Source organism: Lolium rigidum, chromosome 4 (assembly GCF_022539505.1).
Source record: "Lolium rigidum isolate FL_2022 chromosome 4, APGP_CSIRO_Lrig_0.1, whole genome shotgun sequence".
NCBI classification, from domain to species: Eukaryota; Viridiplantae; Streptophyta; class Magnoliopsida; order Poales; family Poaceae; genus Lolium; species Lolium rigidum.
Genome location: NC_061511.1, coordinates 99,712,171 through 99,783,211, shown reverse-complemented (window position 1 = coordinate 99,783,211; position 71,041 = coordinate 99,712,171). Strand labels below are relative to the sequence as shown.

Genomic DNA, 71,041 nt, shown 5'->3' with positions numbered 1-71,041 from the left:
AGAGAAACTCATCGATCTTTACATCAAAGAGATCGTGAGTAAACATGGAGTGCCCAAGAAGATCGTGTCAGATCGAGGATCCGTGTTCACGTCAGTATTCTGGAAGCAACTACACGAAGCTTTAGGATCCAAATTGGACTATAGCACCGCCTATCATCCTCAGACAGGTGGACAAACGGAGAGAACTAATCAGATCCTAGAGGATATGCTTAGGGCTTGTGCCCTAGACTTCGGAGGATCATGGGAGGAGCACTTGCCACTAACAGAGTTTTCATACAATAATAGTTATCAAAGCAGCATCAAGATGGCACCGTTCGAAGCTTTGTACGGAAGGAAGTGTAGATCACCCATATGCTGGTATGAAGCTGGAGCAAGCAAGGAGTTTAATCCTGATTATGTCAAGGAAAAGCAACAAATTATTGACATCATAAGAGATAGGTTGAAGATAGCTCAAAGTCGGCAAAAGAGTTACGCCGATCAGAAGAGAAGAACATGGGAGCCACAAGTTGGAGACATGGTATATCTCAAGGTGAGCCCGATGAAAGGACTTCAGAGATTTGGAGTAACAGGAAAGTTAAGCCCTAGGTACATCGGACCTTTCAAGATTCTGAGTCAAAACCGAGGGTTAGCTTTTGAATTGGAACTACCGGAAAGGTTATCCCAAGTTCACAACGTATTCCATGTGTCACAACTTAGAAAGTGTTTGAAAACCCCAGATGAGCCAGTATCACATGAAGAGCTCGAGTTACAACCAGATTTAACATACATCGAGAAGCCAGCGAAGATTCTCGAGGAGAACTGGAAACAACTCAGGAATCGAGCCATAAAATACTGCAAGATACAATGGAAGCATCATCCCGAGAGGGAAGCCACTCGGGAAAAGGAGGAAGACCCGAGGAAAACATACCCGAATTCTTCGGGTATTACCACCACAACTTCGGGACGAAGTTTTCTTTAAGGGGAAAGACCGTAATGTCCCAGGTTTAGAGACGATCGAGGGGTAGATTTTAGAAAGGGATGTGCATTGCATTGCAAATTTCGGGGAAATTTCGCGCTTTTAAACAAAAACCGCATCGAGGGGGACAAGTTTCTCTCTCGACACCTTACAGGGTTAGGGTTTCGAGAGTGCGACAAACCTGTTCCTTATTCAACTAAACTAGGGTTTTGAGAAGAGAGGGGAGAGTTTGCATCACAAATTTAAGTTGCATGATTGAATTCAAATTTAAGTTGCATGATTGAATTCAAACCTAAGTTGAATTTGAATTTCAAATTCAAACATTAAATAAATATCTCATAATCCAAATTGTGAGGAAATTCATTAAGTAAATAATAATAATTCACATAATGAAATATACAAATAATAAATAAAGCTCATTAGAGAAAACCTTGAGCTTTATTGATAATCACACAAAATACAATGTCAATTACAATATCCAGAAATGAAATATGAACTTACAACACATTACATGAATTGAAGAAATAGAAAAAGAAAGAGGAAAATTACAAATAAATGAAATATCCTAAACTACAAGATAATCTTGAGCTTGATGATCTTCATGTCCATTTGATCATCATTTTGACCCCGCACACAAACACAAAGAAAATAAAACAAGTGTTATGCCAAGTGGCATAGCCACTTGGCAGAGTTAGAAAGAAAGGAAATTGAGCGAGATATGATCAACTCTCGCCGAAGCTGATCTTTCCACAGAGCACAAGTCCCAAGTCTGGATTCACATACACACAACCAGGCAAGCACACAATGCTTGTGTGCATGCTCAACGAGCACACCAGGGTTGCCGCATGCTCTCCACACACATAGTGACCAGGGGAGGAGTACAACATGGTCGTCGACCATAAAGGAAAGGGAGAGGGCAAGTATAAAGGGTTTTTCGAAGCAAACCCTAACCATTGCATCGACAACGAGCCTCACGAGGGTAAGTCACAAGAACACAAGAACAGCTTGAACAGCCACTGCTGTTCAACACATCTTCACCACCACAACAAATAACCAAGTAGCATCAAGCTCACAAGGAGGAGCAGGGCAAGCCAAACAAACCACCAGAAGCAAAACCTCTACACCAACACCCGATTTCTAGGAGCTGGAGTGAGGTATAACTATAATCTTGAACATACCAGCTGGTTTTGTTCATAAATTGGACATGCATGATCTCAAGCACACCAAAAGGGTAGGAAGCCCTGTTTGTGTCATCATATGGCTATCTAGCCATTTGGTACAAGCAAACATAGAAAAAGCCAGTAGGAAATTATCCAGGGAACACTGGTTGTGTCCACACAGGGACACAATCAGAGAAATCCAACATGGATTTAATCCCTAGCTAGCTACACAAGTTCACTTGACAACCTATAGCTAGCTAAACCATCAGACAGATAGACAATCAAGTGTCTATACATGTTTGTCAACATTAAAAGTATCTGGCAACCAAATATGGTTTAACCAGAAAGCATTTGTCCATACACATCAAGACAACTAAGGTGGGAGCTTCCTGAACAGCAAATTTTTTTTTGCTGTTGAGGCCACCTCAAGCACAAAACCATCAAGACAGAAAGCATATCATTACCCAGAAGGGTTCAAATGGAGCTAGGGTCCCCAATAAATGATTTGCATCCCTCTAGCTCTACCAAATACACTGTTATGATCATCACTGCAGGGCAGTTCACATCATTTATCTCTTTAAGCAATCAGAATTACACAGATAAATGAAATAATCAAGCTACTTATGCACAGAGTCTTGCTGATGATCCAATGGATCATTGCAAGCATCCACTGATGCTTGGACAAGCACTAGCATACACAGGCCAAGCCTGTGTAATATACACACAGCACAGAGTGGACCACAGTAAGGCACAAACAACAAAGAGCAGTTTCTACAAGCAACTGGTGATCATATGACCACCAGAAGCTTGCAAGAGCATGCTACAGCATGCTAGACATCAATTATAGCACCAACACATGGCCAGACTATTAAATTAGCCACAGAACAAGGACAATAGCATAGCAGATAATCAAAAGTATGACATATAATTATATGCAGAAGCACACCATCAAGGGATGGTGTTGTCAAGCCCACCAGCATGCTCAAGGGAACATATCTATGAATTATAGCACATTGAAGAGCACCCAAGGGCACTGGCTCTTGCAAACTTACAAGGATTGCACACTGCAATCAAGCCAGGGCAACATATATGAACACACTTGAGTAATTGGCAAGTATAGCATCAAGAATAGAGACATAGGGAAGCAAGACAGACAAGCACAAGCATAGATACGTAAGAAATGGCCATGGTAGCAAGACAAGCAGCAGCATATGCATAAGCGATAGAGCAACCGCACCATGACACAGACAGCACGACAACGCAGCAACAACATCACGGCACGGCCACAACTCTATGAGTAGAGGCAGGCCAGTGACCAAGCTAGGAGAAGGAGGAGAAGAAACAGAACACGTAGAGAAGAAGAGGTGGCGCACTTACCATGGTCAAGTAGACATGCTCGGCCATGGCGGCCACGGCGGCACACGCCAGAGCGCGGCGGCGCCAGGCCAAGCCAGGCCATGGTGGCACCACGGCACCACCCGCACCACAGCGACGAAGCCAGGGCGGCGTCCGAGTACCAGGAGCACCAGGAACGCCGGGATCGAGCAGATCCCGTAACCCTAGCACCAGAGGGGGTCGAGGACGAGAGCAGCAGGTCACCCGCGTCAAATCGACGCGGATAAGATTGACCGCCGTCGTGGGGCGCGTCGATTGCGCACCATGGCGGGGGCCAGGTCCGGCGGAGCTCGCCGGAAACGAGCGGCGACTGCGGAGGCGACGCGGGTCGCCAGAGCAGGTTAGGGTTAGGGTTCGGTCGCGCGTGAGGGGAAGAGAGAGGAGTGGGGCTGGTCGAGCCGGACCAGGCCGGTCGGTTCGACCTAACCCACTGGGTTGCACCGACAGGTGGGCCCAGGGGTGTTTGTGTCTTTTCACAAACAAATAAAAAAATGCTGAAACTTTGAAAAATCATAGAAAATTATTAATAGCTCTAAAAAAATAATTAAAAATATGAAAATCACTCAGCATAAAATTCTCTATCATAATGAATTATGAAATAGAATTTTAAAGACAAATATGACTAAGCCCTAGTATAATGATTAAAATTAATCATTTAAGCCACACTTTATATTTTTAATGTTAAAAATAAGTCCATAAATATTATTGGACATTCAAAACACCTTGACAACATTTCAAGGTTGTATTATACCCTAAATAGAGTATCCCTAAACTGTTCGTAGTATTAACCTTCCACATAAATTAATAAAACACCAGAAAGGGGGGGGGAACAACCCTAAAAGCTGAATCATGCATAATTGCTTCTTTAACCATTGCCCTTATCGGACAATGATGCTATTTTTCAGAAACAGAGGACAAGGGTCAGTCCACACCATCCAACTGCAAAACTTTGCAGTGTTCAGGCAAGTTCATCGCTTGCTCATGTCATTTAAGTATCTTTATCAAATTACTTGCAAAGTACTATAATTATCATTATTGCATAAAACCAAAACCACTACTTTCATAACTATGAATATGACTATGTGGTGGGCAATGGAACCATGGATTGTGTTGATATGGTGGAGGTTCCATTGCAAGGGTTTATATCCATCTAGGATTAAACAACAAATGTCGTCCGAGTGATTCTTGTGCCGTAATACCCGTGTTAACCATAAGATCCGGAGTGGGACGGAGTAGTCAAAAGTGTTTCCACCTCTCGTTCATCAACGGATGCGCTTTACCGTAGTACACTTGTAATCCAAGGGGGCAAGTCGGTGAGGCCGGGGAGTCCTAAGTCCCCACGGCATTGTCCGTAGTACACTTGTCGCCCGAAGGAGCAAGCGGTGAGGGCCGGGGAGTCCTAAGTCCCCACGGTATTGCGGTCTAGGATGGGTTGCAGCTACCAGCATAGGAATGTATGGTAGAGCCCCGCATTGACGTCGTGGTCGGGGTCCACCCTGAAATCTACGGGAATAATGGGACCGGCGTGGACCCAGGGTCGGGGCATGCAACAAAGGGTGGGTGTTCGAGGTAGCGGAGGAACATGATTGGCTAGACCTTATACCGGGCCTCACACCGTAGGAAGTGTGGACGGGAAAGCTGCCCGGTTGGCACCAAGGTTAAGATCTCTTATGGGTAAAGCAACACACCTCTGCAGAGTGTAAAGAACCGTGACCTGTCACTCCCTGTTCCGGTATGAACTACGAACGCGGCCGGAAAGGAGCTCCATGAAGTTCTAGTAAACCGGTGAAGGCTGACGGACATAGCTCTTTGAAAGTCACCAACGGTTGGATTTTGAGAGGGGGTATTTATACCCCCCTTCTTCTACCTTCCTCCTTGCTCAATCATTGGAAAAATTCTGCCAAGCCTCACCACCATTAGAGCCACCTCAAGAACTCAAGATTTGCAAGATCTCCTCCCTCACCCAACCAAAACTCTTGATCTTTGGAGATTCGAAGGAGAAGACACCGATCTACATCCTCACCGAAGCGATTTACATTTCACCCTCATATGCTTGAGGGCCCTCTTGCTAGTGTTCCTCTTTGGATCCCTAGTTGATTGTTGTTGATTATTGTGTTGTTACAGATTTGGGAGCCTCCAATTTGGTTGTGGATGTGTGCCCCAAGAACCTTGTAAAGACCCGGTTTCCGCCTCGAGGAAATCCCTTAGTGGAAGTGGGCTAGGCCTTTGTGGTGTTGCTCACAGGAGACCTGAGTGAAGCCTTCGTGGCTGTTGGTCTTGCTTTTGTAGCGACCACACTCCTCCAAACGTAGACGTACCTTCTTGCAAAGGAAGGGAACTACGGGAATCAACTCCGTGTCTCCGTGTGCTCCACTCTCGGTTACCTCTATCGTTTATCTCCTCTATCTATTGTGTAGCCATATCTTGCTTAGTCGCTGACCTTGTCATATAGGTAAATTCACATAGTTGCATATCTAGAGAATTTACCTTTGTGTCAAGCCTAAATTGAAAAAGAACTAAAAATTGGTTAGCACCTATTCACCCCCCCCTATAGGTGCGACATACGATCATTTCATGTTTGACGACACTTCGTGTCGTAGGCACTAGCATGGGGACACCAGCAACGAACGTCAACGCCGATGAGTAGGTTTTCGGATGTTTTTTCTTTGCACCAAAACTTGTAATGGCCAATTGGAGCCACTAGGTTAGGTTTCTGGATGTTCTTTCTCTGCAACGATGAAGGCGGCCCCCCTATTTTGGGTGATTGAGTGTTCTTTTTTCGCAGCGAAGAAGGCGAGGGCCATCACCAACCTCTAGTATAGGTCTAATTTGCAATCATGTAAAGTGAAACCTATGTAATATTTCTATCTCAAAATGAAGCCTATGTAACATTTCTATCTCAAAATGCAAAATGAAGCATATGTAAAATATTTCTATCTCAATAAAAATGCATATTTACTATTTCTATCTCAATAAAAAAAATATTTTTTTAAGAATTTTTTATTTGGGGTTGTCGGGTGTGTGCAACCGCTCCCCAAATTGGAGAGCAGGTCGGACACCCAATAGTGCGATGCCGGTACCACCGCTAAGGGCATCTCCAGCGGGCCGCCGTATTTCGGACGGTCAAAATGTGCGAGAGCGTCTATTTGCGTCGGCCCGCGGACGCCAAAATGGTTGTGCATCCGTTTGCGTCGGGGTGGCTCCAGCGGGCTGACGCATTTCCGGCGCGGACCAGTTTAGTTTCAGAAAATTCAGAAAAGAGGCTATAGCCTTAAATTAGCTCAAATTTGCACGTAATTATAGCCTAAAATTAGGTCAAATTAAGGTTTGAAATAAGTTCATCGCACTTTGCACATGGTACGGCGCAAAGTGGAGTCCAAAAGGGGCACAACAAGGCCTGAAGAGCATATGAAGTCCAAAAGGAGGCCATGGTGCTAGACATGGGCGCCGCTGATCAGGCGTCTCGCGCGCGCCGGTCGGCTTTTAGCTGCATCTGCCATGCCTGCTAGCTGGCCTGCAGGTTGGCGGCTGCTGCATTCCTCTCCTTCTAGTTCCTGCGCCGGCCACGACGCTTCGCGGCCTTGACGCCTTTCTCCTCCTTGGACAACACCTTCTTTGCCGCCTTTGGCTTAGCGTCTCTGCCGCCGGTGGTGGCCCGCTTTGCTTCCGTCGGAGCTGCGGCCTCCATTGTGGCTATGGTCGTGTCTATGGGGGAGTCTGGGGCGGCGGCGGGTGCGAGGGTTACCTCGGAATCCATGGTGGTGGCTGTGGCGGTGAGGACGCTCATCGCTTCTGAACTGCTAGCGCCGGTCTACTTTGATTTTTTGCGCGGGGAATGACCACTGGCGGGAATGTTATCGACCTCCCTGTCACTGACACGCGGGTCCTACGTAAGTTTTGGCGGACAGTCGGCATGACCACGGAGCGTCCGTGGAGACGCAAACATGATGCATATTTGGGCTAGGTTGCGTCGCCGCGGACGATCCGGTCACTTTACATCACCCCACTGGAGCAGGACCTAGACGAATTTTTTGTCACGACGAACGCGAACGATCGCTCAGCGTCCGTTTGCGTCTCCCCGTTGGAGATGCCAACGCTTATTAGGACGCGTCGATGCGGGTGAAAATGTTCTTAGGTGGTTGTGCACTTGTACTGGGGGAAAAGAAACATAGCGCTTCCATGGCTGGTGTCCTGATCTGTATTGTAGCCTCCCATTGCTCGTGCCCTCAGGACTCAGGAGTATGTATACTCGTTGAAGTACGTCGTTAGCACTCGCAAACGTGTCGATAGGCAGACTGTCGTTAATTTGACGGTCCATATTGTTTTGTCAGTTCGCTCGTACCTGACAGAGTGATAGAGGAAAGGAAGCAGTGATGCTCCTCTGCGGCGAAAATATAAAAGGAAAAAAGAAGCTAGCGCAGGAGCCACAGTGAAACCAGCTCAACTTGCACGAGTGTGATGACTGATCACTGATGAGCTAGCTGGCCGAGAAAAGCCAAGAACCTTTTCCCCGTGCAAAAAACCCCGTCACGTGTCGCCGCCTCGGCTTCGGCCGTCCGTTTTGTATCTCAGCAGCTCGCCCGACCCCGACACGCGCGCACCACAGGTGAAGTATCCCCTCCTCATAAGATCTCGCGCCCCCATTCCCCGACTCCCACTCAACAGCTCACTCTCTCTCCGTCCTCTCTGCGCCGCGCCGGACCATCATCCCTCGCGGCGTCCGCATTGCCATCGTGATGGCGTCGCACGCGCTCCGCCTCCGTCCGCTGCTCTCCACCGCGCGCCCCACGCCCCCGCCGCCGCGCGCCGCCACCGCCGGGCGCCGCTCCTCGTTCGTCATAGTCCGGTGCTCCGCCGCACAGGCGCTCAAGGTACGGTCCCATACTATGTCCCCTTCCTCTCCCCTTTGGGTTCACGCACATGCAGCGTTTCTAGCCGGGCGCGTGCGGTTTCGGGTGGTGGAATGGAACCATGCCGCTCGTCGGGTCCGCACTACAGGGTATCCCTTCACGCGGCTCAATTGCGGCTCAATTGCGGCCCCAGTTCTTTTTCTCCCCATGATTTGGGTCACCAATGCTTCTCCCCGTCGCCCGGTATCAGCGTTATCTTGGCGTGGATTTCTTCTGCTGCGATCCGGAATTTGCACTTGTTTCTCGGGACCTCTCGCGCGCGTGGATAGCAACTGCCCTTTGGGCGCTCTTGGATGATCGATTATCTATCTGCTTGCCTGTCCATTTATGTTTTCTCTGTTATTTATTATGCTTGTGTTATGAGTACTACTACTACATGTGTTCGCAGTCTACTGTTGGGCGGTGACCAATGCTGTTGTTATTCGTGCGAATTTGGGGATTTTCAACTTGACAATTACTAGAGTACGTGTTTAGTTGAAACAGTATCATGGAACGATGGTAATCCTCTCTGCAGATCAAGTCGATTCCCACCAAGCCGGTCGAGGGGCAGAAGACCGGAACTAGCGGATTGAGGAAAAAGGTACGCCTTCTTCTGTTTCAGAATCCTGCAGGTTTCAGCAGGCTAATTTGCTTGGAAATGTTGCTTGTATAATTCCTCAAGTAACAAGTCCATATCAACCTCAAAGATCCCGAAATCAATGTGCACTTAGCTTAGCCAGTGTTCAGTAACATATCAACATCATGAGCCTGCCTTCGTCTTCTACTTCCATATAATGCAACGCTAGTGTAGAGCTTCCTTCCCATGTGATGCACGTAAACCCCAACCCAATGTGTCAAAAATCACTACTCAATCTTGGTTAGTGTTGCTCAAGGGTGAGAATGGTTTCGGTAGTAGAAGGGAGATAAGTCAATGGCTTCGACTGAATCTGTTTTCTGAGGAGTTGAGGGGTGTAAACTCGACTTGTTCCATACTTTCCATCTCTTAATCAACTCGTTGTTTGCTGGCCTATCAGGTCAAAGTGTTCCAGGAGGAGAACTACCTCGCCAACTGGATTCAGGTGTGTACGCCCCCTTGCACATATTAAATGTTACTCTATTCTTTGCAAGATCACTTATGAACATTCAGTCAGAGTGATTTCTCCATTTCTTGTGGTGTCAAGGCTCTGTTCAATTCATTGCCACCGGAGGATTATGTGGGTAAAACCCTTGTACTTGGGGGTGATGGACGGTACTTCAATGTGGAGGCTGCTCAGGTGCTGCTAGAAATGAAACAGTCGTTAACATGTGTTTGCGCGACATTTGCTTGTGCATATGATATATTTTCCGTTTTAATGTAGATTATCATAAAGGTTGCGGCTGGAAACGGTGTTGGGAAGATCCTTGTCGGCAGGTGAGTAATAAGTAGCTGACCTGCTTGGCTTAAGGGGGTGCTATAGTAACTTCTAGAAGTAGGAGTATTTGTTGAACTAGTAGTCCAATGAATTGGGTAGCCTTATTGCCCTTGGCATGCTAATTGTACTTTACCAGATGCAAATACATAAAACAAAAATAACCATACTATGTTACAAAAGCTCAACCTGTTTGTTGGCCACTTGAGTTGGCCTGCTGTGACATGTTATTTGCGATGGATACTTTGTATCATATACAAATGTGTCATCTTGTTTGTAGGCATGGTCTGCTGTCAACGCCTGCTGTATCTGCTGTAATTCGTAAAAGAAAAGTATGTCTATTATCTCACTCCGCTCATTCTGTGCATCACCACCTGTTTCATCTATCTTTTATTAGTTGCAGTTTTCATTTTTCGTCAGGCTAGCGGTGGCTTTGTCATGAGTGCAAGTCATAATCCAGGTGGACCAGACAACGATTGGGGTATAAAGGTGAAAAAAAATGGAGATCTCTTTCGCTGATTGAGAAATTATATTTACTTTTAGCAGAAAATGGCATGTAGGGTTTGAGGAAATAGTATGAAAGAAATACTTTTCTATTTCGAGAAATTAAGGTATGAGTAGCATGTCTGAGTAGACTTTTAAGGAGTGAAATACCATGGAGAAAATCAGACATATGTATTTCTGTTTATGGTTGTATTTGTGAACATATATTTTTCCTGCCTTTGAGTCTTGGTTGAAAATGAAAGAAAGGGCTATTCTGTATTTTAGTTCGGTTCAACAATTATTTTGTGTGCAGACGTAATTTCATGTCGTATATTTGTTAAATCTCTGGTAAATTGAATAGTTGGCAACATGGCTATGCATGCTTTAACAAGTATTTTGCAAAATCAAACTGTCAATATGTGATATATTCAAATGATACACTTTCGTGTGTCAAATAGGTGACATACTCCGCTATCCTAATGTAGTGTTCTCTTGCAGTTTAATTATAGCAGTGGGCAACCAGCACCAGAGACCATTACTGACCAAATATATGGGAACACACTTTCGGTATGAAGCTTTAATATCCTTTTATTAGGTTATTGTTCATTATATTCCATAGACCTATTGCTTCTTTCCTGTTGTCTTGTTCCTCTTAATCAATGGAAATCTTCTGCTACAGATTTCTGAAATAAAAACAGCAGATATTCCTGATGTTGATTTGGCCGCTCTTGGAGTCACAAGTTATGATGATTTCACTGTAGAAGTGATAGATCCTGTTTCAGACTACCTTGAATTAATGGAGGTATATGATGATATTAATATAACACTAATAATTATTTTCTTACTCAAGTGATATTATGTTTTTGTCTTGCAGAATGTGTTTGACTTCCAACTTATCAAGGATCTTCTTTCTCGTCCTGATTTCAGGTCCTGTGGATTTCGTTTTCTCTCTTACAAGTGTTCATTTCTTCGAGAATATAACTACTACACCCTTATAATCTGCATATTGTCATTGGCTGATATTTAAGGATAACTTGACACATTGTTTTTTAAATCTTCTCAAGAATGTTATTTATTCAAGGAATGTACAACAAACTAAAAGCCTGCAACTAAATAGTACCGCTTTTGAGTTTTCAAGGCCACCATACCTGTGGTTTCTGCTAACCCTTGCTGATTCCGTATTTGTCTTGGTCATGTTGGTAGCAGTTGCAATAACTCTCTTAACATCTGTATCTTAACCACATTCTGTAATTTAATGTTCTTGGGTTAATGAATTGAGTACAATAATCACAATTGATCATTTACCATGATTTTCAGATTCGTATTTGATGCCATGCACGCAGTAACTGGTGCATATGCGGGACCCATTTTTGTCGAGAAACTTGGAGCTGATGCGGTGACATATCCATTACTTCAGATGAAAATTTGAATGGGTTTGAAGGAACATTTGATGTTGAATTTAAACTTGGTTTGCAGGATTGCATACTAAATGGAGTGCCTCTTGAAGATTTTGGAGATGGCCATCCTGATCCTAATTTAACGTATGTAATCCATCCAATCAAACCTTGCCGAATTTCCGTGTTACTATAGTTACTCATATTTTTCCACAGTTATGCCAAGGAGCTAGTTTTTATAATGTTCGGAAGCCGTGCACCTGACTTCGGTGCAGCAAGTGATGGTATGTTTAACTACTACCTAGTTTGTATGTTCTTACTACTGGATCTTCCAAATTTTAATTTACTTCGCACATATCATGTGCACTTTTAGCAACCAAAAGAGAAACGCCCATAAGTACTCCGACCCTTGTTCTTGATCATGAAGTAACTTTCCAGAGAATGACGACTTTTATGGCCATATACAGGGTAGTTGAGTAATTTACTCCAAGTCCCAAAGTTACTCGTCACTGTAAATATATAAGTTAATCATATAGTAAAATTTTACCAAGTTCTTTAATTACATATTGAGTCCTCATTTGATACTTTGTGTCTACTAATATTACCTCTTAATGTTCAGTTGAATTCCATAAGTGTACTATTCCGAACAGCGGAACTCCATTCAGTCATCTGTTTATTGTTGATTTTCTTCCTTTTATTTTCTGACCTTTCTTTTTTTTCGAGAAAACGCAAAGGACCTTTGCGTTTCATTTCATTGAAAAGGCAGAATATGATTTACAACCTCCGAGGAGGCGAGATACAACGAGGTGCAGGCTAACTTAGTGCACATCCCAGGTGGATGGCAAGACTACTCTAAGCCCTTTTGCGCCTGCTCTAGCCCACAGGTTGGCCTCGTCCTTGATCATGGAGACAAGGGTTTGGACAGAGGGCTGGCTTCCTTGGAAGATGCAGTCATTGCGGTGTTTCCAAAGCATCCAGGGGGTGAGTAGCGCTGCAGAGGCGAGACCCTTGCGCATCAGCTTGGGGGTTTGCTGTTTGGCTTGCACCCACCAATCCATGAGGGTGTCCTCGCCATTGGGTGCTCTTGCTGTCATCCTGAGCCAGGCGAGAACTTCATGCCAGGTGGTTTTGGCGAAAGGGCACTCTAGCATGAGGTGGTGCATGGTTTCTGGCGCCTGGTCACATAGAGGGCAGCGTGTGTGGTGTTGCAAGCCGTGTCTTGCAAGGCGGTCCGCTGTCCAGCACCTGTCCAGGTTGGCGAGCCAATGGAAGAATTTCACGCGCGGCGGTGCCCAAGTCTTCCAAATCAGCTTCCAAGAGTGGCAAGCTACCGATCCATGAAAGGTTGCCAGATATGCGGAACGGGCAGAGTAGCTTCCATCGTTAGTCCACCTCCAAATAAGCTGGTCCGGCTCGTCAGAAAGAGCGGTGCTCTGAATGTTCAGCCATAGCTGTAGATATTGCCAGATCTGACCTTTCTTTGTAATTTAAGGAAATAATTTATTATAAATAATTGCCAGATAACAATGATTTTTGCAGGCGATGGAGATCGAAACATGATTCTCGGAAAAAGGTTCTTTGTTACACCATCAGACTCTGTTGCGATGATCGCAGCCAATGCACAGGCGGCAATTCCTTATTTCCAGTCTGGCCTAAAAGTAATTAGATTCCACACTCTTGTTGTTTTCTCATTTCTCTACTAGCCTCGGAAAAGATAAGAATCTTCTTTAAGTTTGATTAATGACTTTTCTTTTAGGGACTTGCTAGATCAATGCCAACCAGTGGTGCTGCTGATCGTGTGGCTGAAAAATTAAATGTTCCATTTTTTGAGGTACTACTGTCTAAGAATCAAATGTGATAGACTATATTCAGATAGCCACATTTCTGTAGCTTCTACTGGAACATCTCAAACAATGTGGTGTCACTTCGTAGGTTCCAACAGGCTGGAAATTTTTTGCGAACCTAATGGATGCAGGAAAATTGTCTATATGTGGAGAAGAAAGTTTCGGGACAGGGTCAGATCACATCAGAGAGAAGGATGGCATCTGGTAAGAAGTAAATTGCTCATACATGGTTGTAACTTCCCCATGCATGGTTTTCACTTTTATTAGATATTCCAGATTCCCAGGTGTAACTTTCAAACAGATAATTAAATCTCTATAAGCAACTAATCAAACTCTTGATTAGCTGCTTGGAAAGGCTAAATTGCGGAAAAAATATAGTTGGCTTACATGTGAAATGCTTCATTTTTTCCTTGAATCCTTGATATCAACCAATAATACTCTTGGTGAACTCTTGACTTCCAGGGCTGTTCTGGCTTGGCTCAACATACTTGCGCATAGAAACAAGGATAAGAAGGTGGGGGAGAGACTTGTATCTGTGGAAGATGTAGCTAGGGAGCACTGGGCAACCTATGGCAGGAATTTCTTTTCCAGATATGATTATGAGGTATTTGATCAAATAGATTCCTGAAATTATATCCAGGGGGATACACCTTATGTGACAAATAAAATTTCTGGAACAACCCAGCCTGGAAAATCCCTTGATCACATGCTCTTCACTTTTAGGAGTGTGAATCCGAGAGTGCAAATAAGATGATGGAACACCTCAGAGATTTAATTTCGAAGAGCAGCCCTGGAGAGAAATTTGGTTGGTTATATTGCATTTTTTTTTATATAACTGTGCTCTTATTTCCTTTACAGATCAGAGTTTCGTCCAAACCTGATACCATTGATATTTTGATGCAGGAGATTACACCCTTCAGTTTGCTGATGATTTCAGTTACACTGACCCCGTAATCTTATATACTTTCCTTCTCTGCCTCCCTCTCTGCTTATGTGTAATAGTTACCACAAGCTTACATTTTCCCTTAATATTGCAGGTAGATGGTAGTAGTGTATCAAAACAGGGACTTCGATTTGTTTTCAGCGATGGATCAAGGATTATCTTCCGCCTATCGGTACAGGCACAACACTGAGTTTTTGAAGACTTCTTACTAATTAACACTTGATCCCAACGTTGTGATCTTGTAGGGAACTGGATCGGCTGGAGCAACGATCCGCCTGTACATTGAGCAATTCGAGTCCGATGCCTCGAAGCATGGCCTCGATGCTCAAATAGCTTTGAAGCCTTTAATAGGTAACTGCTATAACTCTTCTCCAGTGAACTATTCTGCATCTATTTTCTTGATTATGACCATATGCTAAACACATAATTTGTCCACTATTATTGATGCAGACCTAGCGTTGTCTATCTCGAAGCTAAAGGACTTCACCGGAAGAAACCAGCCAACTGTCATAACATAGAATAAACTTCCAGTGCTAGCGACTCCACCGTCTGTGTATTCGTTTTTTGCTTTTTTTTTAATGTCCTCCTTCCAATCACAAAAAATAACGGAGCCATAGCCCGAGTGTCGAGTTGAGTTGTTGATTTTTCCAATAAAGGGGTTGTTGATCCGGAGATATAAGAGTATTGAGTTGAGATGTTGATGGCGGACATGAAGAGTATTTTCTAACTAGAAGATTTAATATGATGGTTGCTATATTATGGATTAGAATCAGGGTTTTAAATTCCCCTTCTCTCCCGCTATTGATCTTCACACGGTACATATAGTGTCTGTATGTGTATAGTAATGCCTGTATACGGACCAGTATTTTTATACGGCTGTAACACATCAGTTAGTTCATGCCTCGGTATTGTGTGTATGCAGTTGGGTATTAGCACTTGGAAGAACTTGCAACTTTATGCATGGTGATTAGGGTACTAAATAGGTTTTTTTTAGAACAGCCTGCCAATCTTTTTATTCATTTGATATAATGTTTACAGGGATAGTAGCAGAATAAGGATTTACAAGCCATATAGGACGACCTGTTCCTAGATTTAAAACAAACTTGACAAGGTTGTGAGCTTCAAAGTTGGAAGCGCGACCTTCGAATGTGAATGTGCACTCCTGAAACTGTGCACTTCGACTTGCTATCTCTCTGATTATTGATCCACTTCTTTCTTTACTCCCCTCTTCTATGTCAGCTACTGCACTCTAACAATCTGAAGCAACAAAGATCCTCCGAAGATCAAGAATTCAAGACCATCTGCCAATGCTAGTGCCACATGACATGCGAGCCTCTCTAGAGAGGCCGGATCCATGATACCTGGAAAGACAGCAGGGTCCATGATACCTGGAAAGACAACAGCAGAGGCACCTAAATAATCTCCGTTGCTATTTCTGAATATTGCTGCAGCCAAGCGTTTCTCCCCTGTTTTAGAAACTGCAGCATCAACATTAGCCTTACGAGCAGCGTGTGGATGTGGTCTCCAGTTTGCTTGGACTGCATGCATCTGACGGCATGTTTTAGTTTCGTACCACCCTTTAGCTCCACCAAAAACGAGTTAACAAAGCCGAAAGTTGACAAAGGGCTCTGAAAAACTTCTTTTTTTTTGGGGCTCGGTTAACTGCATGCATCTGAGGATGAAAGTCAACCGATGGGGGAGAGTGGGAAGCGTTATCTTTTTTTTTTAGATGGCCCAAGCGGAACTGGTGGAGTGACACTCCTCTGTAAAGAGAGTTGAAAACGGGGATCCGGTAAGTAGGTATACCGTTTCGGTTTTCTAAGGAGAAGCTGCCAAGGAGTTTCTCGAATTGCACTAGGAAGCAGCTTCTCGGTGGAAATAAGCAGGCTAGTAGCTGGAGATTTCTTTTGGGTTTCAGCTGTCCACCACCTCAAAGCCAGTTCAGAAGCTAAAAATAGTCGCCCTAAATAGGTGTTCGAATACATCAGGCCCGTATCGGGTGCAGGTGCAACATGTGCGACCGCACAGGGCCTCAAAAAGAGGAGGGCCTCCAATTTTTGTTAAACTATTACTTAGTGCTCCTAATGACAGAGTTGGGTCTAGTAAACACGTTGACCCACTATGCCGCTTGGGAGTCTGGCTACAGAATTAACACCACAGCCCCCCGACTCACGCACGGTCCTCTTTCTCGCTCTTCCCTTTCTCTTTTTTTTTCTCTCTTTAACGCTTTCTTAAGTATCAATCACCAAGGGCCAAGGCCCTCTCAAGCACGAATTTAATTTCGTCCAATCACAGCTCCGTGGCGAATTTAATTTCGTCGCGATTTCGTCGAATACTCCGTTGATGCAATGAATAGCTAGAAGGTTCTGCGTGCTCTATACATTATCTATTTTTTTGATGTTTTCTTCACAGTTTCTCATATCTCAATCTCTCCAGCTCCTTATCTTCCGATCTAGCGACCCTTTTGCTGTTTATTTCTGCATAGGACCATACTGCACCAATTCGAGTTGGATACGAGTGTTTGGTCGCCGATTCTTCAAGAGGAGGAGGACTGAATCCTGGAGGAGTAACCACACTTCTAGAGCCACACGCTGGCACGCTCCCGAAACCAATCAAAGGTTGCTTCATCCCATTTTATTTTCTATTTTTGATACACGTTATTTACCACCCAGTTTCATTTTCTGTAATGCCTTCTACAATTAGGAGATACCCATCAGAATATGATTAACGTCAGAGAAAACTAAGGACTAAAGAACTCACCCAATCTTAAAGGGGCACTCTTGATAAGTTTTCAGCGAATGAATCAAACTTTTCTTTTGAAAACCTAATAATAAATAGAGTATAAAACCATGTTTTCCTAATTGCCAAGTGCTACAATGAGGGTCTGATTTTTTTGCTTCGCACAGGGCCTCCATTTTCTCAGGTACGGCCCTGGAATACATCTTTACCCTTTACCAATGCATTTACTCCCTCCATACAACAATGTAAGATGTTTTAGCTATTTTTTTGTTTCACTCATTTTTATTTGTATCTAGTCTATTTTTAGTATGTACGTTCACTCCTTTTAGTATGTATCTAGTCCGTTTTAAAAGTATCTACAACGTCTTATATTACAACGTCTTATCTCAGTTGGCAGAACTTTTTACCAAAAAACACCTGACCAATGCCTACTAGGCACGGCACACCCTTGTCTGGTATTGGGTCTAGCCCATTTTTTTTTTCGTTTTCATTTTCGTTTTATGTTTATAATTTTCTTTTCTTTTTTATTTGTTTTCTATTTTCTTTTTTGTTTTGTTCTATTTTTTGTTTTTATTCAAAATCTATAAACTTCAATTTGAAAATAGTTCGTATTTGAAAAAGTTCAAATTTGAAAAATGTTCAAAGTTAAAAATTGTTCATATTTTGAAAAACTTTCATAATCGAAAAATGTTCAAATTTGAAATATGTTCATTTTCTAAAAATGTTCAAATTTTGGCAAAAATCATTTTTTAATGTTCAAATTTTGAAAATGTTCAAATTTTAAAAAGCAATCTTCTAAGATTTTTTTTAGAAAGAAAAATTTTTGTTTTAAAATTCCCAGATTAAAAAAACGGATTTCAATTTTTTTTTATAAAACGAAAATATGTAAACAGAAAAGAAAAAAAACAGAATAAGAAAAACAAAAACGAACTTACCTGATGGACGGCGGCCCACTACACAACCGCCGGGTCGGGGGTGTGCGGCACCCCGTCCGCCGAGCCGAACCTTCCCCAGCATTCCATCCCCTTCTTTCCTGGAACCGGAAGAGAACACCCGAGATGCTCCTCCTTCGCTCCCACCGCCCCCCTTGCCGCCTTCCTCTCCTCCACCGCATCACCATGTCCTCCTCCTCCTCCACCACCCCGGCGCCGGCCTCGTCAGCGGCAGCGGACTACCACTGCCGCACCAAGCACAGCCTCACCGCCGGCTACGCGCGCGGCCCGGGCCGCCTCGACTGGGCCAACCAGCCCAACCCCTTCCTCCGCTTCTCCCCTTCCTCGCTAATCGCTCTCCCCAACCCGCCTCCGGTTCCGGCTGGCTCCCCCGTCCACTACCCGGCCCTCTTCCACTCCCCGCCGCCTCCGCCGCGGCCGCTCTCGCTCCACTCCCTCTCCGACCTCCTCTTCCACTCGCTCGCCCTCTCCGCCTGGAAGTCCGCCGGCGCCTCCACGTGGTCCCTCCGCGTCAACCCCAGCAGCGGCAACCTCCACCCCACCGAGGCCCACGTCCTCTTCCACCACCCGGAGGAGGAGCCCCGCCGTCTCGTCCTCGCCCACTACGCGCCCCGCGACCACCTCCTCGAGATTCGCACCACAGGCCCCACTGCCAACCCTTCGGCTCTGCTGCCACCGCCGGCGACCGCGCTCCTCGCGCTCTCGTCCATCTTCTGGCGGGAGGCTTGGAAGTACGGCGAACGGGCGCTGCGCTACTGCAACCACGACGTGGGCCACGCGCTGGCCGCCGTCGCGGTCGCCGCGGCCACGCTTGGGTGGGACGCCCGGTTGCTGGACGGCTTGTCCGACCAGGACCTTGGCAGGCTAGTGGGGGTGGACAAAGGCTGCCCTGCTCCTCCTCCTCCGGACAGTAACGTGGCGACAAGCAGGGGCAAGGCGCCGTGGGTCGAGAGGCATCACCCGGATTGCGCTCTTCTTCTGTTCCCCGTGGGCTCGGAGCCGGAGGTGGACTACGCCAGGATGAGCGATGCTCTGAGGGGGTTTGATGGGTTGGAGTGGGCGGGCAGGGCGAATGGGCTCAGCAAGAGTCACGTGGTGTGGGATGTCATCTACCGCACGGCCGAGGCGATCAAGAAGCATCGTCCCGAGCCCGGCGAGCAGTTCTCGGTGAGCCCATGGCGCAAGAGTGCGGAGCTATCTGAAGGGCTGTATAAGGAACGTACGGTGCAGGAGGTGGTGCGGCAGCGGAGGAGTGCGGTTGACATGGATGGGACGCACGTGATGTCCAAGGAACAGTTTTACCAGATGCTGTTGCATTGCTTGCCTTCAGGTGAGGTTGGCCCGGCGGAGCGACAGGGACCGCAGAGCGCTCTACCATTCCGTGTGTTGCCGTGGGATGCAGAGGTGCATGCTGCGCTGTTCGTGCACCGTGTCTCGGGGCTGTCCAAGGGGCTGTACTTCTTGGTGAGGAACGAGGACCATTTTGATACGTTACGACATGCTATGAGACAGGACTTCGAGTGGGCTCGACCAGAGGGTTGCCCTGATGGCCTCCCACTGTATAGACTGTTGAAAGGAGACTGCGAGAGGTTGGCAATGCAGATTTCATGCTTGCAGGTATGTGAATATGCCAACTGTTAGAAGTTACGGTTTTTTGTTAACATAAGTTATATTTTTGTGGCTGTGCAACAATTTTATCAAGGATTTATAATATCCTGTTAGCCTTTACTGTGCTCAAACTGTAGAGACTACCTTTTGTTTATCTAGTTCATCTTTCCTTAGTTATATTATATGGAGCTAATCTGAACACTCAAAATATCAGTTCTATAGTTTATCAGGGAACAGGGGATGACATGCTCTGACCTTGTTATGCATTGCTGATTCTTGATGCAGGATATTGCCTCACATGGATGCTTTAGCCTTGGGATGATTGCACGATTTGAAGCTGTGCTGCGTGACAAAGGTGAATGGATGTATCCTCGTTTATTCTGGGAGACTGGTGTTCTTGGTCAAGTTCTCTACCTTGAGGCGCATGCTGTAGGAATATCTGCCACAGGGATTGGTTGCTACTTTGATGATGCCGGTAAGTTGATGTAGAAATATAAAAAGATCAAGTAGCAATTGAAATGCATCATTTAATTATTTGCTCCATTAACCATACATGATTAAAAAGTCTTACGAGCTTTGTTTGCTGAGCAGTCAGGCCTTTCTTTTTTTGCTGGCATGAAAATTTCCTTCTAAACAACTCATTTTACTGAACACACTTGTGCTCATTATCATTGTGGTAAAAACCAAGCCATAAAGTTGCATTTGTTATGTCCAGACTTGCAGTTAACTTAGCAAGCGTAATCGAAAGATCTGATTGTTAGGTGGACTAACTAAGGTCTCTTTATGGCCCGTTTGCTTAATATCTTGTAAATGCCACACTAAAGTGCACGAAATTTCATGGGTGAGTGAGTACAAGAATCACCTTTTCAATAGAAAATGAGTCCACGGATTCTGCAAATCTTGATGCTTTATTGGTTTTGGTCACTAAAATGTTATGTGAATAAGCTTTCATCTTGAAAAGAAGAACAAACAGTGCTGGATTAATATTATTTCCTGGTTTGTTCATTGAAGTAATGGCCCAATCAATTTGATGTTATTTCTACAAGATTCAGTTTTTAAATAATATAAATTTCCATGTACGTTTGAGGCTTGAAACTCATGAAGTATTATGTGGTTGAAAGATCTCGTTTCCAAAAACTTACTAACTCCTTAACTCATTTGAGTTCTTCATTATTTTTTGCACTTGTAATTATTACCTGTAATTTAGTTCTTTTCTTATTCTCCGTATAGACAAGCATGCCTTGCACCCTAATATATGTTTGTTCTTGACAAAACATGTCATCATGTCGTGCCTGCATTTTTCTCAGTTGTTCCTGAATTTGCAGTTTTTTCGTCACATTGTTGTCATCTGCTATAGAATAAATTTTGTGGTCTTTGACTCTGGGGTTGCCTACATTATCATCACTTGAGAGAGAAAACATTTCTGATATTTATATGGAATGCATAGTTACTTTTATGAGAATGCACCCTCCCTGAAATTGGATGATCCATCACCCCAGATGCCTTATAAGCTATTACGGCAATTGAATATATTTTCTTCCGTTGTTGTGCAGTTCATGAGGTACTTGGTTTGAAAGATTTGGAGTTTCAAAGCTTGTACCATTTTACCGTTGGCGCCCCTGTACTTGACAAGCGGATTATGAGTCTCCCTGCCTACCCAGGTCCAGGGATTGATGCATGATTCCTGGGTTCAGAGAGTGATGATTCAGGCCTACAGATCAATGCTTGCACGTATGTTACCAATTAGTTTTTTTTTTGTTAACATATTTTTGTGGCTGTGCAACAATTTTACCAAGGATTTATAATAGCTTGTTAGCCTTTACTGTGCTAACTGTAGAGCCTACCTTTTGTTCATGTAGTTCATCTTTCACTAGTTAATTTATGGAGTTAATGTGAGCACTCAAAATATCAGTTTTGTAGTTTATCAAGGAACAGGGGATGACATGCTCTGAGCTTGTTATGCATTGCTGATTCCTGATGCAGGATGGTGCTTCACATGGATGTTTTAGCCTTGGGATTATTGCAGGATTTAAAGCTGTACTGCCTGACAAAGGTGAATGCATGTATCCTCGTTTATTCTGGGAGACTGGTGTTCTTGGTCAAGTTCTCTACCTTGAGGCGCATGCTGTAGGAATATCCGCCACATGGATTGGTTGCTACTTTAATGATGTCGGTAAGTTGACGCAGAAGTTTTAAATGATCAATTAGTTAAACTGCTTCATTTGTATTTGATCCATTAACCATACTAGGGGGACAATACTATTCCAAAGAAACTCAGATGTATGACAAAACAAAAACATCAGTAATCTATCCACCGAAATTATTTAATCAGAGCTTAATAGGATGGATCAGAAATCCAGTTCTAACTGAGTTGAATATTCGATAGTTCTTGGAGCAATGCGTTAGGGTGCTCCTCCCTCACACATCTGGCCATCACGTTGTGGTCGTCCTCGCAGAAGGGTAGGCCAATCCTCTCTTGCTCGTAGCTCATCAACCTTGCCAGCCCCCCTGTGCCAAAATCAAACCATACGCCGAAGTTCCGCCAGGATGACAGACCAAGAAGATCATATCCAAGTAAGCGCTGCTGCAGCACGTCCATGTTTGGCTGGTTAGACACCTGATCCTTGGCATGCTGGATCAAGGTCTATGATGTTTCGATTTGCCACCATGCTACTCGTCGCCGTGACAAGGTGTATGGTTACACAGTTACCGTAAAAACCCTCCTTGGCCCCCGCATATCTGTGTGCATTAAACATGAAAAGAGTGCGATGAGGGCACCCTGGTGGCCTGGTCAGAGAAGATTGCGCGCGTCCAGCACTGCTATTGCACCGCAGTCACTGCCTCGAACACCTAGCATGGCTGCCCTTGACTCGTCAAGCACATATGCTTGATGTGGTTGATTAAACTAGATGGTACAGTGATGTTGAGGAAGGCCCTCGGGGATGGTTGCAGGGTAGCCACAAACCGCATAAAGTCTGGAAAATGGAGGCAAACGGGTTGCCGCAAACCTAGGATGATAGATGGTGATGTTAGCCCATGGGCAAGCTCGCCCACCACCTGGAAGAACTGCACGAGCCCACTGCCATCACAGAGACTGTGGTTGCATGTTAGCCCCACGATGAACCCGCCACAAGAAAAGACAGTCACCTGCATCAACATCAATGGCTTGGAGTGGCTGAAACCCACAGACGGGTAGAGGCGAGCTCTTCTTGCAGCGATGGGTCACACAACTCCGAGACATCCTTGATTGTAGCATGCTGCCGGGTACCCCCTCCCCGGTGCATTTGATGACGACCTAGCCGGAGGTTTCTCCAACAGTGAGGCGGCCCGTGATAGGGTAGTAATGGACGAGTGTATGTGAGAGGCCCCTTCTTACAGTCTCGGCAGGCTCATGGATGGGATTCTTGAACACAAAGAAGGCTGTGACGGGGCCAACGAATATTTTGTCATGCAACCAAAGGGGACTTGCTGATCAGCCCTATGGTCACACTGTTAGTCTCTGCTTCTTATGTACAGCTGTGGTACTTCTTTTTGAGAGATTATGAGTAGCTATGGTTTCTTTTGAGAGTTCCTGGCAGCCTTGTTGTGTTTATATAGACCAGAGGCGAGCTTTTATATGGAACTTGGGTACCGTTATGTGATGCCCCAAAACTGGTACTATGCAGATTCAAGCGTTCCCGTCCAAATTCGCACAATATGATTTTAGGAGATGCACCACCAAGCGCCTCGTATATGCCAAGCATGCACGCTATGCGGGTGGAATCAATCACAGGTAGTAATCATTATAACAAGTCATGACATAGCCCACAAGAGGAATTATTACAACAACGACTCCAACGAATCAGAAATACAAATATACAATACATAGATTCAAATCATACAGAAAGCCAAATACATCCGAGTACGTACAAATGGACTAAGAGTCTTGAAGATAACCAAGTGGCGTCCATAAGCCTAGGCCAAGCCGAAGGGTAACCTCGCTAGCGTCGTTCTTCATCGAACCTATCTTCATACGTCCAGTATTGTCCCAAAGCAGCAATAAGTAGGGGTTCGTACTTAACAAGACTTCAAGATGTATAAGCTTCGTCAACCAGTCGTCCTTTGTACTTGAGGCACACAGGGAACTTAGAGGACACAAAGGACGCCATAGGCAATATGGTGGGGTTAAGCGGAAGTGCGCAAGCACTAAAAACCTGTAGAGACACTCACAACTTACAGGTGCTAGAAATAGATAAGATAGCGCATAAGCTAATAGTTCTATACTCTGCAAACATAACCCAGCCGATGCGTTTTCCCCCTTCGCAAACGAGGAAGTACTTGCAAGGATACTCACACGGTTGTTAAGTTTAAACCATTTATTATTGAGGTTGTGCTAATTTACTACGCAAGTTATTATTAATGGAACAACAGGTGTAAGTTGTCTATGATCGAGTTAAACAACTCCAAGTCGTTCATAACCGTGGATACGGTTTTTCGAAAAGATCTAACCCTGCGGGGGTTCCCAAATGTGCCCACACGCGCGATCAATCTAATCTGGCGAGGGTAAGATATCACGACTCGCACTCTCCTGATAACCTCCAACAGATATAACATGTAGCATGTGTCTAGGAACCCCCAACAAATAACCCGATAAGATAACGGTATCGGTAACAAGATATAACATCGGTACTAAGCACACACTACGACTCGCAAGGGAGACCCGATAACCAAACAATAGTTGTAGGAGGGATGTGGAGGCAATATGGGCTGCTTGAGATAAACATGTGGATAGGACACGTGAAAAGAACGTGTTGAAGAGTTGTTGCGCTGTTCTGTACCTGGCCCATGTGGCCCAGTTAGAGTGTTACCTTAAGGAGCTATATAAGGGGCTTTGTTCAGGGTTCGTACGCTAGCCGCCACAACATAGAATAGATTAGATCAGGTTAGCTACTTTCTTTGCTCAACATGGTATCAAAGCAAGGGGCGATGGAGGTGGCTATGGCGGTGCCGGCGCGTTGGTGATGGTGACTGTAGCAGCAGCCTAAGGAGTGGCCTGGGCTGGGGGGAGGCAGTGCTGGTGGTGCTACAAGTGGGAAGGAGAGGAAATTTCGTGGAGGAGTGACTGCTGGTGCTATGCAAGATGGGGGACGAGCTCACAACAGCTCTTGAGAAGCTGGCACAGCTTCTCGTGACCAAGAATGCAGAGAGCACTTCCGCTGATGGGGGTGCTGCTCGTGTTCCACAGGCAGAGGTGGTGCAGAAGGTGGAGCTCATGCCCAATGAAGTGAAGCTACAAGGGATGAGCAACTATCTAAGTTGGTCGAGGCGAGCAGTGCTTATTCTTAGGACAAAGGGACTGGCTGGACACGTTCAGGGAAGCGCTGTTGAACCGGAGGACAAGGAGAGTGCAGATTGGAAGAAATGAAGTGTGGCCCCTTCTATTGGTGTTTCAGCCGAGGGTCTTCCAAATACCTCGGAGGTATGGAGTACTTTGTCAAAATGTACTCCTGGTAAGGGAAATCTGATACTAATGACACAGATTAAGGATGCAGTGCATGATTTGCGTCAAGGTGAGAAGGGCCTGATGGCATATGTGGCTGACTTGCAGCGTCTCTGGGCTGATTTGGATAACTGTGATCCTCTTGAGCTCCCTCATTCAGCATGTGGAACGCCACCGGGTGATGAAGTTTTTGAAGGGATTGAACCCCTGTTTTGAGAACAGACGTGCTGCGTTAGTGCACCAACCCAAGCTTCCTTCTCTTGACGAAGCTATTGCAGCCATGTCACCAGAGGAGGTTCGTCTGAAATCTGCTGGAGGCAGTGAACAGCTAATGCAGTCCGCATTTGCAATGACCACAAGGAAAGAAACAAGAGACTGCTTTACCTGTGGTGAACCAGGGCACATAAGCAGATTTTGTACTGCATCAATCAGGGGAAGAGGAAGATGATACAATGGTGGTTACAACCAGAGAGGTGGTCGTGGTTGGGGTGGCAACACTAGAGGTGGCCATGGCTGGGTTGTTGGTCCTCGTTATGGAGAAGGTGCTCACAAGGCAAATATGGCTGCACCAAGTGAAGGGAAACAACCAATAAGCGGAGAGCCTAGAGATGGACCAGAAGCTACTACTTCAAGCTTTGACAATTTCGGCAACTTTGTCGACACAAATAAAGGTAACACAGAGAATGCATCAGTAGCAACACATTCAGTTAATAGAGGATGGGTTTTAGACTCAGGGGCATCCAAACATGTTACTGGGAATCTGAAAGAATTTGAATCCTATATTCGATATCCCCCCACATATCAGGAGACTATACATACAACAGATGGCACATCGCAACCTATTAGAGGAGTTGGGACAGTTAATCATGTTATTGAACTATCATCAGTATTGTATGTGCCTGCCTTTCCTGTGAATTTAGTGTCTCTCAGTGCACTGGTTGATCAAATTGACTGTGAAGTTACCATTAACAAATATATGTGCTCGATCCAGGAGAGGGTAACAAGCAGGAAGCTTGGGATTGGGACCAGGCATAGAGGATTGTGGTACATGGACCGCAGCGTGCCTAGCCAGGATGGGAATCAAGGCCTAGTGGCTGTCACTGAAGACAAGGAAACTAGAGCTCTAATCCATCACTGTCGAATGGGACATGTATCGTTTGATAAAATGTATCAAATATTTTCCGATGTAATGAGTGGTGTTGACAGAAGCAAGCTCAAGTGTGATGCTTGTGAGTATGCCAAACACACTAGAACCTCCTATGTGAGTAAGGGGATCAGAAGCATATGTCCTTTTGTGTTGGTTCATTCTGATGTATGGACATGTCCAGTGGTATCCATAAGTGGTGCAAAGTATTTTGTAACCTTTATCGATTGTTACTCACGGATGACTTGGATCTATCTTATGCGACACAAGGATGAAGTATTCCAGTGTTTCAAAAAATTTCATGCTCTTGTGAAGAATCAGTTCAATGTACAAATACAAGCTATTCGCACTGATAATGGTACGGAATATGTTAACAAAATATTTGGTGCTTTCATGTCTGAGCATGGAATCTTGCATCAAACATCATGTTCAGATACGCCTCAACAGAATGGTGTGGCTGAAAGGGAAACCCGTCATATATTGGAGGTTGCTCGGGCCTTAATGTTCACCATGAATGTGCCTAAATTCCTATGGAGCGAAGCTGTCCCGACTGCAACCTATTTGATCAACCGTACGCCATTGAGTGTGATAGGTATGAAGTCACCATGCGAATTAATTCTAAAGGATAATACTTTTGTTGTTCCTCCAAAATTATTTGGATGCACTTGCTTTGTTAGAGATCACAGGTCATCAGTGAGCAAACTAGATCCTTGAGCTCTGAAATGTATTTTTCTTGGGTATTCGTCCACACAAAGAGGTTACAAGTGCTGGAGTCCTTCCGAACGAAGGACATTTGTGAGCATGGATGTCACTTTTCGGGAATCTGAACCATTTTATGGAGATAAGACTGATCTGAGCATATTATTCGAAGATCTTGACCATTGTTCGGCTCATGGAACTGGTCAAGAGGGGGAGAGTGAACAGATGCACGGGGAGACAATCTCAGAATCACAACCACAACCTCAACCAATAGTGGGTCTCATTCCAGTAAGACAAGATGGAGATGACCAAAATTTACCGCAGAGATGGAGAAGGCTGAATGAGGAACAAAATCTTCAAGTTTATGGTAGGAGGCAAGTGAGTGCGCAACATGTCCATGGGGAGCAACGAGAGTTACAACTTACAAGTTGAACATCAGGACAATTCTAAGACCATTTGCTCCAGTGAAAGCCAAGTTGATGGAGACTCGACAACAATGGGAGGAGGACAAATGGACCTACCAATTGCTTTGAGGAAAGGAACTTGGGCTTGTGTTGAGAGACTATAGAAAAGGCATGATGAGTGTGATATAGGCAACTTCGTGTCATACGAAGCCTTGTCTCCTTACAAAGCATTTGTTGCTTCCCTACGGTCAGTATCTATTCCAACTGACTGGAAGGTAGCAAAGGAGGACCCAAAATGGCGAGCGACCATGTTGGAACTACAAGCATTAAGAAAAACCAAAACTTGGGAGTTAGTATCTCTTCCAAAAGGAAAAAAAGGCTATCAGTTGTAAGTGGGTATACACTGTAAAACAAAATGAACAAGAAAAGATTGAAAGGTACAAGGCAAGACTTGTGGCATTGAGGAAGAACAGAACTTAGGAATTGACTACTCTTTCTAGAGGAAAGAATGCAATCAGTTGTAAATGGGTATATACGCAGTAAAACACCACGAAGGAAAGATAAAGAGGTACAAAGCGAGATTGGTAGCTAGAGGGTACAGTCAAACATATGGAGTTGACTATGATGAAACATTTGCACCTGTGGCAAAGATGAATACAGTAAACTTTGGATGGCCCTTACACCAGCTGAATTTGAAAAATGCGTTTCTACATGGTGATCTACAAGAAGTTTACATGGAGAATCTCCCGGGCTTGGCTTCAGCTGAAACTGAAGGTAAAGTGTGCAGGCTAAAGAAGTCGTTGTATGGTTTAAAACAATCCCCTAGAGCTTGGTTCGATCGATTTAGAAGAGCTATGTGCGAGATGGGATATGGACAATGTAATGGAGACCGCCTTTGTATTCTAGAGGCATTAAAATCAGAAAATAACAATTCTACGTGGATTACATTATAATCACATAAGATGATGTAGCAGAAATAACCATGGTAAAGAATTGTTTAAGCAAAGCCTTTGAAGTCAAAGATCTGGGGCAACTTAGATACTTTCTTGGAATAGAGGTTGCAAGGTCAAAGAAGGGAATAGTTCTATCACAGCGCAAGTACATCTTGGACCTTCTCAGTGATATGGGGATGATGGATGGTGTAGCTCCAACACCCATGGATCAAAATCAAAAGAACTCGTAGACAAGGAGAAATATCAGAAAGTGGTGGGAAGATTGTTGTACTTGTGTCACACAAGACCTGATATTGCATATGCAGTTGGTGTAGTGAGTAGATATATGCATGAGCCAAGAAGTGGACACATGGATGTTGTTCATCGAATCCTAAGATACTTAAAAGGAACTCCAGGAAAAGGGTTATGGTTTAAAGCAAATGGACATCTAACAGTTGATGGTTAGTGATGCTGACTGGACAAGTTGTTTAGACGATAGAAGGTCAACTTCTGGTTATTGTGTATTTGTTGGAGGGAATTTGGTAGAAGCAAAAAACAACCAGTATTATCAAGATCAACTGCAGAAGCATGACTCTGTACTCCCGAGGGCCTTTGTTGCTCATATTCCCGTAGGGATTAAAACCATCCGTGGCAAGTCCAAGCCTTATGTTCCTGGCATCAGCGACAAAGTCTTTATGAATATTGTCAAAATCCTTCCATGCATCCCCGTCTGTCTGGATGGTCGAGTTCATTCTTCACGTCTTGCCGCTTCAGTTTGTGCCACTGTACCTCCTTTGATTGCTCCTTTGAAAGAAACATTCTTTGCAGCCTTGGAATCAATGGGAAGTGCCTCAGCACCTTCTCTAGGATATGTCTCCTACCATCAGCATATTTCCATCTGGAGGCTTTGCACTTGGGGCAATTATTCTCCTTGGCATAATCCTTCCGGAAAAATACACAGTTATTCGGGCACACATGGATACTATCATAACCAAGGCCCAACCTGCCGATTATGCTAAGTGCCTCCTCGTATGACTTTGGTATTGAGCTAGTAGGGTATTGCAAGGCCAAAATCAGGAGTATCGCGTTGAATGCAACGTTGCTAATCCGGTAGTACGACTTGGCTCGAAGTAACTTGATCGTGAGTGAAAACCTTGACATTGTACCCCCATCGTCGGCTGCGCGCTTGGCTTCCTCTATCAACTCGGCAAATATAGTGTCCTTTCCGAGGACCTTGCGGTTCGACTTGTACAAATCGGCAAGTAGATCGGAATTCTATCATCTTCGTAACCATCTTCCTCTTGCAAACCAAAATAGTGTGCCTCCGCATCACCTCCACCAACATGGTGTGCCCCCGCATCACTTCCATGTCCAGCCCTCGAGTTCACCTCCATGTCCATGTCCAAGCTCGGGTGCACCTCCTTGTCCTCCATGTCCAGCTTCAGGTACATGATGTAATGGTTCTCCATGGAAGACCCGTCTGTCATAAGTGCTTGCCATCCCAAAAAGAAGCAAATGAGCCTCTACTACATCTAGAGGTTTTGTGCAACGGTTGAAACAGCTACGGCATGGGCACATGACCTGATCATCATTGGCAGCACTCAAGCGAACAAACTGCATAAACTCTGCCACTCCCTTTGTGTGTTCAGGGGAAAGCCTTCTAATTCTTGTTGTAATCCAGCGTCTGTCCATCTGCGGAAGAACAAAATGTTGCAATTAGCACACACCTAACTGCACAGCGAGTTCCAATTTCAAGCAATGCACAGCAGTTCAATTCGATTTTGTGAACCGATGAAGAAGAACAGATCGAGAGGGGAGAGATGAGAGGGGTGCAGACCGGGAGATGCGGAGGGGCTCGTCGTCGGAGAGGGCCGGGGCTCGTCCTGGAGAGGGACAGGGCTCGTCCTGGAGAGGGCGAGGGGCTCGTCGTCGGCGAGGCAGATGGACAACATATCCCTTGCTCGGACGTAGCGCCGTCACACCCACCACCGCCGTCACCTCGGACTCGGTACTTTAGTCCTAGTAACAACACATTGGATCACAGAGATTCGATATTGTGAACTGACGAAGAAGAACAGATCGAGAGGGGAGAGATGAGAGGGGTGCAGACCGGGAGAGGCGGAGGGGCTCGTCGTCGGAGAGGGCCGGGGCTCGTTGTCGGAGAGGGACGGGGTCGGTGACCACCGCCACCGCTGCCGCCGAGCGACTGGACCGCCAGATTTACGGGAGGGGTTCGAATTTCTGCTAGGTTATCGGAGGGAGTTGGATTCGGAAGGGATATTTGGGCTTCTCCTGGGCGCCAAGAAAAAATCAAAAAGAGTGAGGGCTGGGAGTCGAACCCAACACCTCTAGATATGTGAACGTGCCAGTTAACCAGTGGAGCTATTGGAGAGATCTTGTCAGCTTACCATCCTTTATCCTTACATAGTGGAACTAAGGCAACTTTTTTTTTTTAGTTATGGATACGATCTTGTTACATTATCTATCAGAGGGGATGCCGATTTAGGACAACGAGTTAATTTGTACAGGAGCATTAGCTAAGCAACGAGCTAATATATGACTAATAATTAATTACGGCTAGCAAACTATATATATCTATATATACTCCAGCATATATAGACCACCAAAAGCACATTATATTACACATATATAGTGCCAGCCTTGAGCTCAATAACATAGTACCAAAATGACACGTTAATTATAGATACTATCGAGAAGGTTCAACGCTCATTTACTTGAGCTCATTACATAGACCAACAGGCCATTAGATAGTACCAGATCGATAAGAGTTTCAACGCTCATATTACTTGAGCTCATACACACATATATATATAGTACTACTAGCTTAATTAGAGAGGTTCAGCCTGCTAGCTCATTTCTCGAGCTTCCTGACATGCAACTTGAGACCGCCCCGGGCGCGAATGCGAAACAAAAACACAAAGATATCATTTTGCTTCATCTTGCTCTTCTGCACCACAGCTCTCCAGTTAGTTGTGATCACTGCACCGTCAAACCTCCCTTTGCCCTGGAAAATCCTCACTTTCACACCATGTCTCTCACTGTAAGAGACAAGAAAGTCATTATCTGGAAGGTGCATATTCCTTGAGATGTGCTGCTTGGTAAACTTCCGGTTGAAGTACTGCAGATTATAAGATGCAAAACTTCGTTCAGATGAAGTCATTGTCAACATATAAAGATGCAAAAACATCCTTGAGATGGAGTAATTATTTACCATTCTGGAACTGCCTTCCACGGTACTTGCGCTCTTTATAGTGCACACATAAAAAGGAATTGCGGGACGCTTTTGGTCAACAAGATATCTCAGGGTTTCAACTTGTGTAGGATTCATTTCCACTAGATTGGGATACATGCAAAAGTCATCCCATTCCTCACCTTCCTCTATCCTAGGACCTACATATAAGGAAACCAGGGAATAAGGCCTAGTTTAAAGTTTTCCTAAAATTGAAGTATATCAAACCAACAGTATTTATAGAAACTGAAGTATTCCTTGAATGCTACAAATTGACTAGCTATTATGCCAAACCGAGACTAAGCATTTGACCTATATCCTGCATCTATAACTAATATATATTTTTCTTACCTCGATGAGTCAGTTGGACATCAGCAGGAGGAGGAGGAGCAACTTCCTCATGCTCAGCTGCACAATCCATTGCTGCAGCATCATCAGCTTCCTCTTGCTTAACGTGAACCCTATCTGGAGAACCATCCTCACCTTCGGAGGATGAGCTGATGTCGATGGTCTCAACGACCTTCTTAGATGGGACCAAAATGGCAACTTCATAGTCATAGGGGTCCATGGTGTCGACCTAATAACAAGCAGTGAACAATTTGAGAACTATAAAACTATTAATTACACGTTAATTAAAACTAAGTTGGGATGTTTAGGTTCAGATTGACATTCGCACTAGCAGCACTAGCATTCGCCATGGACGGTGAAGGTCCTGATCTGAGTAAAGGCCTGCATGGCTGACGGCGGAGGAGGCAGAAGCGGTTGCGATTCAAAACATGTGCTAGTGCTGGTAGTGCGAATGTCAATCTGAACCTAAACATCCCAACTTAGTTTTAATTAATGTGTAATTAATAGTTTCATAGTTCTCAAATTGTTCACGGCTTGTTATTAGGTCGACACCATGGACCCCTATGACTGTGAAGTTGCCATTTTGGTCCCATCCAAGAAGGCCGTTGAGACCATCGACATCAGCTCATCCTCCGAAGGTGTCACGTTGAGCAAGAGGAAGCTGATGATGCTGCAGCAATGGATTGTGCAGCTGAGCATGAGGAAGTTGCTCCTCCTCCTCCTGCTGATGTCCATCTGACTCGTCGAGGTAAAATACATATATATTAGTTATAGATGCAGGATATAGGTCAAATGCTTAGTCTCGGTTTGGCATAATAGCTAGTCAATTTGTAGCATTCAAGGAATACTTCAGTTTCTATAAATACTGTTGGTTTGATATACTTCAATTTTAGGAAAACTTTAAACTAGGCCTTATTCCCCGGTTTCCTTATATGTAGGTCCCAGGATAGAGGCGAGTGAGGAATGGGATGACTTTTGCATGTATCCCAATCTAGTGGAAATGAATCCTACACAAGTTGAAACCCTGAGATATCTTGTTGACCAAAAGCGCCCCGCAATTCCTTTTTATGTGTGCACTATAAGAGTACCGTGGAAGACAGTTCCAGAATGGTAAATAATTACTCCATCTCAAGGATGTTTTTGCATCTTTATATGTTGACAATGACTTCATCTGAACGAAGTTTTGCATCTTATAATCTGCAGTACTTCAACCGGAAGTTTACCAAGCAGTACATCTCGAGGAATATGCACCTTACAGATAATGACTTTCTTGTCTCTTACAAGTGAGAGACATGGTGTGAAAGTGAGGATTTTCCAGGGCAAAGGAGGTTTGACGATGCGATGATCACAACTAACTCGGAGAGTCAGGTGCGTAAGAGCAAGATGAAGGAAAATGATATCTTTGTGTTTTGGTTCCGCATTCGCGCCCGGGGCGGTCTCAAGTTGCATGTCAGGAAGCTCGAGAAATGAGCTAGCAGGCTAAACCTCCTTAATTAAGCTAGTAGTATTATATATATGTGTGTATGAGCTCAAGTGATATGAGCGTTGAGCCTCTTATCGATCTGGTACTATCTAATGGCCTGTTGGTCTATGTAATGTGCTCAAGTAAATGAGCGTTGAACCTCCTCGGTAGTATCTATAATTAACGTGTCCTTTTGGTACTATGTTATTGAGCTCAAGGTCGGCACTATATATGTGTAATATAATTTGCTTTTGGTGGTCTATATATGCTGGAGTATATATAGATATATATAGTTTGCTAGCCGTAATTAATTATTAGTCATATATTAGCCTGTTGCTTAGCTAATGCTCGTGTACAGATTAACTGTTGTCCTAAATCAGCTGATAGATTATGTAACAAAATCATATCCATAACTAAAAAAAAAGTTGCCTTAGTTCCACTATGTAAAGGATAAAGGATGGTAAGCTGACAAGATCTCTCCAATAGCTCCACTGGTTAACTGGCACGTTGACATATCTAGAGGTGCTCGGTTCGACTTCCAGCCCTCACTCTTTTTGATTTTTTTTTTGGCGCCTAGGAGAAGCCCAAATATCCCTTCCGAATCCAACTCCCTCCGATAACCTAGCAGAAATTCGAACCCCTCCCGTAAATCTGGCGGTCCAGTCGCTCGGCGGTGGCGGTGGTCACCGGCCCTGTCCCTCTCCGACGACGAGCCCCGGCCCTCTCCGACGACGAGCCCCGGCCCTCTCCGACGACGAGCCCCGACCCTCTCTGACGACGAGCCCCTCCGCCTCTCCCGGTCTGCACCCCTCTCATCTCTCCCCTCTCGATCTGTTCTTCTTTGTCAGTTCACAGTATCGAATCTCTGCGATCCAATATGTGCTGTTACTAGGACTAAAGTACCGAGTCCGAGGTGACGGCGGTGGTGGGTGTGCTGGCGCTGCGTCCTAGCAAGGGATCTGCTGTCCATCTGCCTCGCCGACGACAAGGAGGTGCACCTGAAGCCGGACATGGACATGGAGGTGAACCTGAGGCTGGACATGGAGGTGATGCAGGGGCACACCATGTTGGTGGAGGTGATGCAGAGGCACACTATTTTGGTTTGCAAGAGGAAGATGGTTACGAAGATCCTGGAAAGGACACTATATTTGCTGAGTTGATAGAGGAAGCCAAGCGCGCAGCCAACGATGGGGGTACAATGTCAAGGTTTTCACTCACAGTCAAGTTACTTCTTGCCAAGTCGTACTACCGGATTAGCAACGTTGCATTCAACGCGATACTCCTGATTTTGGCCTAGCAATACCCTACTAGCTCAATACCAAAGTCATACGAGGAGACACTTAGCATAATCGGCAGGTTGGGTCTTGGTTATGATAGTATCCATGTGTGCCCGAATAATTGTGTATTGTTCCGGAAGGATTATGCCAAGGAGAATAATTGCCCCAAGTGCAAAGCCTCCAGATGGAAAGATGCTGATGGTAGGAGACAGATCCCAGAGAAGGTGCTGAGGCACTTCCCATTGATTCCAAGGCTGCAAAGAATGTTTCTTTTAAAGGAGCAATCAAAGGAAGTACAGTGGCACAAACTGAAGTGGGAAGACGTGAAGAATGAACTCAGTCATCCAAGCAGACGGGGATGCATGGAAGGATTTTGACAATATTAATAAAGACTTTGCCGCTGATGCCAGGAACATAAGGCTTGGACTTGCCACGGATGGTTTTAATCCCTACGGGAATATGAGCAACAAAGGCCCCCGGGAGTACAGAGTCATGTCTCTAGGACTAAGCGAGATGCTATGGGTAAGAAACCTTTTGAGTGAGTTGAATATCTTAAAGGCTGGACACTTGAACGTATGGTGTGATAACAAGTCACCAATATGCATAGCAAACAATCCAGTCCAGCATGATAGGACAAAGCACATTGAGATTGACAGATATTAAAGAGAAACTAGATGCTGGAATTATCAAGATCACCTATGTGAACACAGGGGAGCAAATTGCTGATTGTCTGACAAAAGGTTTGGCTGCCAAGGAGCGTGATCGAGCTTGTGACACGATGGGGATGATAGATATCTATCACCCATCTTGAGGGGGAGTGTTGGACAATATATGGGCTGCATTCTATCTAGCATTCTGTCTTCCTATTCTGTCCCATGTGGCCCATTAGCCCAAATAACATGAGATGGTATATAAGTGAGGCTGGTCTCTTAGAAACCCTAAGACATAACATAGCAACTGCTGGCTGCTGCCTCTAGGTTAGCCACTCTTCCTCTTCTACAGATATGCATGGCATGGCAATGATGATTTGATGCAACTTATCCAAATTAAGCGGAACCGGAATTCCGACAATTAAATATTAGTTTGAGTTATGTATCTACTCTTATATTAAATGTTGATTAGCATGGCATAAACATGGCATGGGTGAGCTAAGCAAAATCAAACGGAACCGGGACAATATAAACAATCCCGCACAATTTCATATTTAATTATTATGTGAATCGCTATTACCCGCACAACCACATATGCAATGCGATTCAACATGATAATTTTGATGCAACAAGATAGATAGCACATTTAGAAAATAGGGTTGGTCATGGTCGAGGTCTCATGTTTTGGGTCCAAGAGCGGTCGCCGGATTTGGTTTCGGAGAGGAAGAAGATGAAGTCGGGTCTTGATCTTCAATCCGTGAAGGAGAACTTGAAATTCTTCGGGGTTCATGTCATCGCTGCAGTACCACATCACCACACCATCATCACTTCACACACAACCCCACGGCATCACCAATACCAGCACATCACCAGCTTCACCATCACCACCTATGCCTCATCCTCAACACCACACTGACACACCATCGGGAGGCAAAGTAACAGCACGAGCTCTGGCACATCGAAGAGACACAGGAGATCACGAACAGTGCATCAGCCGTGTGGAGAACAAGTGGAGATGAAGAGCACAGCGAGGCCGTGTGCTCACACACAGAGCAGTAGAACAGCGGCCATGGTCAGCGACATGGTCGGGGCGGAGAGTGGCTGCCAGTGTCGGAGGGGTGCTGCCGGCTGGGCCTTTCTAGGCCTGGCCGGTGGGGAGTCTCTCCCTTTTTTATAAATAGTTTTACTTTTATTTATTTTTTCTATTTTCTTTTAAAACCATTTTAAATAATTTTTATATAGGAACATAAGCAGATAAATATTTTCGTTGAGACAAACAGAGGGGGTTAATTTTAGCAATAAAATAAGGTTTTGTAAAATAATTTTATGTGCAAAAATATGCATGATGTCATGATGATGCATAAAAGAAAAAAAATAACAAACAAAATTTAATATGGGGATTTTCCTGGGCCGCTACACGTTACATCCTAGTTAGAAAGAGATAGATTAGGAAATCAAGTGCTGATGGGGAGGTATCAGTAGGTACCGTTAAATCCTAGCGTAGAAAGAGGTAGATTAGGAAAGCACGTGCTGATGGGGAGGTATCAGGACCTACCGGTACCTCCTAGTGTACAAAGAGGTAGACTAGGCAAGTAAATGCTGATGATGCAACGGGAGATGATGATTTCTCCTCCTTTTATGCTAACCGGGGGTGGCTACAATAGTGTGTCAAGAGCAGTATTATCTCACATTGCTTACCACTAGCAAAGAGCCCGTGCGTTGGTACAGAACTTACTAAAATTACCATGATTAGTTGGTGGGAGTATATAACTTGTATTTCACAAATAATTCTAAAATCATGAAAATTCACATGGGTATGCGAGTGGTATATCTACACGATATTCTTGGGAGGTACCTTCTCATTTAGAAGGAGGTAGTACTTGTTAAATTTGTAAGTTGATGTCATCCTTAAGTCCTTGCTGTGTTCATATAGACGAGCTTTTCTACAGCACTTGAGAGGTAATTGCCGGTTCCTCCTCATGTAGGAGGTAGATTCGGAAAGCGAGTGCTGATGGGGAGGTATCAGGATGTACCGCTACCTCTTAGTGTAGAAAGAGGTAGATTAGGAAAGCAAATGCTGATGGTGCAGTGGGAGATGATGAATTCTCCCTTCTTTTATGCTAACCAGGGATGGCTACAATAGCATGCCAAGAACAGTATAATTCGTGTCCTTACATGGTTTAACATATTCCCAAGCACAAAGGAAATCTACTTGAAAATATGTGGATGGGGTGATGTGGGTGACTGAGCACCACATAGTTGAAGAGGAACGTGGAAAGTGTGGCTAACTTACTTAGCTGATGACCGAAACATGATGAAGTTACTAATCAAGCCCCGCGAAGTCTTCAAGGTAGCATAATAATAACCTGATAGACGATCAAATATCCTTTAGTGTCGTGTTAGCCTAGGTTGCTAATGGTAATCTCTATGTCAGGATTTCATGGTTGTCTTTGAATACACATAGTGTGGTTTTCAGTCTGATGTTTGCTGTGCATATCAATTGGTGAGATTAAAATTTGCCTTTCTGTTACAAAGGCATTTACAAGCAGAGTTCCATTTGTTGTTAACTTAGCTAATGACCAAAACGTGATGAAGCAATCAATGAAGCACCACAAAGTCTTCGAGGTGGCTTAACAACCAAAACAACTAATGTGTGTATGGTTAAACATGAGAAACTTGTGTTAGCCTAGGTTGCTAATGGTGATCCCATTGTCATGTTTTTTGCACAATTGTGTTCAAATCAATCACGCTATTTATGGTTTTCAACCCTTTACTGAACTTTACAATTCAACGCATATCAATGGGTGCGATTAAAATTTGCCTCTTAATCAGAAAAGTTTTTCAAGTGGAGTTCCTTTTGTTGTTAACAAATTTTCTAATTAAGTACATGATCAATAAATGGTTAACAAAACTAGCTATAATTTTTTGTAGTTATCCGATCGGGATAACCGTACCTCAATTAAACAACGTATGAGATGGAGTAGTAAATACATGTACCATGGCAAGGTTAGAAGCAGCGTAACCAAAACTAACGCCACTGTTGTCCAGTTCACTTTCACGCCGTTTCCAAATAAAAGGATATTATATTTTGCAAACCCAGCAACCCTTTTTTCTACCAAAGATCATATCTGGGAGTTACATTTCCATCCATAGTGGACAGAGTAAGGGGTACCACAAAACACTAACCATCCCCACCTTCCGCGTTGAAAGATCTCATGTGATGTTGATACTGACACACGAAAATTAATGAAGTCAATGTGACTTACCAACTAAAAGATGGACTTGCATGATAAAGTTTTGCAACAACTGAGAATACGACTTTCCATCTTGAATAACAGAACTCATAGTCCCAGGGTAATGTCATTGCCCAGTTTTTTCATTGATTAATGGTCCCAAATCAATTGGATGTTATTTCTGCAAGATTCAGTTTAAAAAATATATAAATTTTACAATATGTTTTGAGGCTTGATATTCATGAATTATTGTGTGGCTGAAAGATCTCGTTTCCAAAATATAGACAAGCATGCCTTATACAATATATAAGTTTGTTCTTGAAAAAACATGTCATGTAGTTGCCTGCATTTCTCTCAGTTGTGTCTGAATTTGCCATTTTTTGTGCTATTTTGTGGCAAAGGTTTTAAATGTAGCTGTCTGGTAGGGACTAGTAATCTTGTGGTCTTTGACTCTGGGGCGGTCTACATTATCATCAATTGCGAGAGAAAATAATTGTGATATTTACACCGATGTATGGTCACTATTATGGGAATGCACCCCTCTGTCAAAATTAATGATCCATTATCCCAGATGACTTGTAAGCTATTACGACAATTGAATTTGTTTCCTTCATTTGTTGTGCAGTTCATGAGGTACTTGGTTTGAAAGATCTGGAGTTTCAGAGCCTGTGCCATTTTACCGTGGGTGCCCCTGTGCTTAACAAGCGGATCGCGAGTATCCCTGCCTACCCAGGTACATGGATTGATGCGTAGTTCGTGGGTCCAGAGAGTGATGATTCAGGGATACCGCCTACGGATCAACATCCAAATGCCTGGATGAAACGAGGAGTCAGTTCCCTTGTATAGCAGAGCAGCATGTTTTTTCTTACCTTGTGGTTCCTGCCCTCATAAGCCATACCACCCTGCATGTTTTGTACAGTTGTCGTCTTCCGAGTAAAGGAGCCTTATGATGACAAGATGGAGTGTATCCTGATCTTCGTACATGATCAGCAATCAGGATGGTGGTATTAATCGTGTGAGCATGAGAAACAAAAGAGATGCTCATAGATAGAATTAATCTTTTCATGGATGAATTAGAGCCGGAATTACCCGCCACTGGCCTCTCACAGTGGCGATTGCTGCCCTCCTCCCCGTCGCAACTCCGTTGCGAGGTCCTCTGATGAGGCTCTCGGAAGCACCTTCCCTAAACGATGGGAACACCTCCACCCTCCATGGCAGCATCCCTCCCTCCCCTTGAAAGCACCTCGCTTGCATCACCGCCGCTTATCGCTAGGAGTAACGTCGACCAGTAGCACCCCCACCCTTTGCTCGCAACAATGCTGCCCAATGTTTGTAACAACAGATGCGTCGACCAGTAGCACCCCCACCCTTTGCTCGTAACAATGCTGCCCAATGTTTGTAAGAACAGATGCGCCCACTCGAAGCACTAACCCTCGCCAGAGGTAGGAGAGGGCACATGTGGTGGGATTGGGTATCAGGTAGAGTTAGCGGTAGGATCACTGGTGATGGTTTGTAGCGGGAGCACATCAGTGAGTTGTAGCTGGCGGCACAATCAAACACATCAGGTCACACCTCATGAAAATTTCCTTGCTATAATAAAACACACCTCATCTTTTCATACCATTAGACATAGCATCTCAATCCTTTATTTTTTCTACTATTCCTTTATTTTTTTATTTTCATACACAAAATTAAATTTGTGCGGCGGTTGACATGCATACAACCAATTAGTACCGTAAACATGCAGCTAATTAATTATCCACTTAAATACACACATGCATGTAGTAGTAATCAGTCTTCTGTGTGATTAATTAAAGATACATGTACATTGCTTGTGAGCATGCATGGAAGCTCAGGTCATCAAGGTTCTTTTGATTTCTAAATATTTAAAAAGTTTTATCTCCTGAACCGTTGATCCGAATCACAATCTATTTTCACCGTTAGCTTACTCGCGACGAGATCTTTAAAAGTAAATCCCATATCGGTATGTTCCGATAAAATTATTTTTTCATCTGCAACTACCGGATTATTATTACATACTTGCCAGATTACCAATACTTAGTTGCCGGATTAGAAAAAAACTCGTTTGTCGCTATTTGCTAGATTGTTGTCACATATTTTCCGCGTGCGGCTTAGTTGCCACCAATTGTCAGATTTTTGTGATATACTTCTTATATTATTCGCTACTTAATTATCGAATTAAAATAACCTATTCGTTACGTCGATGTAATATTCAAGATATAATTTTTTTGTTGAACAATGTCATCACATAGTTGGTTGGACACGCTTCAAAGCGCACTCTTAAATTATGTAAATCATTTTGATGTATCAGAATATGTAGTACACCATCTATAACTAAGCATAATTATTATGGTAGCTACTCGATGCTAATCTGGTAATTGTGATAAAGTAATCCGGTAGCTAATACGACGGAAAAAATATCTTACAACGTAACAACATATGATCTAGTTTCGAAGCCCTCGTCAAGACGAATTTGGCGGTGAAAACGAATCACTGATCGAATTAACTGTTTATGAGATAAATCATTTTAAGTTTTCGAATTTAATAATTAATGCGATGATATCAGCATGATGTGTAAGACTGCTACATGCATGTATGTCATCGGTACTATAGGGAAACAGCCGCATGGGTCAGCGCCTCCTCATAGATTTTCCCATGAATCAAAGGAGACATCTGCACGCGAAGTCCCCCTTTCATACGAGCTCCGCCGGACGTCGGGCCACCGTCGGGAATTCTGCACTACACACAAACGTACAGCCACGCTCGCGCGGCGAACGCCAAACCTTGTGGCCACCAGTCAAAGTCCATTCAAGCCACGTCAGCACCCACCCCCGCCGCGCATCTCTCCCACCCGTGCCGGAAGATAACAACAGAGAACAACTCGAATACGCTTAACACGAGAGAACACGAGATCTATTGACAACTCCTCCTCCGCCGCACCCGCTCGGTTTTACTGGCACCGAAGATAGAGAGGCGCCTCGTCGGCTGGTTCCTGGTTCTCCCAAATCCCGATCACCTTCCTCAGGTGCGAGTCAATCTCTAATCTGTTGGCTCCATCGCTTCCAGTTCTGTTGCTGTCTATCTCACCCTCACCGAGCATGTGTTTCATTTTTGTTATTGTTCGAGTATTGAATGGATTTGTCAAGTTACATAACCTCTTTCGTCGTCGATCTTGTACGGTTTCGGTTGGTTTTGCAGTTTTAGTACGGTATGGCTGCTGAATCGGAGAGCTGCAACTGCGATGCCTGGGCAGCAAGAGATCCTTCTGGAGTACTCTCCCCCTACAGATTCAGCCGTAGGTAAGTAAACCGCGTGACACTTCCTTGCGATGTGTCAACAAACTCTCTCTTCTTCTCAATAATGCAATCAGTTGTAGCTAAAGATCCTTCTGGAACTGATAACTGTAGGCAGTTGAATTCTCTCTGTTTTGTGATGTAAAGAGGTCATCTTTGTTTCCTGAATGTAGACTTGTATGTGCCAGTTTCAGTTAATCATCGCTATAATCATGAATAGAGACTGCAGAGGATTTGCTTCTTGAATAACTGCTACATTAAGTCCTCTAGCTTAACCCCAAAACACCCACACCATAAGGTTCATAGTTTTTATTTTTGTTGAAACGGAGGCAAGTCCATTAAATAAGGAGAAGACTCATGGCATGACAAGGTAGCACATAAAGTTACAAAAAAAACGGATTACTCTCCCGCTATTACATAACTCAAATTTTTGGCACCTGCCGTGACCTAAAGCTTCATCTTGTTCTTGGTGATCTCGAGTAGGATGGTAGGAGGGGCAGACTTATTTTGGAAGACCCTAGCATTTCTTTTCTTCCATATCGTCCAACTAGTTAACATGGTGAGGGAGGCCATTGCCTTTTGGTTTGAAGAGTCCTTGCAAACCACCATTCGTCTATAGAAGAATCATTTGACCATTCTTGGATGCGGATGCAGGGAGACCGAGCCATTCCTTGATCATGCGGGTTTACCTGTGCGGCTGCGCAAGAGTTCACGGACTATCTGTTCCCTCCCACTTGTGGTTGCAAGTCATCATTAGAATCTTAGAAAGCTGTCTAGTCTAGTCACCTCCATGTACATGTAGTTAACTCCTGACATAGGCGCTTGCCGTCTAACATGGAGTATCGCAGGGATCGTATGTAACCTGTACCAATTGTATTACCTGAGGGATATGCTAAGTAGCTTCCAAGGTTGATCTATGCAAACATGATTGAGCGGAGCTCATTATACAAATGCCTTAGATGTCTACTGAAAACAATGCACAACGGACTTCCATAGAAAAAGCGAACTGATAGGAGTATACGAAGTTGACAGAAGCTCCCATAAAAAAGTTGTAATGCAATTGTTTCTACTGTACATATGCAATTCTTTCTTGTTTGTGATGTGAATAGGTCGAATTTGTTTTCTGAATATACTTCTATGTACTAGTTCAGTTATTCATCGCTGTAATCATGAACCGATATATACCTTGCAGAGGATTTGCTTCTTGAATAACTGCTACATTAGAATTTTATTAGGAAGATGTCTGGCTTTCCATACTTTTGGACCAAGGCCATTACGTCTGCCTCCATTTTTGTATCTATGTAGCCCTCTTGAAATGTCCTCAAGGTACCACCCTTCTGGCCAACCCATTCACACGGCTCACCCCAGAAATGATCCTATACAGGACGATTTTGTTTAATTCGAAGCGGATCACTTTCTGGTGATTCCAGAGCCAGTCTAGTTTAGTCACCTTGATGTACATGTCGATAGCGAACTCTTGACATAGGCGCTTGCCGTGTAACATGGAGTATCGCAGGTAGCAATTGTATTTCCTGAGGGAGATGCTAATTGGCTGAGAACAGCTTCATATTCCAAGGTTGATCAGTACAAACATGATTGAGCAGAGCTCGTTTATACAAAATGCCTTAGACGTTTACTGAAGACAAATGGACAAAGGACTTCTGATTTAGATGATTCTATCTTGCAATGTTAAGTTCCGTCCTACAACTAATTCTTATGCATACATGCTTCCCTGATTCATTACCAGGACTGTACAACATACCGATGTTTCTTTGAGAATCACGCATTGCGGAGTCTGTTATGCTGATGTTGTCTGGACGAGAAATAAGCACAATGACTCTGTGTACCCTTTGGTCCCTGGGTAAGCTTTTCAGATCCTTGTATTTGGGGAAAGAAATTAATGTATTTTTACCATTGAATCCAATTAGTTATTAGTGTACTGTATAAATAACGGTTTACATGCTAACTTGGGTGCCTACATTTCGATATGCTATAGGCATGAGATTGCTGGAGTTGTAACTGAGGTTGGTTCAGACGTTGATGGCTTTAAAGTGGGGGACCATGTGGCTGTTGGGACATATGTGAATTCATGCCGTGACTGCGAGAATTGCAATAGCTTCCTTGAGAACCACTGCTCAAAATTTGTTTTCACTTTCAATGGTGTTGATTCAGATGGTACTGTCACAAAGGGAGGATATTCCAGTCACATTGTAGTTCATGAACGGTATGAATGCATTTTCTTCTGGATGTTTTGAATAGACAAACTACTGCTATGCAACTTCTAAAATTGTTGACTGGCATAAACTGCAAAGTCGATCCAGAAATACTTTGGCATAGTTTTTTGTTGGAGGACTGATAGTCTTGGCGTGTATAAGGATATTCCAGTTCCTGTTAATTCATTTTTGTTGCAGGTACTGCCACAAAATACCTGATGGGTACCCACTAGAAAAGGCAGCACCTTTAGTTTGTGCTGGAATCACTGTGTATACTCCAATGATGCGACATAACATGAACCAACCGGGAAAGTCACTTGGTGTTGTTGGGCTTGGTGGGTTGGGTCACATGGCAGTAAAATTTGGGAAAGCCTTTGGATTGAAGGTTACAGTTTTTAGTACAAGTGAATCAAAGAGAGATGAAGCTATAAGCCTTCTTGGTGCAGATAATTTTGTGATATCATCAGATGAAAAACAGATGGAGGTATAGAACATTCTAAATCTCCTTTTAAGTGAGTGTGAGACAACCTATTAGCAAACTGCCACATAAGTATGTATCTCCTTACCTTACTTTGGATTCCAGTTGAGCCGTACTACAATTTAGAACCCAGTTTGTGTGCTTTTCTAATTCCAATAGTACAGTTAAATTAAAGCATGCAAGTAAATTTGTCCTCAGTTTGTGTGCTTTAATAATTTTTTCAATGCTTCCACTTAGCACTTTATCCACTCAGTAATAATAATGTTCTACACATAATTGCCAAAGGATAGCAGAATTGCAGTAGCAAAGTGTGGCATCAATCCTAGTCATAGAATATGTTTTACCATTTTGTATGTCAGCATTCTACTTTAAATGTCTCCCTCGTTTCTTAGAAGGGTTCTCTTGTTTTTGTTGTTTAAGATACTTTCCTTTTGTTTTTACTTGATAATAGTTTTCACCAACACATGAATTTTTTTTATATTATATGTACAATATGTAACTTATGGCATGTGCATAGAGTTTCCCTGAAGTTATTTGCCACATTGTTCTAACAGCATCTATGGCAGAATGTCTCTCGCAAAATGAATTCATACAGCTGAATTACGTTTGTTGGGTATGACAATAATGAAATGTTTTATGTTTGCAGTCCCTTAAAAATTCCATGCACTTCATTGTTGATACTGCCTCTGGTAACCATCCATTCGACCCTTATCTCGCGCTTCTGAAAGTTGGTGGCGTAATGGTGCTAGTCGGCTTTCCAGGAGAAATCAGAGTGCAGCCTGCAACACTTAACCTAGGTAAAATACCTTTCTGTTACCAATGCAGCAAAATAGTTGCTGAGTGAAAGGTTTGCTTCATCAACAAGTAGTTAAGTTCTTCATCTCTGTGATTGTATAGATGCCATAATTAACTGTGTTTCATTATATTAATGAAACCATTATTTCGACCTTTCATCAAATAAAATTAATCTGAACTTCTGCAGGTGCACGGAGTTTATCTGGTAGTGTAACCGGAGGCACAAAGGATACCCAACAGATGATAAACTTCTGTGCGGCAAACAAAATCTATCCAGATATTGAGTTGATAAAGATGGATTACATCAATGAGGCTCTCGAGAGGCTTGTTAACCGTGACGTCAGGTACCGGTTTGTAATCGACATAGAGAGCTCTTTCAGGTGATATCTTTGCAGTTGGCATTATTTGAATCTTTATTGAAGTAAATGTGGAATAAGTTGAATCTTCTAGGCAATGCGACTGGTTTGTAATAGAGGGCATCCTCTGTAATTTTCTGGTATACTTTTCCTTCCGTGCAATTCTAGTCATACTGTCCAAACTACGGATGCTTATATTATTTTGCGGCCACCAGAGAGCTCCTCTGCATTTCTCCTACTCACTCTGTCTCTAAATATATGGGCAACTCACTCTGTCTCTACATATATGACGTATGCTCGTGATATGCAAAAACAATTGACGTGTAAATTTAGTAAAAAGTCAAATGGCTGTAAGTTTTACCAAGTTTATACACAAATATAAAATTCTACAATACAAAATAAATATCAATAGATCTACAATAAAATATATTTTATAATGTATTTATTCAGCACCGTAGCTATTGATATTCGTTTGGTTAGGCTTAGAAAGCATCGACTTCCTTGCTAAGTTATAATACACAGAGGAGAACCAATGCCTCTAATCGGGCGTGCATCTAGGATGCACTACAAAACGGATGATGTTATGTAATCCCGTTATCAATAGATGTCTGAGATTTGTCTAAATCTAAACGTATCTAGACACTAAATAACATCTAGATACATCTAGATTTAAACAAATCTCATGTCTATTTTTGGACAGGAGTAATATCAAATGGCAAATCTAAAAATAAAAAAAATTAAAATTTGTAATCGTCTTAACCATTGATTTGTTGCGACAAGATCTGATGAGATCTTTTGTTGCGAGTAGATCTCTTCCAAATTAGATTGATAATGTTTTGGATGACTCCTTTTCGTACTTAGGGTTTGTTTGATTCGTACGATAGGAGAGTGGAGGAATAGAAAAAATAGAGGATTGCTACGACTTGTTCCCTTAAATTCTACGGGAAGGAAATCTATGAAAATTGGTATAAATTAGTTGTTTGATGGTAGCATAGAAAATTTGTAGAAAATTTCTACAAAAATTGAGTGCATTGCATATTTATCATAGACACATAGATATTTTTTCAAGAGGTGTAACAGATTGTAGTAAAGGAAACCAATTCCTAAATTTTTTGGAGGATTCAATCCTTTGAATCAAACGGATTTTGTAATAAAAATTCTACGGGTAAAAATTCTACAAGATTAGGAATTATGTAGGATTTTCGTCTTTCGGATTTTTTTTTCTATGCGCCGTTTGATTTGTAAGATTGAATCCTTAGGAATGCATAGAAAAGTTTTCTATAGGGTTGCATTGCAGTATATTTAGCTAGAAAGTTTTCACCCACTCAAACCTGATCTTACAATTCCTTTGATTTTCCATTGAATTAAAAGCTACTTGATTTTTTTTATATGTAGGTTCCCAATCCTGTAGGATTCAATTGGAGATGATATTGCAATCCTACGGTTTTCCTATTTCTATATTCTAAGAATCCTACGAAATCAAACAAGCCTTAAAAAATTATCAGGCATTAACATGTGTGTTAGCAGGCTGTAATTGTAAGTTATAATCCCATCGATAATTAGTTTTAGCTTCACATAGATCTTATTCTGGGTTGCTCTCTGGGTTTTTTAGCTTTAAAGTTATACCTTCATACAATTTTTGCTTGTGTGATCATGCACAACATGATTATTGAGCATTAGCATGTTTACGCAAGCCTCCATGACCAAGGATGTGATCGTCTTCGAGCGGATTTGATTAAGCATCGGTGAGCATTGAGAGGTCACGAGAAGTAGTCATCCCATCTCATTCTGTTTGTTTAGTTTTGAACTATGTTCTTCAATTTGCTCCACTATGCCTATGAACTATGTTATTTATTTAGATGTATGCTATTTAAATTTTTTTATTTGCAACATTATGTTTTTAAATAAATACGAGCCATTTAAGTTGAAAATAAGAGAATATTCAGTCAAATAGCTAGGCCAGACCAAATAGGTCGGATCGCTAGGGCCTCCAACCAAGACAGATAAAGATGCCCGAACAATCATTTTTATGTCCGCAGCTCGATTAAAATAGATGCTTTTAGTTTTAGAAATACTCCCTTTCTCCTAAATTAGGATTTTGGTCAAAGTTAAACATTTTAAACTTTGACTAAATATATAGAACATTATAGCAACATGTACAACATTATCTCAATGTTATTAGAATCATCATGAAATATATTTTTATATTATAAAAGATAATATATTTTCACATATAGTTGGACCAACTTTGTGGGAGTGATGTTTTGACACATAGGAGCGTATGCTTCCTTTATTTTAAAATGCATGTTAGATATATTTTATAATGTCAAAAAATTTGAAACAAAACTTTCGCATGTACATCTTCATGAGCTACGCGCTCATAAATTCGTTTCATGAAAAATTGAATTGTCATGTGACGTGTGTAAAAAAAAAATTCGATGCTAAAATAAAGATCCGCAAGATAAATTTTCTCTTTAGATCGTGCTACTGTTCTGCTGCTAGCCCGCAGTTACATCATTCATTGCAGAGTGGCTCCCGCCGTCCCGCGTTAGATCGTGCGACTGTTCTCTGCCAGTGCCAGATCTACTGTTCGCGTTCATTTTTCAACTAATTAGCTTCTTTTCTAGGATCGTGGAATTTGTAGGAATACACCCGTATACTTGGTGTTTCCAAAACAGGACCGTATGGGCATTTACTCCATCTCGTGTCTCTGGATCCCTCGAGCGCATTCACCAGATGCAGAATGTAATGTTGCATACAGAAGCACGGTAATAGTTATGCAAACCCAGCTATGTGTATAGACATAGCCGCATCTGTTGTTTTCACTCTTCAAGAGTGTTAGTTAGCAATGAAGAGGCTCGTCACGGAGAGCTGGAAAGAGTCGAAGCTGCTATGGCGCGTCGCCTTCCCGGCGGTCCTCACCGAGGTGTTCCAGTTCTCCATTGGCTTCGTCACGGCTAGCTTCGTCGGGCACATCGGCGTCGTGGAGCTCGCCGCGGTCACCGTCGTCGAGAGCATCCTGGAGGGCTTCGCCTACGGAGTCCTGGTATATCGCAGCACACATTCAAGCCGAGAGATCGTCGAATTAACCACCATGCTAGAATTTCACTAAGAATCGTGTGTGCGGCAGCGCAGTTCGGCATGGGATGCGCCCTGGACACGCTGTGCGGCCAGGCCGTGGGCGCCGGGAAGCTGGACGCGCTGGGCGTCTACGTCCAGCAGTCGTGGATCATCTGTGGCGCTACCGCAGTGGCGCTCACTCCGGCTTACGCCTTCGCCACGCCCATCCTCGGGTCCCTCCTCCGCCAGCCCACCGCCGTCGCGGTCGCCGCCGGGCCGTACGCGCGGTGGGCGATCCCGCGGCTGCTCGCCCACGCCGCCAACTTCCCGCTCCAGAAGTTCTTCCAGACCCAGAGCAAGGTCTGGGCCCTGACCGCCATCTCCGGCGTCGCCCTCGCCGTCCACATCGCCCTCACCTACGTCGCCGTCAACAGGCTCGGGTATGGCCTCCGCGGGGCAGCCGTTGCGGGGAACATCTCCTACTGGCTCATCGACGCAGCGCAGTTGGTCTACCTGGTCAGCGGCCGGTTCCCTGCCGCATGGAAAGGGTTCTCCCTTCTTGCGTTCAGGAATCTCGGTGCCTTCGTCAAGCTCTCGCTCGTGTCAGCTGTCATGATCTGGTTTGTACAATTAATTATTTTTTCCAATTATTGTCAGTACTAATCAACTTTGTCGATCAACAGTTTTAACTAAACTTTTCATTCATTTTTGCAAATTTATGTGTATAAAGCTTGGAGTTTTGGTACTACGCTGCACTGCTAATTCTTGTGGGTCTCCTTAAGAATGGCCAGCTACAGCTTGATATCATGTCAGTCTGGTGAGTGTTTCCTGTTGTTGCACTTGTACGCCCTCTCTATTTTCCTCTCACAATCACCAATGGTTTGGAGACAGAAAGAAGAGTTCTGAACTTCTTGGATTACGATTTACTAACACCTTGTTTTTTGCATTCTTAAAAAACACCTTGTTAATTTGACAGCGTCAACTATCAGTTCTGGACGATGATGGTTGCGCTGGGCTTGAGTGAAGCAGTCAGGTGCGTGAACGATCTTGAACTTCATTAAAATAATAACTAATGCTCAAGCGCGCATAAATGCTGTATCGATGTCTACATATATGATTCAGCGTTAGGGTGTCGAACGGGCTCGGAGCGAGCAGACCGAAGGAGGCCAAGTTCTCCGTGGCCGTGGCGGCTACAACATCGGCATTCATCGGGGCCATCTTCATGGCCGTCTTCTTCATTTGGAGGAGAAGCTTGCCTAGGCTCTTCAGCGACAACGAGGAGGTGGTCGAGGGAGCGTCTAGACTGGGGTATCTGCTCGCTGTGACCGTCTTCTTCGGCAGTATCGGGCCAGTGCTCTCAGGTAATTAATTTTTTCCTTTTAATTAAGGAACCTTTATCTCTTTGAAGGACATGGCGTTCTTGTAGTTGTAGTAGTAGAGTAGAGTTGGTTTAGATTAAGAAAAAGTATTGCAGGGATCGTTTTATAAATATTGCCTACGTGGCACCACTCAACACGTCACGCGGGCAACCCAACTTGAGGTGTTAAGAGCATCCACAGGGTTGCCAAAGGCCAATATGCCACGTAATAAAAAAAGATTTTGTTGGCAAATGGCCGAGTTTCCCTACAACGAAGAGAGACACTGGAGAGAAGAGAGAAAAACAATTTAACTATAGGAGCATCTTGCTATAACAATGCGCTCTACAAACTAGAGAGGAAGCCAATGCCAAAAGCCAAATTTACCATTTGAAACTACTTCTTGGCATACATTGTAGATGCTCTAACAAAATTAGGTGGTCCAATACATTTAACAAACTATTAGAATTTGAACATGCATTGGCACAACACAAATACTGCACCTCCCTCAAAAGAACACAAATACTGCACCAATACTTTTAGGATCTCCGCTGCATTTTACTCATTAATTAATATTAGAGCACTTAGTTGCTCTTACATATTTCTTCTTTTTTCTCCTTAGCATGTTAGCAAAATCACCTCTAAGGTGTTACTCCTCTGTTAGTCGATGCATTTCTAGTCATGTGGTCTTTTAGCAGCGACCATTCGTTTTGTTTTTGTATATTCGCAGGTGTGGCTGTCGGAGCGGGATGGCAAGTTCCTGTAGCATTCGCAAACATCGGTTGCTACTACTTGGTGGGCATTCCCGTTGGGGTTCTGTTTGGATTCAAATTAAAGCTTGGTGCTTTGGTAAGCGAACTAAGAAATTAGTTTCGTTCAAACGGCAAGTTCAAATTAATCAGCATGGTATTCGACGCACAAGAAATGATTTGTTCAATATTGTAGGGGATATGGATGGGCATGCTAACAGGAACGTTACTCCAGATGGCGATACTTCTTTTAATTATTAAGGGAACAGAGTGGGAGAAACAGGTACACGGTAAAATTATAAAAATTATCCTGAATGAAATATATCTAGCTAACTTTTCTATAATCCTCGGACGCCATGTAACGTGTGCAAATCTACCATAATGTGACCAAACCTTCTGCACCGGCGATCTCAATAGCAACCAAAAAGCTATTTGGGACCAACATCGTTCTTCGGATCACGGCGGTGCGTCTAAAAACAATAGCCGATGTGTATCCGAGTCCAATAAAATCGCTGGCAACTCCGAGCCAACCCCAATTCACAGGGCACCGAATGGATGCGTCGGCACCCAATGCCACGTCGGATTTCAGGGACGGGACCGGCATGTTAGCGACCCCATGCTCGGCTCCATTTTTAAATGCCACGCCTCGGATGCTCTACGGTGGGTCACCATCTTTAATGAACCCGCCCATTCCCCACGCGGAGACGCCGCCGTAAATGCACACACCGGCCACCTCCGGCCGTTCTATTTAGTGCGTCCTCTCCGCTCAACTCCGCCACACTCGCCTCTACACCACCACCGTGCTCCCCTCCTCCGCCACACTTGCCTCCACACCACAATGCCGCGCCGGCTCGCCACCACCTACTCCATGCTAGGCAGGAAATGACCGCACCCCACTGGAGGTGTTGTAGCCACCGACACAACTAGAGCCGCCACAGCCGACAACGAGCTCGAGATGCCAGACTTCAACTTCAACGGCTTCTCCAACGAATCATTGTTTGACGAGTGGAACGAGGTGTCCATAACGGATGTTGATGCCAAGGTCGCGGAGGAGCAAGCGTAGTGGGGTGGCGAGGAGTTCCAGAGCGACCTGGAGCAGGCGGTGAGCCTGGCCTCTTTCAACGCTCAATGCTACCGAAGGATCCGAGAGCAAGTACGTGCTCGAGGAGACCAACACCGCCAACTTCAAGCACGCCGTCTAGATCCTGCGTGAGCGGGCGGCCACTAAGGAGGCAGGTTGCCTCCTCATGGCGGCCGAGAGACAGAGGCTGCTTGAGCTCAACGCTCAGCCAGGCCGAGGCGGCTGCCCGAGTGCAAGCGAGCCTCACCTAGAATGAGGAATCCCACCGGTGGCGGGGGTCGATGAAGGCCCAGCGTCTCTGAGAAGCCATGGTGACCTGCTGCGGCGATATTGCACCGCCAGATGCGCGAAGCAAGGGGCGGAGAGGCGGGCGCGGAAATCAGCGAAGGGGAAGAACGACAATGATGCAGGCCCATCGCACGCGCCAATCGATGGCTAGTAGACTAGGATTTATTTTGATTCAAATTCATTCAAAATTTGTAAATAAACCTAAATTTAAATAAAATTTCGCAGTTTATTTAAATTTGTCTGTTCGATTTTCCTTTGGGATTCTTATTGGGGTCGTCAGTGTGTGCAACCTCTCCCCAAATAGGGGAGCAGGGGCCGCCGCCACCAATAGGGCACTATCAGCGCACCTGCTAGCGTCTATTTAGAAAGCGCCGGTGGAGATGCTCTTACAGTGTTGACATTTCACACGTTTTGCAATACGAAGCTGTAATCTCTATCAGATACTGTAACAAGAAGAATAGTGTACAATTACAGGCCTTATTGGCAGCAGAGAGGATCAAGGTGGCTGGGGGAAAGAATGAGGGCCAGACATTGATGCCAGCGACATGTACAGAAGATGATCAGATAGATACTTCAACTCTTGAAGTTCATATGCAAACATGCGAGAAGAATACAGAGTTAGTGTAGAAAGACAAGTATACAAATTCGTCTATAATTGTGTAAATTTTGTGCATTTTCCCTCGGCCATTGGAAAGCTCGATTTTTCATGGCTGTATGAAGTTGGCAAGATCAAAGCCTTTACCGACATGGTATTATTTCTCCATTAAGTTCCCATTTTGTCGAACTAGCGTATATTGCATCTTTTCCTCCTCAGGTTGGCGCCAATAATGCTGACATGGTTGTGCAATTCGGCTTGATGCTCGATGATGCCGAATAATTGATCGCATTTGCCAAGCATGATGTAAAAAAGGAAGACCAAGTTCTAGGTCAGCGCAAAGGTAAATGGACCCAAACTAAAAAACCACAGGACCAAGAAGGATGAAGCTGATCTATAGAGTACAGAAGAGGCAACAGTGTTCAAAAGAAACCAAAGTATAACCAATTCCACATAAGAAGCAAATAGGCCACCATGTCTTAATTGTGAGGGATCAACAAGCACCAGAATAAAGCAATCTTATGGACACGGGTTAAATTAAACTCTCTTCGGCAAGGGAGATAGGCTCATGTCGCTGGAATCGTGGCAGTGATGTGTAGGGTTCATCGGCAATGGATGATCGGTGAGTTGCTTTGAGGCCCCTCAACACAAACAAACATGCATGCACATATAAATGAGAAATGTGCATTATGCTTTTAGAAACCACAAATTTCTTTCACAACATATTTACAAATTTCACAACACAAGCATTACATCGAGAAAATCACCTTTTTTCATAATATAGACACCATCAGATATGCAATGTCATCTTTACACATTTTAGTCACCCTGTCACAACATACGTAATGAGATGTCCACTTTCATTAATACAGTATAATTAGTGAAAGAAGACTATAATTCAAATATATAAAGGAAGACATAACAATATGCTTCTTGGTTACGTTGTTGCTTTAATGGAATGTCTTCCCAAAACCTACCCTTGTGATCCGGGAGGTCATGCTCTGGGGTACGATGGTAAGGGGAACTCCGGCGAATGATTTCATTAGGTGGGCATAGTAGATCGTGTGGAGTACTTGGGAAAAAAATGTGTGTGTCTGTGGTTTCATGGGGGAGGAATCTCACAATAAGGGTCCAAGAGGAGATATCAGCAGAAGAAATCTTGCAAGATCTTAGGGTGTCTTGGGCGGTATCGCGAGAAAGGAGGGGGTGTGGCACTGGCCTGGGCCAAACATGGAGGCACACACCTAGACACGAAATCAAGCTCGGGCGGCGTAAAAATAGCACTGACGAAGGTCGTGCGGCAATGTTAGGAGGTTTAAAATGACATACAAGATTAGCCCACTTTTTGTTGTGAGAGGGAGGAGAGAGAAGACAAAACATGTGCGTGGAGCGATGTGGGGCTCTAGATTGATATGAAATAGTTCAAAACCCCCTTTAAGGTGCTGATAAAATGAAAATGTATCTATGAATCTTCGTGATTTTGATACGGTATTATATGATACTTGCACGATATGTGAGGTTCTCTAGTTCTTTTATACTATTGATTTATGGGGATTTGTTACGAAGTCCCCTTTCATTGGTTTTTAATGCTACGGTGCATAAAATCTTATTTTGTTTATTTTTTAGTTTTTCAAGATTTATCAGAATATGAGTGAAGGAGATGGACAAGGGGCATGCGGGCCAGGAGATAGGCCCACGACGGGGCCTACCCCTACCGACGCTGTGGGGACACACCCCAACCCTCGTGCACTATTTTTCCTCATTTTTAACACCATCCAATGCTTTTTGCCCTAAAATTAATTATATATATATATATAGAGCCCAACTATTCTCGAACCCCCCTTAAGAGTGGTTCTAGAATAGCTATTCTAGAACCCCCCCCTAATCCAACTCGGTTTCTTCCCCCGTCCTAACCGAACTCCCCACCTCCCGCCGACCGATACCGGTTCGTTTAGGAAGTGAACTCCCTCGTCCCCTCGTAAAAACACTCGCGCCCCGCCTCGAGCGGAGATCAACCAGCTCCACGAGCGAAACCTGCTACCTGGTCGGCGCGGGCGAGCGAGCGGCGGCGGTAGCCGACGCGAGGGAGCTCGCGACGGACACGAAGACGATCGAAGCCTCGCTACCTGGTCGGCGCGGGCGAGCGAGCGGCGGCGGTAGCCGACGCGAGGGAGCCCGCGACGGACACGAAGACGATCGAAGCCTGCTACCTGGTCGGCGAGATCGAGCGAGCGGCCGCGGGAGCCGACACGAGGGAGCCCGCGACGGACGCGAACGGCGGCGGTAGGCTGACGCGAAGGACCCAGCGGCGGAGAACGGCGAGATCCAGCCTCCTTACAAGCGTAATGGCTCCAATTCGACGCGGATCGGCGAGCACCCTCCAAATTCAAACCAGCCAAGCTCCAAAAAGAGGCCAGCGAGCATGAGGTAACAACAAAAACCAGGAAGTTCACATAATTCACTTATCGCTTTTTGCGTCCATCACTGCACAAAAAAGGAACACTTCAGATCATCGTCAAAAAAGGTCATATGAATTTAGTGTTGGAAGTTCACATGACTATTTTAATGCTTTTCCGTCCAACAATGTAAAACAAAAAAGAGAAACTAGTAGGTTCTATATGAAAAAAATATTAGAAGTTCACCTCCACTGGATTTTGTTTAGAGTAGAACATAAGAGCAGGCTCGTGTGAATTGAGACTCGGAAGTTCACATGCGAGTCTATTGTAGGAAAGAAGAAAACTTATGTATTTTACTCGGGAAGTTCTTAAAAACAGTTTCATGGAGTTCACTTCAGTTATAAATAAATTAAAACAGAAAAACGAAAAAAAGTATGCAGGTTAGCATGTATGCAGGAAGTTCATATTACATTGTTTGGCGGTTAACTCTACTTGTTTTAGTTTTTTGAAGACATCAGACAAAGTTTTATGTATAAAAGTTCTAGTCCCAATGTTCAAGAAGTTCACATGTTAAAAAACTTACCAGGTTCTGCTACTGCACGACAAAGAATCAGGAACAGGCAGTGACGATGAGATAATCAGCTGGTCAGGCCCTAAAAAGCCTCCAATGACTCCCATATGCTGTGATGAGCCGCTTCATTTATCCAGCCAGTGTTCCGCAATCCCAAGAGAAAGACAAATGGCTGCTGCCGTTGAAAGGAATTTCAATCAGAAAATCCAAGAACAAGATGACATGGATAACAACAAAAGGAAGCGGGATACCACAACATCAACAGATGATGATGAGGATATTATGTGTTGGTCAGGTCCACCAAAAAAACCCCGTTCTCCAATAAAGTGCACTGAGGAGATATTTGCTAGTAATGCAACGTTCCGTCAGCCACGAAAACGGCAATCTACAAGTACATCTACAACAACCACAGCCGGAAGCAACGATGTGAACAGTGGACAAGTGGGCAAAAGTCGTCTTCTAGCAATGATGCTTCCGAACAACGAACGCAGCTTATGGGGATGGTCAAAGTGACAACATACACCAAGATCGTCGAGGCACTCAATCAAGTCATATGCCGCCTCGAGATCCACTCGCCATGTACCAAAAGTCACACCGCCATGCCCCATAGTACCGTATGATAGAGCCACCCTCGCAGAGCCGCGAACATACACACACGTAAGTTCAATTTATATATTGCCGATAAAAGTTCACATGCTATATCTTTAGAAAAAACAGATTGATATGATTTGGAAAGTTCGTGAACACTATATCCATGATAAAAGTTCAGCTGATTTTTAGGAAGTTCACATGCTCGGTTTGTTATATGAAATGTATAGTTGATATGTTCTCGATATTCATGTGCAACAGCTTTTTCCGTGAAAAAAGTTCGTATGACTTTAAGAAGTCCATGTTCTTATTTTTTATTAAATTTTAGGAAGTTCACTTGACCTATTTCCTGAAGTTAACATACAAATAACATATGTATTATAAAAACAAAAAAAATGCGATAACAAAACCGTGGCAATTTGCAGTGCTGCAGATCTTGATCCGGACTCGATACCATCCATTGGTCAAGAATTTAGCACATTCAAAGACGCATATGTATTTTACAATACATATGCAAAGCACACAGTGGTTTGGGATAAGGAAAGGACAAAGACAACAAGAGCAAAGCGTTACTTGAGATGTGTACGAGAAGGTGCACACCGCCAAAGTGTCAACGAGGAAGACCGACGACGTGACAAGATGACCAAAAGAACTGGGTGCAAGGCCTTTATGAGATTGAAAGAGAGGAGTGATGGTACATGCATTGTCAAGGACATTACACTTCAGCGACAACCATACCCCGTCGTTAAGCCCATCAATGCTAGTTTTCATGCGTTCTCACAAAAAGGTGGATCCAACATTGAAGGGGTTGGTAAAAGACCTTCGGCTCAAGCAATATAAAACATGTAAACATAATGGGCCTCGCTTACAAGGCTGCATGGGGGCCGTGATAAGATTGGCTGCCACAACAGAGACATACTGAACATGTAAGTACTCCCCCCTCCTTTATATATAAAATGAAAACTTACATTAAAAACAGGGAAAAGAAAAAAGCAAAACCAAAAAAATAAAAAAATAACAAACAAATTTATTTTTGCAGGAAGCGTAAAACACGAGGAAGGAGTCCATGAATGAGGTGCAGAATATGTTCAAATTCTTTGAAGACATGAAGAAGGAGAATGAAAATTTCTTCTATGACTACAAGGTTGATGACGAAAACAGACCGGAAAATGTTTTCTGGTCTAATGCTAGCTCAAGGGCAGCATATGCAGATTTTGGAGATTGCATAACTTTCGATACTACTTACAAGTCGAACAAGCACCACTTGCCCCTTGCGTATTTGTCGGCGTAAACAACCACTTGCAGTCAACAATCTTTGGTGTTGCGTTGATGGGAAACGAGTAGAGGAGTCCTTCAAATGGGTATTCAGCAGATTCCTTGAATGCATGGGCGGTAAACAACCAATCTGCATACTTACAGGTTTGGAGAAAATCAGAATCTATCCTCCTGTTTGTACCTTCAGTTGTAGTTCATAACAAAAAACACACAGAAGTTCAGATGTTTACACCCCTGCAACCCGAAAAATAAAAGATATTTAATTTGCTGAAGTTCACCTTTGTTTTGTTTTTGTGAAGTTTGCTTGCATTATACCTGATGTGTTTTTTCCTAATAATTGTTCAGATCAATGCCCAAGCAATGGCAAAAGCAATACCTAAAATTTTCAAACGGACTCTACATAAGTTCTGTAGATGGCACATAATGAACAAGCATAAGGACCCGCTCGAAGAAGCTTTATAAACTATTCCCCGATTTGAAGGATAAGTCGATCGCAATTTTGAACCATCCCCTAATGCCATCCGAGTTTGAAGATGCGTGGAAGGCTTTGATTGAAGAGTACAATCTGCATGATATAAATGTCATGATTAACTTATGGGCTGAAAGGAAATTGTGGATATCACTCATCGGAAGGAAGTTTTCACGGCACGCATGACTTCAACACAGAGAAGCGAGAGCATGAACTTTGTGCTCGAAAAGGGGTTTTGTCACCGAACGAGACAACCTCCACATTTTTGCTAAGCAAGTTAACAACCGCATACATGCAAGGCATGAAGCAGAGAATGCAGAGGCAAATGCATCAACGGTGAGTGATCGATTTCCTTTTTTATGTTAATGTAAAAAAATATGCTTCAATAATTTGGAAACACATAGGATGAGAACATAAAAAAAAGGAAAAAAGACTATGCAGATGTTATGGAAGTTCACAACTCGTTTGGTCAGGTGGTTCTTCTCGTACACAAAAAGTGTCATCTCGTTTTCGATATAAAAAGTATGCACATGTTATGGAAGTTCACATCTGATTAGTTCTGGGGTTCATATATCTATATAAAAGTTATCTTATGTTTCATGTTCAAAAGCAAATGACTTTTCCACCGACAAAAAATCAAAATTGCAGTGGCACAAGGAAAATAGTCACCGTGTATGGCTTCGAGGCACAAGTGATGGATAAGTACACACGGGCAGTTGTACTCGCTTTCCGGGAGCGGCAATATCACAAGCACAGACTTTCCGCATTAAGACTTCCCAGGATAATCCCAACATTTACCTTGTGCATCACTACAATCGCAGTAAAGAATTCGCTTGGTCAAGACATGAGTTCGCAGTGCTAGCAGATGAAGTTGAAGGCCGCTATGAATGCGAATGTAAACCGTGGGAACATACAAGTAAAAAAAAGCCTCTTTCAAGCAATTGCTTTTGGTTGTATTACACTACGTATGCGTGTAAAAAAGTAATTGTTGACACGAAAGAATAAAAAAATTAACCGAGCTAATGTTAACTTTATGCACACACAGGGTTGTTCCGCCACCATGTCATAGCCGTCTTTGAGCACCTACGCCCGGATGAGATACCAAGCAAGTATATACTCCGTAGATACACCAAAGATGCAGTGACAAACCCCGATTACAACCGCGAGACTACAGGACAACAACAGATGATGGGACTTCAATTGAATACGTACGAACAATCCTTTACAATGAAGCAGCTTAAAATTATAAACAAAGGATGCACTTCGGAAGCAAAATTCCAAATAGCATTATCTCGCCTTCGGAGATGCCAATACAAACCCGGACAATGAGGATGCAGAGCCGGAGAATAATGAGGATGCGAGAGATGGAGAATAATGAGGATGCGAGAGATGGAGAACAATGAGCAGTCATCGAACCAAGAAAACACAACACGAGAAACTGGCGAGCACAACGACATTCCTCGAATGAGGACAATGATCCATATGCAGATATACAGCCTCCACTACTTGCAATAACAAAAGGAAGCAAGACTACAGATGCTGCAAGGAGGAATGGAAAATGCAAACCCCCGCACCTGCCCGTCCGGAACCAGAGCTAGATGAATACGGAGACCGAAAGGTACAAGAATATGCGGAACATGCAATAAAATCGATGGCCACAATTCAAGAACCCGCAAGGCAAGGCAAGCTAGCTAAAAACTCTTGGAAACACATAAGAAGGTGTATGGGCCTACAAGCATCTTCAGCAAATATCAAGGTGCGCATAAGAAACTTGCTTGCTCGCCAAAGACATTCCGTAGAATGATGAAGAGGAAAAACTCGGACACAGATGAGGGTGAATGCTTCGAAGATGAGACGGATGATGAAGAATATGAGCAAGAAGATGAGGATGAAGATATCGCCGAGCAAGAAGATACACAAGAAACACCGGATGTGGATGACAAACCGGAAAAGTTAAATAAAAAGGGAGGACGAAGGAAATGCAGCAGTGTGCAACTCTGAGGCTAGGACACTACGCATCAACATGCCCCAACAGGGAAAAGATACTACAACAACAGATTGTTGAACGACAAAAAAGTGATAGTGCGATAGTGAAACCACAAGGGGGGAAAGTTTGCAGCTCATGCAATAAGATAAGGGGACACAACTCCGTAACTTGCGCAAGAAGGCAGCTTGAGGAACAAGCTATTACACCCGCAATCAACGTAAAATGATAGCAACACAATGGAAGATAGAAGCAAGGAGAAGAACAAGAAGAAAACACAAACTACACCAAAGCAGCTATAAGAAGGAGTACCAGGAAGAGGTAGACATAAAAAAGGAAAAATAGAATAGGAATTGCTCAAAAACTATGGAGACGTCACTTGTTTATTGAAAAAGAGATATGTAGTTAGTTACCGACTTAAAAATTACATTAATATACCGTCTGAAGTTCACTATTTGTTCGTGCTACTTCCAGCTGATACAAATTTGAAACAAAAGGAAATGTCGTAAAAAATATCATTTATTTTAAACCTCTACACAAGATGTTGTGAGAATAAATATATCATAATTCAACCGTCGGATGACTTGACCACGTGCATGTTGATTAAAACATATTTAACGAAGAGGAAGTTCACAGCCAATTATCACCGAAGTTCACTATTTATGAAGGGTGAAAAAAAGGTAGTACGAAAATTAAACAAAAACACACATGCAAAAAAAAGAAGTTCAGATATCAAACAGCTGCGAAGTCCTCACATACTACTTACAAGATGTTGTGAGAATAAATATATCATAATTCAAACTCGCCGGACAGCTTGATCACGTGCATGTTGATTAAAAACATATTTAACAAAGAGGAAGTTCACAACCAATTATCAAACGAAGTTCACTATTAATGAAGGGTGAAAAAAGGTAGTACGAAAATTAAACAAAAACACACATACAAAAAAAAGAAGTTCGTATATCAACAACTGCGAAGTCCTCACATTCTATTTGCGTTGTAAAATAGATTAAAACAAAAAACTAGTAAAAATTCGACTCGAATATGAGTGTGAAAGTACTGAATTATTAAAAAAATGAACTGAAACATGATAGGATTGCAAAAACAAGTAAAAAATAGGGACATCTTCATTGTATTATAAAATGAATAAATGTGAATGGAAACATAAAGTAAAAAAAAATGAGTGCGAAGTTCAGATCTAACCAAACAAGGAGTTCTCTTAAACATAAAACCTAAAAACAATGTAGGGGAAAATAAACGATTACAATCTGATCATAGGAAAAAAAAAGAAAAATGTCCCTACAAAACTAAATTCTTCACCAATCCCTGCCACGCTTCTTCTCGTGGTGTTTGAATAAGGCGAAGAAGCCCCTCTCAAACACATCGAGCCTTCGAAAACCTCGTACGTTGCATATGCATCCCGTGCAAGCATATTCCAAATGCTTTGGCGGTAGAGGCGGCGGATCAACCCACATCCCGTGCTCTCTCCTTCCAAAACCATCCTTCATCTCAAGATAGATTGGATCTATAATAGCTCCAAAGAACATCCTTCAGTGCCTTGAGGTTTCTTCTTGTTGTCCGGATCTCTCCATATTGCCTGGATATCCTTCAGATTATGACAATATAACTTTGAACGTGAGAGAACGTTGCGTCTTCGCGATGCAAAACCCAACAGAAAATGTACCTATAGCCATGAAGAAACCGATACAAACTTTCACTCCACTCATCAGCATGGCATATGTGGTACACAAGAACATCGCTGCCAACACATAGCCGGATCACAGACAGCTTTCTTCGGATTGAAATAGGTACCACCGAGTCTATCATACTCAACATCAAGACCAACGATCTTCCTAGCGTAATAATCGAGGGAAGCTTCAAGCATTGGTGATCCACTCCTCAACACTAGCCGCCGCATTCGTGTACAAAACCTTCATAGTGGTTGTGCCATGGCAGGGGAGGGTGTACTCGTGGGAAAAAGGAGCTTTTGCCATGCAATCGGTGGACGAAGAAAAAGAAAAGAAGAAAGGATTGGTGATTCACGTGCACCGAACGAGAAAAGAAAAGACCCGTATTTATAGATTGAGATGTAACAAACACGTCGTGATCCGCGAATTCAGGAAACTAACAATACATATCCAAAACAAAAAACAAAAAAGAAAACAGCCGAGAAAAGAAACACAGTATAACAAAAAATCCTCGCGGGATAACAAACAAACGAATCTTATCCGAGTCCAGGGTGAGTTCACATGCAAGACTGGACAAAAAAAAGGTTTAAACATAAAAACAAAACGAGAAGTTCACGTGATAACAGCAGTGCACGTTGGCGCATAGAGTAAAAACCCTGAATAAAAACCACGTTCGACACCAACCCACCGCACCCCCACCCACCAAAACCACGCCTCGGCCATACCCAACTCCACCACTCCATCCAACGGAGAAGAAATCGAAGGAAAAGAAAAAGGGGAGGACAAGAACGAGAAAGAAAAGAGAAGTCTAGCAAAGATCTACAAAAGTAATCAAGGGTAAGAGAAGCGAAGGGATTACATACCGAAAAGAAGGTGCGTCTCACACACCCACACCCACACCCATCCCCTTCCATCTACTCATTTATTCGCACCGCATTTCCTCTCTCGAAATCATTCATTAAAAGTGGTTTTGACTCTCGGTTATTATAAAAAACAAAGATCTAACAACTTAACAAAATGATAACTTACGTACTACTTCAAAAAATGCTTTACTTACGATGGATCTATCAAAAAGTATCAAATAAAAGAAATGGTACGCAGGGGGGGAAATACGTACATCGATGAACAAAAAACGAAGTTCGATAAGAACTTCCGAGAAGCTCACTTGTGAAACAACATGTATAAAAATGTACAACCCGTATCCGGCCGGCATTAGTAGACCGTGATGGAAAACTTAAAAATATAGAATAAAAAAGTTGGAGTTTAAAATGTAGACAAAGTATAACAAAAAACATGCGTACTAAAAGTGGAAGTTCAGCTTTAAAGAAGTGCAATGTCCAGCTTAGTACAATATATGTTTTATGTTGGAATCTTGTGACATGAATGGTCGCTGGTCCATCGTACATCATCCTCACATGACAACGAAAGCGATGAAGAGACCTCGGTTAAGAGGTAATAAAAGATAGAATGATTTCAAAAATACTTTATGGAACTTAAAAAATGTGCTTATTTTTGTGAAGGTCCAACAATTTATGGAATGGAATTCTTTGACAAGCACCGCCACTTCGGAAATGAAGTTGAACCGACTAAGGCAAATCTGAATCATCTGAAAAGGCAAGTAATTGACTACAAGCCACAAATCCCATATTATGTATGCAAGATGGGGAAGACAACGAACAACCTCACGAGGGGCAAAATGGTAATACTAAACCGCCAACTTCCAAAACTTATTTCATACACTACCCGTATTACATATGTTGTATTGACCGAACAATCATGTATTTACTAACTTTGTAAAACCGCAACAAGATTCGATATTTACATGCTTCCGTAAGTTCGTATAAAATAAAATGTGAAGTTCACTTACTGAAGAAACACAAAAAATGTTTCATGTTAACTTTCAAACTATTTGCATAGTGAGATCGATTGTTACATTGCTATGATATTCAATTTCATGTGTTTCATGCAGACTTTCAATAAGGAATACACCGAAGAACACCTAAAGAATTATCTCACTGGCTCCAACAACAATTCCAATAACCTCCAACACAAATGCATGGGTTGGTACACGAGTGCGGATAAACAAAGTTGCAACTCGGACATGCAGAGGATAACAACAAATTGGCCGTATGTAGTCATGGGTGCAGTAAATAAAAGATGGAGATATCTCGCATGTTCCGCTTCTACGACGGAACAAGAGAACTCTGGATGCTTCGTGACACGTCTTAGCAACTCGAGTCTAAAAAATTTGCTATGAAAATAAACTTATGTACCATTTTACTTTATTGAACCTTATGTTTTGTATCAAAGACACCGAGAACAATTATGGTTGTTTCAAAGATTGATGATGTAATAAAAATGCTTCCTTATGAAGAAGTTCACACAGAGTGAGTGTGAAGTTCGCTTATGAATGAAAAAGATTAAGAAGTTTAAGTTCACGTAAGTTCCTAAGGGAAAAAACATTTCGATCGTACAAGAATAATAGTACAAGCTTGCATTGAGAAAAAACGAATGAATATGGGAATACTATTACACACATAACTCGGTAAAAAACAAAAGAAGTTCGCACCGTGATGACAGAGAAGTTCATTAATGACAAAAACAAGCAACGCATTTGTGTACAGCTTGTCGTTTTGAAAAACGAAAGAAGATATCCTCACTAATTAAATCTGATCCCGAATTCAATCACATAATGAGAAGTTCAGCTCACTAAAAAAAATGTTGAATTTCCTATCAACTATTAATTGGGAAAAACTGAATCATATCATCATCATGCGCATCCCAATGCTTGCCGGGTTGTCTCGCGAACCTAGACCAATAAGCAAGATGAGATCTTTCAACATACTAGGCCACTCCCCCACCGTAATTTCATTCTTGGGATGAAAAAGGAGCCGATACATGTACTCAGCCTTTCCAATCCTCAACACGCCGCCGGTAGACAAATAAGGAATGCAACAAAAAAGCATAAGAAAAACTCGTAAAAAAGAGACAAAAGAGCCATATAGAGAAAAAAGAGACAAGACTACACTTACATCCCGGTTTTTAATATTATCGCAATCTTATCACCGCCATATGTAGCGCACATTCTTAAAGCATAGAAGCCACACTCATTAGGGCCTTGTGCCGGAGTCTTTGGATATGAACACCGTCACAGAACAACCTCCCACTGTATATTACCATTATATTTGTTAAAATCTGCAACACCATACACATGTTTAATCAAGGCCACCATCCTACTAATCTGCAAAAACAAAAACAAAAAATAGTGAATGGTTTCAGCAGTTAAAAAACAAAAAAGAGAAACACAAAAAGTCGGGAAGTTCACATGCTACCGACATATCACTGGACACAAACTATGGATGGTTTCAAGCAGTTTAAGAAATTATATAAAAAATAGCTAGGAAGTTCATATTGTACTAACAAAATCAGTTCACACACAAGAAAAATGGTTTCAGCAGCTTGAATCGCATAAAAAGCTCTGAAGTTCATATTGTACTAACATATCAAGACACACAAAAAAGTTTGAATGGTTGCAAGCAGCTTAAAACACATAAAAAAAGCTAGGGAAGTTCACATTATATTAACAGATGGGTTCACATAAAAATAGTAAAAATGATTGCAGTGAAAAAGTAAACGAAGAAATGATGAAAAGAAAATAACGTACAATCTCAACACGATCCTCGTGGTGCCGACTCCTTGAAGTATGTGCCGCACTCAAGATACCTCCCATCGTCAAGGATGTCCAACGTACTCAAAGGTACTTGTTCATAACATACACAGAGTGATGATCATGCATGAAATGAGGGATGATGATCCTGTTCAAAGAACAACCCAAATTTGTTTAGAAAAAAGCACGCATGTAAGCCCTAAAAAAGGAAGTTCACTACAAAGAAATGAAGAGGTTCGATTAAAAAGCATACCAACTTTGCTTTCAAAGAAATTTTCATTAGGCCGAACATAATGCTTGAACATGTTAGCAGCAGACTTCACATCAAAAGGTGGTCTCGTAATGGATTACCATTGTCGTCCCTTAGCTTGAATGGTGCAAAATCAAGCAAGTACCGCACAAAAACAAAGGAAAAACACAACCCAAAAAAAAGAAAGTATACAAAATAAGTATATGCATAAAAAGGTATATGTGAAAAATAAATTTTTATCTCTGCTGAAAAACCTACAGGGATAGTATGAGGTGACATCAAAACACGGGAACCGTATTCAAAAATATATTTCATCCCCGGATCATCCTTCCAAGAATTGATGATACGATCCATCATGTCGGATTCCAACATTTCACAGCGGCCAAACAGTTTATACATGTATTTGGCATCAATTAAAACAGGATCATCAAAAGGATTGCTGAACTTCACCAGGGGGACACTGCACACACATACAAAAAGGCAAAAAAAAAAAATTTATATAAAACTAGGGAAGTTCACTTAGCATATATAAAAATATGGAACTCTCATAAACGAAAAGAAACAAATAAAGAACTAGGGAAGTTCACTTAGCACATTGTTTTAAGTTCATATGCCACAAAAAATAAATAAACTAAGTAATAAAATAAGTATGAAAAACATACCTTCCATGCGCTTTGATGTACTCCTTGCTTAGAATTAACTCCATCATCTCGCTTGGCCTTGGATAAATGAGGAAACACATATGGTACAAAGTTTGGGACTTCTTCCCGAACTTATTGGACAATTTAGTAGGCCTTTTATTCGAAAGAACCAGATTTTTAGCACTAGACTCGCTCGGGCTTCGAGTTTCAAAATCATCACCGCTAGCCTGAGAACAAGTCGAACATCCTTTGTAATGGGCTTCGCAAAGAAGTCGCTACTAAGCCGAGTGACAAAGTCATCGTAATCATCATCGTCGTCGAGCAAAACTACATCAGCCTTCCCCTTCTCTCGAGTTGTCGTGAACCTTTTTGCTAGAAGATTTTCTCGGTGTTGGAATGCAGCCTCCGGATAATCTTCTTTGTCTTGCTTACAAGACTATCAAAATTCTCTTCAGAATAATCTCAACTTCTCGGTGTGAATGACCGAGTCTCAAAAAGTGAGAAATTGTCTTCCTCGATACCAAGAGATGGACCCGCATGAAAAGTATACAAAACCAGGAAGTTCACTTGTGTATCAAAAAACAAAAATTACCAAAACAAAGCAGTACCAAAAAACATGTGTTATAGAGCATAGCCAGCCGATATATTTTGCGAAAACATAAAAATCATACCAGGATCAACACCTAACACATCTTTCAAATCGATATTGAAGTCTCCACCGTCAGCCAGCCTATATAACATGGTCATCCCGATGTTTAGAATGTCTTTTTGATCGAACAAGCACATGCTTTCGCCATCGTAAGACCGGAGGATCTCGAAACATGAAGAACCCGCAATCATGGCTGCAAAAAACAAAAACAAAAACAAAAATGTATTAGTCAAAAAAACTGAAGTCAATGTATACAGAATAAAAAAGGCAAAAACACAGGAAAAAGGGGAAAAACGCTTACGCAGTTGCCTGTCTTGGAGAATTAACATAGTGAAGCTTGAAGTGGTCGATGGATTTTGGATGAAAATGATCACCCTTTGAATTCCCTGCTAACATCCATAACTTCTTGATACCGTATGCCATTGTATGTAACAGCTTTCTTACCATCTCGGATCATTAATATCGCGTAACGAATCAAGCAATTCAAAACGCTCTTTCTCAAGGTTCAAAGCAACAACACAAAAGTGACCAGGAGCTTGTGGTGCGATGGATCAGGAGGATCAAAGGTAGCAAAAAGAATCTGCCATTTAGATGATAAATAAAAAAGGACATGTTAGAAGTATGAAAAAGTACACTATTTTAGTAACATGTAGAACAGGGGAGAAAAAAGTAGGAAGTCCACATGCCATACATAGTGAAGTTCATATGTATAAGAAGAAGAAAAAAGACAACATTCATTACCACTTTCTTGTGATCCAAACGTTCCGGGCATCAACGCTGAAAATATTACGAACAAGCCGAGAATCCGCATTTCTTTCAAAAATCTGCCTCGCAAAAATAACAATGAAAACAAAAGGTAAAAAAACAGAAAAGTAGGAGAAAAATAAGCACCTACATTAACAAAAAAAATGATAAAAAAGAATGGAAAAATAACTACAAAAATAACTTACGTAACAATTGTAAGGCACCACCATTTTATCGAATTCTTGTACTTCGACCAAGCAAGTATGTTCCAACAGATACGCTAGAGAACAAAGAAAACCGTTGGGTTTAAAAGCTTCAGCAATTTGTCCGACCGTGCAATCACAATGATCATTCCCTGAAAAGGGTCTTCTTATCGCTAAAAAACACAAAGAAAAGAGGACAAAAAACAAAAATTAAAAAAAAGAAAACAAAACAAAAAATAAAAAGCCAAAAACCTAAAAAAACAGATAGAACCTTCTTATGGGATGTTTCCTCAACTTGCAAACGCTTTCGTATACTTCTTTGATTTTAATCATCATAGGTTGGGCATGACAGTGGAGGCGTCGAACATAAACTAGAGTCTCGCAAAAATAAGAGAGGACAGAGAAAATGTAAGAACAACAAGGAAGTTCATATGATGATATTACGTAAGTTCACATATACAAAAAACGTGGTGCGTAATCTTGGATGTCCGTAAAACCCGTGAGTTGATCGATGAAGGGTACCACCAAAAAATATACACACACAAAGATATCGCACCCCCCGGTCACCATATACATGCAGTAATTAAAGCTACGACATGAACTCATGCCGTATTACATAGCATTAAAAAGTGTCTTACATGGAACATGATGCCAAACCAGCAAAAACAAAATACATATACAGAAAAGCACCCCACACCACCCCTCCCCCCATAAAAAGAACCAAAAAACAAAAAGGAAAAGGTTTTAGATAAGAGATATGGGAGGAGTAAACATAAAAGAAATAAAAAAACGGGCTAGCATTAGGGGAGGGTGTGTGTGGGGTAGGAGAACTGTATGTCCCCATTCAGATATCCTTGCCTAACTCTTGCGGAGATTCTTCAATAGAAGCGCTCAAGTCATCTGTTGATTCTTCAAAGATTGAGCTCGATCGCTCGATCGAATCGTAGGCATCGCATCCATAGCTATCTCCGGCCTGAAACCGATTCTTGTCATCATCATCGACACCAGTTGCCGCGCTCTATATTGGCTTCAAGATTGCGCAGCTTCTACCCGTGGCAACGGCAATAACTACTTCCTCACGATCATGCGCAAAATCGGACTTACAAACCGTAGCAACTGGTAATACACCAACATCATCAAGCAAACTCAAGCACATGTTTCGTAAACAACCGCACCAACGCTGTGTAGTTGGGCAGCATCCTTCGCATCCTTTCCATCCCCGACATGTTACAAGATCTTCAGAATTGCACCTTCTTCAAGATGGTGTTCAGCATCTTTGTCGCCAAGCAGAATATACAACTTTCTCAGAAATAAATTCCCCTTTCCAACAACGTCTTCCTCGTAATAATGATCAGCAACTTTGTCACAGAACCACCGTAATTACCATCACCGTCATCTAAAGGAGGAGTTACAGGGGTTGCCGGCCGTACAAAATTATGCTTGACGTAATAACGATCAACAGTATGAATTGTCATCACCGTCATCGGCGTACCACCTTTCTCAACACATTTATCATTTACCTCGCCAACAAACAACAAAAAAACAAAGTTCAGATGTAGAAAATGGAGTAGTTCATATACACAAAACAAAAAAAGCCCACCTATAAAGAAATAAAAAAGCAAAAATCCAAAAAAGAAAAAATACCTCAACCACAGGAGGTGATTTATCAAAAACTACATCTCCAACATGGTCACCGTAAAAGTCGGAGGACATTGAGGGGTTGGCTGACGAACAAAATCATCATTCGCACGTGCGTCATCACCATCTCCGTAACTCGAGATGCATTTTCCTCAAGCAATCCTAGCATCTTCCCGTAAAAAATAAGAGAATAGCAAAAACAAAAAGATAAAGGAAGTTCACATGAAAAAACACAAGTTAACATATATATATAAGCACAAAAAGAAATAAAAAAAGAAAGTTCACATAAAGATGGATGGACATAAGTTCAAGAAGGAAAAAAATACCTCACTTTCAAGAACTGACCGACCAAGTCCCGCATCAACATCTTCACCGTAAGCATAAATATTCTTCGTAACATTATCGTCAACATTATTATTGCCCGATACATTTACACTGCTCTCATATCGCTTGCACAAAAAGTCCCGATTCATACCAAAATCAAGAAAACCCGTGCGCATTAAAGACAAAGCACCCCTCAAGCTATCAAGGAGCGATGTTTCACGCTTTGCCTCGTTCATCCAATGCTTCAAAATCTGGGAAAGTACCATCAGCAAGCCGACCTTGAAATTGTTTCACACGATCAGCCGTAGTCGGAATCGTGCGAGAGAGATACTCAACTTTATGCAACAAGTTGATCCAATCTCATCAATAACACCAGCAGTAAGGCTTCCCATCACTAGTTGAAGCTGATCGGTGCTTGTCTTTCGTGTTGACATCAAGCAAGTTGCGAAAATGGCATCTCGCAATGACCTCCAGCAGATGTTCATTGGCAATGCCAACATCAAGCTCGCCGCGATGGGTGCCCTCATTGAGATCAACCATTAGATCTTCCACACGATACCGATATGAATAAGCAATTTGGCTGCGGCTCTTCCACCGCATTGTAATAAAGGAGTTCACTTAGCGTAAAAACTGAAGTTCGCGATGATGCATAAAGTAGTATGAAGATCGATAACAATTAAAAAATATATACAAAACTAGGTAAGTTCACTTGGGATACAAAAAAAATATTGAGATGCAACATAAAAAATTAAAAAAAAAGACTTAGGAAGTTCACTTGCGATGTAGTATGAAGATCGATGCCACATAAAAAAGGGTTACAGCTTGAAAAACTAACCACAATTCCGCCAAACTTGTACTTCATCAACTCTGGTCCACCATTCCTTTCAATGTCCATTTTGTAAATAGCCTTGAGCGGCTTTCATGCGTAAAGTTTGCGCGAGGAGTTCGAGTATGCATGACGTAATGTGGTGGTAAGAAAATGCCGTCAAGATACATAACAGTTGGGATAACAACGACACC

The 71,041-nt window shown here is 42.9% G+C and overlaps 4 protein-coding genes and 1 pseudogene across 7 annotated transcripts; 4 read left to right on the top strand and 1 right to left on the bottom strand.

The window, feature by feature from the left end:
• Positions 1–8,231: 8,231 nt before the first annotated feature.
• Positions 8,232–15,254, top strand: LOC124649971 (phosphoglucomutase, chloroplastic). The gene is made up of 22 exons (XM_047189544.1): positions 8,232–8,381; positions 8,935–9,000; positions 9,434–9,478; positions 9,581–9,673; positions 9,758–9,810; positions 10,089–10,140; positions 10,229–10,297; positions 10,790–10,858; positions 10,971–11,093; positions 11,166–11,218; positions 11,609–11,687; positions 11,768–11,832; positions 11,902–11,969; positions 13,225–13,343; positions 13,442–13,516; positions 13,618–13,733; positions 13,992–14,133; positions 14,253–14,334; positions 14,433–14,479; positions 14,567–14,644; positions 14,718–14,823; positions 14,923–15,254. The coding sequence occupies exons 1-22, from the start codon at positions 8,247–8,249 to the stop codon at positions 14,988–14,990; spliced, it is 1,803 nt and encodes a 600-aa protein (XP_047045500.1). The 5' UTR covers positions 8,232–8,246; the 3' UTR covers positions 14,991–15,254.
• Positions 15,255–18,252: 2,998 nt separating this feature from the next.
• Positions 18,253–39,646, top strand: LOC124649968. 4 transcript variants are annotated; one of them, XM_047189538.1, is made up of 6 exons: positions 18,255–19,781; positions 20,058–20,247; positions 21,326–21,503; positions 21,756–21,945; positions 39,276–39,478; positions 39,570–39,646. In XM_047189538.1, exons 1-3 carry the CDS (start codon positions 18,270–18,272, stop codon positions 21,451–21,453), a joined length of 1,830 nt encoding a protein of 609 aa, XP_047045494.1. In that variant the 5' UTR covers positions 18,255–18,269; the 3' UTR covers positions 21,454–21,503; positions 21,756–21,945; positions 39,276–39,478; positions 39,570–39,646. The 4 variants fall into 4 exon arrangements, with proteins under 4 accessions (XP_047045496.1, XP_047045494.1, XP_047045493.1 ...); XM_047189540.1 differs by having other exon boundaries at positions 18,253–19,781; positions 21,326–21,499; positions 39,276–39,646; XM_047189537.1 differs by having other exon boundaries at positions 39,276–39,646.
• On the bottom strand, positions 22,135–23,515 carry LOC124647384 (annotated as a pseudogene).
• Positions 39,647–41,501: 1,855 nt separating the features above from the next.
• LOC124649966 (probable cinnamyl alcohol dehydrogenase 1) lies at positions 41,502–46,044 on the top strand. Its single transcript, XM_047189535.1, has 7 exons — positions 41,502–41,696; positions 41,870–41,970; positions 43,712–43,825; positions 43,961–44,188; positions 44,376–44,661; positions 45,302–45,452; positions 45,638–46,044. Exons 2-7 carry the CDS (start codon positions 41,882–41,884, stop codon positions 45,832–45,834), a joined length of 1,065 nt encoding a protein of 354 aa, XP_047045491.1. The 5' UTR covers positions 41,502–41,696; positions 41,870–41,881; the 3' UTR covers positions 45,835–46,044.
• A 2,610-nt stretch (positions 46,045–48,654) lies between these two features.
• Positions 48,655–53,019, top strand: LOC124649270 (protein DETOXIFICATION 29-like). Its single transcript, XM_047188922.1, has 8 exons — positions 48,655–48,852; positions 48,942–49,486; positions 49,597–49,683; positions 49,843–49,899; positions 49,989–50,227; positions 50,952–51,070; positions 51,167–51,253; positions 52,814–53,019. The coding sequence occupies exons 1-8, from the start codon at positions 48,655–48,657 to the stop codon at positions 52,964–52,966; spliced, it is 1,485 nt and encodes a 494-aa protein (XP_047044878.1). The 3' UTR covers positions 52,967–53,019.
• The last annotated feature ends 18,022 nt before the right edge of the window (positions 53,020–71,041 follow it).

What these genes read in the sequence shown, in the direction of transcription:
- LOC124649966 (XM_047189535.1), top strand. Translation starts at nt 41,882, where the DNA reads ATGGCTGCTGAATCGGAGAGCTGCAACTGCGATGCCTGGGCAGCAAGA. An exon ending in CAGATGAAAAACAGATGGAG is followed by an intron (nt 44,662 to 45,301) that starts GTATAGAACATT and finishes TTATGTTTGCAG; the next exon opens with TCCCTTAAAAATTCCATGCA. An exon ending in GCCTGCAACACTTAACCTAG is followed by an intron (nt 45,453 to 45,637) that starts GTAAAATACCTT and finishes GAACTTCTGCAG; the next exon opens with GTGCACGGAGTTTATCTGGT.
- LOC124649270 (XM_047188922.1), top strand. Translation starts at nt 48,655, where the DNA reads ATGAAGAGGCTCGTCACGGAGAGCTGGAAAGAGTCGAAGCTGCTATGG. An exon ending in TATCGGGCCAGTGCTCTCAG is followed by an intron (nt 50,228 to 50,951) that starts GTAATTAATTTT and finishes GTATATTCGCAG; the next exon opens with GTGTGGCTGTCGGAGCGGGA. An exon ending in GAACAGAGTGGGAGAAACAG is followed by an intron (nt 51,254 to 52,813) that starts GTACACGGTAAA and finishes GTACAATTACAG; the next exon opens with GCCTTATTGGCAGCAGAGAG.
- LOC124649971 (XM_047189544.1), top strand. Translation starts at nt 8,247, where the DNA reads ATGGCGTCGCACGCGCTCCGCCTCCGTCCGCTGCTCTCCACCGCGCGC. An exon ending in CATCCTGATCCTAATTTAAC is followed by an intron (nt 11,833 to 11,901) that starts GTATGTAATCCA and finishes ATTTTTCCACAG; the next exon opens with TTATGCCAAGGAGCTAGTTT. An exon ending in CAGCCCTGGAGAGAAATTTG is followed by an intron (nt 14,335 to 14,432) that starts GTTGGTTATATT and finishes ATTTTGATGCAG; the next exon opens with GAGATTACACCCTTCAGTTT.
- LOC124649968 (XM_047189540.1), top strand. Translation starts at nt 18,270, where the DNA reads ATGCTCCTCCTTCGCTCCCACCGCCCCCCTTGCCGCCTTCCTCTCCTC. An exon ending in TGCAGATTTCATGCTTGCAG is followed by an intron (nt 19,782 to 20,057) that starts GTATGTGAATAT and finishes TTCTTGATGCAG; the next exon opens with GATATTGCCTCACATGGATG. An exon ending in TTGCTACTTTGATGATGCCG is followed by an intron (nt 20,248 to 21,325) that starts GTAAGTTGATGT and finishes GTTGTTGTGCAG; the next exon opens with TTCATGAGGTACTTGGTTTG.